The sequence below is a fragment of the Ranitomeya variabilis genome, chromosome 3, assembly GCF_051348905.1.
Source record: "Ranitomeya variabilis isolate aRanVar5 chromosome 3, aRanVar5.hap1, whole genome shotgun sequence".
Lineage (NCBI taxonomy): Eukaryota > Metazoa > Chordata > Amphibia > Anura > Dendrobatidae > Ranitomeya > Ranitomeya variabilis.
This window is the reverse complement of record NC_135234.1, coordinates 752,481,646-752,553,734: the sequence shown is the minus strand read 5'-3', so window position 1 is coordinate 752,553,734 and position 72,089 is coordinate 752,481,646.

Sequence of the window (72,089 nt, the reverse complement as noted above, 5' to 3'; positions counted from 1 at the left end):
TGTCACTCTAATAACACACAAATATAACCTGTGTGTCATCTGTGTGCAAGTGTGCAGCACGTATTATGGACCGTACTGCTGTCAAAAAACAGACATGTACATGTGTTTTACAGACGGACACAAAGTCCTTGGAAACACACTGACATGTGCGCAGACTCATAGATTTGAGTGGGTCTACGTGTGTAAGTGTCTCCGGTATGTGTGGAAACTGTCACGAGCCAGGCCGGGCAACCTGCAAAATCCCCTATGTGGAGCACAACAGAGCACAGTGGACCGAAGGGAAGGATACCGGGGACAGGTGTGTAACACCCCTTTCTGGGGTGGTGTCGTAGCATGGGCCTGATACAATGTCTTTTAGTAATAGTAAATGTTACTTGGTTCCATGATGCACAATACCTTTAACCATTTGGCAACAATTTATTTACACCATCTTTGTAGACACTTATTACACACTGTCCCCTTATGGTTACTTCATGATAAAAGGACTGTATACACTGTGGTTACTGGCCAATCCTCTGGACGTCCCACTCGTGGCTGGTTCCTCTATTCTTCATTTTCCTTGCCCTCTCTCACAGCTCTGTCTCCTTGCCACCAAGACACCACAGCAGGACCATGGCAGATTGTTTTTACTAGCTCTTGTCTTTCTACAGATTTGGCTCTCTACTAGGTTGGTCTCTTTCTTTTCTTCTTATTGGTATACATTTCTTCCTCCACACAGGACAGTTACAGAGGAAATCTCCTCTTCATAACCGATACACCACATTGAAATGTTTCCTCCATCTAGGAGTATATCAGATCCTAGCACCTCCATGTGCCCTCTGCTACTGACCTTGAGTGTCATGAAGCCAACACTTAGATAACCTAGGCCAGCATCCGCTCTGCCCAGGCTCGCTTCAGTCATCAACATACCCAACCTCTACTAACAAGGCTACGATACTGTTGACATGACTCAGTATTTTCTACACACAGCACACACAGAATACAATGACAAAAATGAACATATTATAAGACATAAACAAGTGCACTAAACATAAGTTCAGGTAGTGGCTGAATGCAGAGATGCTAAAATGTGAGTCTCTCTTTTAGAATGGTTTAGGGGCTCAAGAAGTCATTTTCGACACTGGTATTGTGCAGCCAGAATTAGGCACCACAATGCTAACAGGAAGGGCAGAATGAGTTGGTAACAAAGGGCCAGTGTGCAGATAGTCAGTGGTTAAAATTTAGATCTAGGACCTGTCCATCAGAGTAGTGTTGGTGACCAGGAGGTCAGAATGCATTGGGGAAGCATCAATGGTAAAAGGCTTTAGTGTCTTTCTTGACCATTGCAGGCAGATAATGGTTTGGGCATTGGAGAGACTGATCCAAGTGGGACCCAAGGAGATACTGCAAAGTGGGTAACCTGGTGCAGGATGCAGGACCACCCATAGTTAACTAAGCTCCTCTTCTGGCCTAGAGATTGTTGAGAATTATGGCATCTAGGGCATCAGTTTTCAAGTCTCTGCTGGGTCTGCGAGAATCATCAGCCCAGAGGAGGGAGGGAGAAGGCAAGTTGGGTCCTGGAGGGATTGTATAGGACATCAGCCTGGGAAGAATTTGTAACCAGCATGTCATGGAAGGTTGTGGCTTCCTTAAATGTGACTCACTCCTGTGACTCACTTATGTTACGCTACGTGCAGATAGCTGTGTGGACAATCTTGGCAGTTTCACATCTGCGGTGCATGGGCACAGTTACAGCATCAATTGACAGTAGCAGCATGGATTTCTGGAATAATAGAGTTCAGTGAAACATTCCTTAAAGTTGTTGAGTCAAGTTTGGAAGTCATCCCCCTTCCATTGGATCACTAGGGTTTTCATTGTTGGGACTTCTGTTGTGAATTCTGCTCTTGGGCTCCCTCCGGTGGTTATAAGTGGTAGCGCTGCTGTCTTCAATCAGCATTTCATCAGGTGGGCCCACTTAATGCATTTCTCTGGGCTATTTAGTTTTGTTCCACCCTTTAGCCAGTGCCAGTTGTCCATTGTTTTTGGAGGATTCACATCTCTGCCTGGTCTGTCCTGCTTTGCAGTTAATTTCTACAAAGATAAGTTCTGGGTTTTTTTTTGCATTCCACATGCTGTGGCTTTTTAGTTCAAGTGCATTTCTATGTTTTGTCTTGTCCAGCTTGGTCTGTATAAGGACTTGCTCATCCAAGCTGGTATCTCTGGACATGCAGATATACCTTCTATATCTTTAGTTAGATGTGGAGATTTTGTATTTTCTGTGGTGGATATTTTCTAGTATTTTAATACTGAACGCATAGTACTCTGTCCTATCTTTTCTATCTAGCTAGAATGGCCTCCTTTGCTAAATCCTGATTTCAGTCTGTGTATGTTTATTCCCTCTCCTCTCACAGTCAATATTTGTGGTGGGCTGTCTATCCTTTGGGGATTTTCTCTGAGGCAAGATAGTTTTCCCTTTTCTACCTTTAGGGGTATTTAGTCCTCCAGCTGTGACGAGGTGTCTAGGGAGTGTCAGGAACATCCCACGGCTACTTCTAGTTGCGGTGTTAAGTTCAGGGTGCGCGGTCAGTACAGGTACCACCTTCTCCAGGGTACGTCTCATGGTGCTCCTAGGCCACCAGATCATAACAGTACAACTGGCCAACAATGAGTTAATTGCTTCTCAAAAGAAGGGAAGTGCTGAGCCATTTTTTTTTCTGTAGTCTGTGGTGTCTTTTTTTTCCCTCTTTACCTCTGGGTGGCTCAGGAGTTTGGTGCTGACATGGATGTTCAGGGACTGGCTTCTCATGTGGATCAGCTTGCTGCTAGAGTACAGGGTATTTCCGATTATATTGTTCAGAATCCGGTTTTAGAGCCTAGAATTCCAACTCCTGATTTGTTTTTTGGGGATAGGTCCAAATTTTTGAGCTTTAAAAATAACTGTAAACTGTTTTTTGCTCTGAAACCACGTTCCTCTGGTGATCCCATACAGCAGGTTAAAATTGTCATGTCTCTGCTGCGCGGCGATCCTCAGGATTGGGCATTTTCCCTGGAATCTGGGAATCCGACTTTGCTTAATGTAGACACCTTTTTTCAGGCGCTAGGGTTATTGTATGATGAACCTAATTCAGTGGATCATGCTGAGAAGACCTTGTTGGCCCTGCGTCAGGGTCAAGAAGCGGCAGAATCTTATTGCCAGAAATTTAGAAAATGGTCTGTGCTGACTAAATGGAATGAGGAGGCCTTGGCGGCAATTTTCAGAAAGGGTCTTTCTGAGTCCGTTAAAGATGTTATGGTGGGTTCCCCACGCCTGCTGGTCTGAGTGATTCTATGTCTCTGGCCATCCAGATTGATCGGCGCTTGCGCGAGCGCAGAGTTGTGCACGCTATGGCGTTGTCCTCCGAGCAGAGTACTGAGCCTATGCAGTGTGATAGGATTTTGTCTAGAGCTGAACGACAAGGATTCAGACGTCAGAATAGGTTGTGTTTTTACTGCGGCGATTCTGCTCATGTTATTTCTGATTGCCCTAAGCGTACAAAGAGAATCGCTAGTTCCGTTACCATCAGTACTGTACAACCTAAATTTCTGTTATCTGTGACCCTGATCTGCTCATTATCGTCATTTTCTGTCATGGCATTTGTGGATTCAGGCGCCGCTTTGAACTTAATGGACTTAGAATTTGCCAAATGTTGTGATTTCCCCTTACAGCCTTTGCAGAACCCTATTCCTTTGAGGGGTATTGATGCTACACCGTTGGCTAAAAATAAACCTCAGTTTTGGACACAGCTGACCATGTGCATGGCGCCAGCCCATCAGGAAGATTGTCGCTTTCTGGTTTTGCAGAATTTGCATGATGCTATTGTGCTGGGTTTCCCATGGTTACAGGTACATAATCCGGTGTTAGATTGGAAATCTATGTCTGTGACTAGTTGGGGTTGTCAGGGGGTTCATGTTAACGTTCCTTTGATGTCAATTTCCTCTTCCTCTTCTTCTGAAATTCCTGAGTTTTTGACAGATTTCCAGGATGTATTCGATGAGCCCAAGTCCAGTTCCCATCCACCGCATAGGGACTGTGATTGTGCTATTGACTTGGTTCCAGGCTGTAAGTTCCCTAAAGGCCGGCTTTTCAACCTGTCTGTGCCAAAACATGCCGCCATGCGGAGTTATGTTAAAGAGTCTTTGGAGAAGGGGCATATTCGGCCATCTTCTTCACCTTTGGGAGCAGGTTTTTTCTTTGTTGCCAAGAAGGATGGCTCCTTGAGACCCTGTATTGATTATCGCCTCTTGAATAAGATCACGGTCAAATTCCAATACCCTTTGCCTTTGCTTTCTGATTTGTTTGCTAGGATTAAGGGGGCTAGTTGGTTTACTAAGATTGACCTTCGAGGGGCATATAATCTTGTTCGTATTAAGCAGGGTGACGAATGGAAAACTGCGTTTAATACGCCCGAAGGCCATTTTGAATACCTTGTGATGCCATTCGGGCTCTCTAATGCTCCATCTGTGTTTCAGTCCTTCATGCATGATATCTTTCAGAGTTATCTTGATAAATTCATGATTGTATATTTGGATGATATTTTGATTTTTTCCGATGATTGGGAATCTCATGTGAAACAGGTCAGGATGGTATTTCAGATCCTTCGTGATGGTAATAATGCTTTATTTGTGAAGGGGTCTAAGTGCCTCTTTGGAGTGCAGAAGGTTTCTTTTTTGGGCTTCATTTTTTCTCCATCATCTATAGAAATGGATCCAGTTAAGTTTCAGGCCATTCATGATTGGATTCAGCCCACATCCGTGAAGAGCCTTCAGAAATTTTTGGGCTTTGCTAATTTTTATCGCCGTTTCATTGCCAACTTCTCCAGTGTGGTTAAACCCCTGACCGATTTGACGAAGAAAGGCACTGATGTGACGAATTGGTCCTCTGCGGCGGTTTCTGCCTTTCAGGAGCTTAAACGCCGATTTACTTCTGCCCCTGTGTTACGTCAGCCGGATGTTTCTCTTCCATTTCAGGTTGAGGTTGACGCTTCTGAGATTGGGGCAGGGGCCGTTTTGTCTCAGAGGAATTCTGATGGTTCCTTGATGAAACCGTGTGCCTTCTTTTCTCGAAAGTTTTCGCCTGCAGAACGCAATTATGATGTCGGCAATCGTGAGTTGTTGGCTATGAAGTGGGCATTTGAGGAGTGGCGACATTGGCTTGAGGGGGCCAAGCACCGTATTGTGGTGTTGACCGATCATAAGAATCTGATTTACCTCGAGTCTGCCAAGCGGTTGAATCCTAGACAGGCTCGATGGTCCCTGTTTTTCTCTCGTTTTGATTTTGTGGTCTCGTATCTTCCGGGTTCTAAGAATGTTAAGGCCGATGCCCTCTCTAGGAGCTTTTTGCCTGATTCTCCTGCGGTCCTTGAGCCGGTCGGTATTCTGAAGGAAGGGGTGATTCTTTCTGCCATCTCCCCTGATTTACGACGGGCTCTTCAGGAATTTCAGGCTGATAAGCCAGACCGCTGTCCAGTGGGGAAACTGTTATGACCCCAATGGCAGAGGGTCTCAGAGGTTATTACCAAGTCTGCACACACAAAAAAACAGCTCATAGGGGAGTGGTAACTAGGCTGACCGTATAACTGATCCTAGCACAACAAATAGCAGTAGCCGGGGAACGTACCTACGTTGGTTCTAGACGTCTCGCGCCAGCCGGAGAACTAACTAACCCTAGAAGGGAAACAATAGACCTTTCTTGCCTCCAGAGAAAAGACCCCAAAAGTTGGATACAAGCCCCCAACAAACAATAACGGTGAGGTAAGAAGAAAAGACAAACGTAAGAATGAACTAGGTTCTAGCAAAGAGAGGCCCACTGACTAATAGCAGAATATAGGAAGATGACTTATACGGCCAGCAAAAACCCTATCAAAATTTCCACGCTGAATATTCAAGAACCCCCGAACCGTCTAACGGCACGGGGGGAGAATATCAGCCCCCTAGAGCTTCCAGCAATATCAGGAATCACATTTAGTACAAGCTGGACAAAAATAAGAGCAATGCAAATAACCAAAAAATAAGGAAGCAGGACTTAGCTTATTTTGCAAAGAACCAGGACCAGCAGACAGGAGCAAACAGAAAGGAACTGATTACAAGGATGCCAGGCACCAGACTGAGAATCCAGGGAGTTTAAATAGCAACACCCCTGGACTAACGAACCAGGTGGGTACCAAGCTGGGGAAAGAAAATCAAAGTGTCATGTCGCTAGTGACCACAAGAGGGAGCCAAAAAGTTAAATTCACAACAGTACCCCCCCCCCCTTAAGGAGGGGTCACCGAACCCTCACCAAGACCACCAGGGCGATCAGGATGAGCAGCGTGAAAGGCACGAACCAAATCAGCTGCATGAACATCAGAGGCGACCACCCAGGAATTATCCTCCTGACCATAGCCCTTCCACTTGACCAGATACTGAAGCCTCCGTCTGGAGAGACGAGAATCCAAGATCTTCTCCACTACGTACTCCAACTCGCCCTCAACCAACACCGGAGCAGGAGGCTCAACAGAAGGAACCACCGGCACAAAGTACCGCCGCAACAAAGACCTATGGAACACGTTGTGAATGGCAAACGACACCGGAAGATCCAAGCGAAAGGACACCGGATTAAGGATTTCCAAAATCTTATAAGGACCGATGAAGCGAGGCTTAAATTTAGGAGAGGAGACCTTCATAGGAACAAACCGAGAAGACAGCCACACCAAATCCCCAACGCGAAGTCGGGGACCCACACCGCGGCAGCGGTTGGCAAAACGCTGAGCCTTCTCCTGTGACAACTTTAAGTTGTCCACCACATGATTCCAAATCCGCTGCAACCTATCCACCACAGAATCTACCCCAGGACAGTCAGAGGGCTCAACATGTCCCGAGGAAAAACGAGGATGAAAACCAGAGTTGCAGAAAAATGGCGAAACCAAAGTTGCGGAACTAGCCCGATTATTAAGGGCAAACTCAGCCAATGGCAAGAAGGTCACCCAATCATCCTGATCTGCCGAAACAAAACACCTCAAATAAGCCTCTAGAGTCTGATTTGTTCGCTCAGTTTGGCCATTAGTCTGAGGATGAAAGGCAGATGAAAACGACAAATCAATGCCCATCTTAGCACAAAAGGATCGCCAGAACCTGGAAACAAACTGGGATCCTCTGTCAGACACGATATTCTCAGGAATGCCGTGCAAACGAACCACATTCTGAAAGAATAAAGGAACCAGATCGGAAGAGGAAGGCAGCTTAGGCAAGGACACCAAATGGACCATCTTGGAAAAACGATCACATACCACCCAGATGACAGACATGCCCTGAGACACCGGAAGATCTGAAATTAAATCCATGGAAATGTGTGTCCAAGGCCTCTTCGGGACAGGCAAGGGCAAGAGCAACACGCTGGCACGAGAACAGCAAGGCTTAGCTCGAGCACAAGTCCCACAGGACTGCACAAACGACCGCACATCCCGTGACAAGGAAGGCCACCAAAAGGACCTAGCCACCAAATCTCTGGTGCCAAAAATCCCCGGATGCCCTGCCAACACCGAGGAATGAACCTCGGAAATGACTCTGCTGGTCCATTTATCAGGAACAAACAGTCTGTCAGGTGGACAAGAGTCAGGTCTACCAGCCTGAAATCTCTGCAACACACGTCGCAAATCCGGAGAAATGGCCGACAAGATAACTCCCTCTTTAAGAATACCAGCTGGCTCTGAGACTCCAGGAGAGTCAGGCACAAAGCTCCTAGAAAGAGCATCAGCCTTCACATTCTTTGAACCCGGTAGGTACGAGACCACAAAGTCAAAACGGGAGAAAAACAATGACCAACGGGCCTGTCTAGGATTCAGGCGTTTAGCAGACTCGAGATACATCAGATTTTTGTGATCAGTCAAGACCACCACACGATGCTTAGCACCCTCGAGCCAATGACGCCACTCCTCAAATGCCCACTTCATGGCCAACAACTCCCGATTGCCAACATCATAGTTCCGCTCAGCAGGCGAAAACTTCCTAGAAAAAAAAGCACATGGTCTCATTATAGAGCAACCAGGGTCTCTCTGCGACAAAACGGCCCCTGCACCGATCTCAGAAGCATCCACTTCAACCTGAAAGGGAAGTGAGACATCAGGCTGACACAAAACAGGCACCGAAGTAAACCGGCGCTTCAGCTCTTGGAAAGCTTCCATGGCTGCAGGAGCCCAGTTAGCAACATCAGAACCTTTCTTGGTCATATCCGTCAAAGGTTTAACAACGCTAGAAAAGTTAGCGATAAAACGACGGTAGAAGTTAGCAAAACCCAAGAACTTCTGAAGACTCTTAACTGACGTGGGTTGAGTCCAATCATGAATAGCTCGGACCTTGACTGGGTCCATCTCCACCGCAGAAGGGGAGAAAATAAAACCCAAAAAGGGAACCTTCTGCACTCCAAAGAGACACTTTGAGCCCTTGACAAACAAAGCATTCTCACGCAAAACCTGAAACACCATCCTGACCTGCTTTACATGGGAGTCCCAATCATCAGAAAAAAACAGAATATCATCCAGATAAACGATCATAAATTTATCCAGGTACTTCCGGAAAATATCATGCATAAAGGACTGAAACACTGAAGGGGCATTAGAGAGCCCAAAAGGCATCACCAAGTACTCAAAATGACCTTCGGGCGTATTAAATGCAGTTTTCCATTCATCTCCCTGCTTAATGCGCACAAGGTTGTACGCACCACGAAGATCTATCTTGGTGAACCACTTGGCACCCTTAATCCGGGCAAACAAGTCCGACAACAGAGGCAAAGGATACTGAAATTTAACAGTGATTTTATTCAGAAGCCGATAATCTATACAAGGTCTCAAAGATCCGTCCTTCTTGGCCACAAAAAAGAATCCCGCACCAAGAGGGGAAGAGGATGGACGAATATGCCCCTTCTCCAGAGACTCCTTGATATACGAACGCATTGCGGTATGCTCAGGTACAGGCAGATTAAATAATCTTCCCTTAGGAAATTTACTACCCGGAATCAAATATATAGCGCAGTCACAGTCCCTATGAGGAGGAAGAGCACTGGACCTGGACTTGCTGAATACATCCTGATAATCAGACAAATACTCAGGAACCTCCGAAGGAGTAGAGGAAGCAATAGACACCGGCGGGGAATCGCCATGAATTCCCTGACAGCCCCAACTTGACACAGACATTGCCTTCCAATCCAAAACTGGATTATGGGTCTGCAACCATGGTAGACCCAAAACGACCAAATCATGCATTTTATGCAGAACCAGAAAACGAATCACCTCCCGATGTTCAGGAGTCATGCACATGGTTACCTGTGTCCAAAACTGCGGCTTATTTTCCGCCAATGGCGTAGCATCAATACCTCTAAGAGGGATAGGATTTACCAACGGCTCAAGAACAAAACCACAGCGTTTGGCAAATGAAAAATCCATAAGACTCAGGGCAGCACCTGAATCCACAAACGCCATAACAGGGTAGGAAGACAATGAGGAAATTAAAGTCACAGACAAAATAAATTTAGGTTGCAAATTACCAATGGCGACAGGACTAACCACCTTTGTTAAGCGTTTAGAGCATGCTGATATAACATGTGTAGGATCACCACAGTAAAAACACAACCCATTCTGACGTCTATGATTTTTCCGTTCATTTCTAGTCTGAATTCTACCACATTGCATTAAATCAGGTGTTTGTTCAGACAACACCACCAGAGGATTAGCGGCTTTGCGCTCCCGCAAACGCCGGTCAATTTGAATAGCCAGCGCCATGGAATCATTCAGACTTGTAGGAATGGAGAAACCCACCATCACATTCTTAATGGCTTCAGAAAGGCCATTTCTGAAATTTGCGGCCAGAGCACACTCATTCCACTGAGTAAGCACGGACCATTTCCGAAATTTTTGGCAATACACTTCAGCTTCATCCTGGCCCTGAGAGATAGCCAGCAAAGCTTTTTCTGCCTGAATTTCAAGATTGGGCTCCTCGTAAAGCAACCCGAGCGCCAGAAAAAACGCATCAATATTTGCCAATGCCGGATCTCCTGGCGCTAACGAGAAGGCCCAATCCTGAGGGTCGCCCCGCAAGAAAGAGATAACAATTTTTACTTGCTGAGCTGAGTCTCCAGACGAACGAGGTCTCAGAGATAGAAACAATTTACAATTATTCCTGAAATTCCTAAACTTAAATCGGTCTCCAGAGAACAGTTCAGGAATAGGTATTTTAGGTTCTGACATAGGACTACAAGTAACAAAATCTTGAATGCCCTGCACACGAGCAGCAAGCTGATCCACACTAGTAATCAAAGTCTGGACATTCATGTCTGCAGCAAGCTCAAGCCACTCAGAGATAAAGGGGAGGAAGAAAGAAAAAAAAAAAAACTCAGAATTTCCTTTCTTATAATCCCACTTCTGCAATGCATTAAGTATTACTTTTGGCCTGGCATACTGTTATGACCCCAATGGCAGAGGGTCTCAGAGGTTATTACCAAGTCTGCACACACAAAAAAACAGCTCATAGGGCAGTGGTAACTAGGCTGACCGTATAACTGATCCTAGCACAACAAATAGCAGTAGCCTGGGAACGTACCTACGTTGGTTCTAGACGTCTCGCGCCAGCCGGAGAACTAACTAACCCTAGAAGGGAAACAATAGACCTTTCTTGCCTCCAGAGAAAAGACCCCAAAAGTTGGATACAAGCCCCCAACAAACAATAACGGTGAGGTAAGAAGAAAAGACAAACGTAAGAATGAACTAGGTTCTAGCAAAGAGAGGCCCACTGACTAATAGCAGAATATAGGAAGATGACTTATACGGCCAGCAAAAACCCTATCAAAATTTCCACGCTGAATATTCAAGAACCCCCGAACCGTCTAACGGCACGGGGGGAGAATATCAGCCCCCTAGAGCTTCCAGCAATATCAGGAATCACATTTAGTACAAGCTGGACAAAAATAAGAGCAATGCAAATAACCAAAAAATAAGGAAGCAGGACTTAGCTTATTTTGCAAAGAACCAGGACCAGCAGACAGGAGCAAACAGAAAGGAACTGATTACAAGGATGCCAGGCACCAGACTGAGAATCCAGGGAGTTTAAATAGCAACACCCCTGGACTAACGAACCAGGTGGGTACCAAGCTGGGGAAAGAAAATCAAAGTGTCATGTCGCTAGTGACCACAAGAGGGAGACAAAAAGTTCAATTCACAACAGGAAACTGGTTGTTCCTGATAGATGGACTAGTAAAGTGATTTCTGAGGTTCATTGTTCTGTGTTGGCTGGCCATCCTGGGATTTTTGGTACCAGAGAATTGGTTGGTAGGTCCTTTTGGTGGCCTTCTTTGTCACGGGATGTGCATTCTTTTGTGCAGTCCTGTGGGACTTGTGCACGGGCTAAGCCTTGCTGTTCCCGCGCTAGTGGGTTGCTTTTGCCTTTGCCGGTCCCTGAGAGGCCTTGGACGCATATTTCTATGGATTTTATTTCAGATCTTCCAGTTTCCCAGAGGATGTCGGTTATCTGGGTGGTTTGTGACCGGTTTTCTAAGATGGTTCATTTGGTACCTTTGCCTAAATTGCCTTCCTCTTCTGATTTGGTTCCGTTGTTTTTTCAGCATGTGGTTCGTTTGCATGGTATTCCGGAGAATATTGTGTCCGACAGAGGTTCCTGTTATGACCCCAATGGCGAGGGTCTCAGAGATATCAGCAAGTCTGCAAAGTACAAAAATCCAGCTCATAGGGCAGTGGTAACTGGGTTGACCATATATCTACTCCTAACGCCAACCCTAGAAGTAGCCGGGGAACATGCCTACGTTGGTCGCTAGATGTCTCGCGCCAGCCGGAGAGCTAACTACCCCTAGAAGAGGAAAACAAAGACCTCTCTTGCCTCCAGAGAAAGGACCCCAAAAGTAGGATACAAGCCCCCCACAAATAATAACGGTGAGGTAAGAGGAAATGACAAACACAGAGATGAACTAGGTTTAGCACAGAGAGGCCCACTTACTAATAGCAGAATATAGAAAGATAACTTATATGGTCAACAAAAACCCTATCAAAAATCCACGCTGGAGATACAAGAACCCCCAAACCGTCTAACGGTCCGGGGGGAGAACACCAGCCGCCCTAGAGCTTCCAGCAAGGTCAGGATACAGATAATATACAAGCTGGACAAAAAATGCAAACAATAACGAATTGCAAAAAGCAAAAAAGCAGACTTAGCTTAATCAAGCAGGAACCAGGATCAGTAGACAAGAGCACTACAGATTAGCTCTGATATCAACGTTGCCAGGCATTGAACTGAAGGTCCAGGGAGCTTATATAGCAACACCCCTGACCTAACGACCCAGGTGAGCATAAAAGGAATGACTGACAAACCCAGAGTCAAATCACTAGTAGCCACTAGAGGGAGCCAAAAAGTAAATTCACAACAGTACCCCCCCCTTAGTGAGGGGTCACCGAACCCTCACCAAGACCACCAGGGCGATCAGGATGAGCGGCGTGAAAGGCACGAACTAAATCGGCCGCATGCACATCAGAGGCGACCACCCAGGAATTATCCTCCTGACCATAGCCCTTCCACTTGACCAGGTACTGAAGCCTCCGCCTGGAGAGACGAGAATCTAAGATCTTCTCCACCACATACTCCAACTCGCCCTCAACCAACACCGGAGCAGGAGGCTCAGCAGAAGGAACCACAGGCACAACGTACCGCCGCAACAAGGACCTATGAAATACGTTGTGAATGGCAAACGACACCGGAAGATCCAGGCGAAAGGATACAGGATTAAGGATCTCCAATATCTTGTAAGGACCAATGAATTGAGGCTTAAATTTGGGAGAGGAGACCTTCATAGGAACAAATCGAGAAGACAGCCATACCAAATCCCCAACACGAAGTCGGGGACCCACACCGCGGCGGCGGTTGGCAAAACGCTGAGCCTTCTCCTGTGACAACTTCAAGTTGTCCACCACATGATTCCAGATCCGCTGCAACCTATCCACCACAGAATCCACCCCAGGACAGTCAGAAGGCTCCACATGTCCCGAGGAAAAACGAGGGTGGAAACCAGAGTTGCAGAAAAATGGCGAAACCAAGGTGGCAGAACTAGCCCGATTATTAAGGGCAAATTCAGCTAACGGCAAGAAGGTCACCCAATCATCCTGATCAGAAGAGACAAAACACCTCAAATACGCCTCCAGAGTCTGATTAGTTCGTTCCGTTTGTCCGTTAGTCTGTGGATGAAAAGCGGACGAAAACGACAAATCTATGCCCATCCTACCACAAAAGGATCGCCAGAACCTGGAAACAAACTGGGATCCTCTGTCCGACACAATATTCTCAGGAATGCCGTGCAAACGAACCACGTTCTGGAAGAACACAGGAACCAGATCAGAAGAGGAAGGCAGTTTGGGCAAAGGAACCAGATGGACCATCTTGGAGAAATGATCACATATCACCCAGATGACAGACATGCCCTGAGACACCGGAAGATCCAAAATGAAATCCATAGAGATGTGTGTCCAAGGTCTCTTCGGGACAGGCAAGGGCAAGAGCAACCCGCTGGCACGAGAACAGCAAGGCTTAGCTCGAGCACAAGTACCACAGGACTGCACAAATGACCGCACATCTCTTGACAAGGAAGGCCACCAAAAGGACCTGGCCACCAGATCTCTGGTGCCAAAAATTCCCGGGTGCCCTGCCAACACTGAGGAATGAACCTCGGAAATGACTCTGCTGGTCCATTTAGCAGGCACAAACAATCTGTCAGGTGGACAAGAGTCAGGCCTACCAGCCTGAAATCTCTGCAACACACGTCGCAAATCTGGAGAAATAGCTGACAGGATAACTCCTTCCTTAAGAATACCCACAGGTTCAGCGACTCCAGGAGCATCAGGCACAAAGCTCCTAGACAGAGCATCGGCCTTCACATTCTTAGAACCTGGTAAATACGAAACCACAAAGTCAAAACGGGAGAAAAACAATGACCAGCGGGCCTGTCTAGGATTCAGGCGTTTAGCAGACTCGAGGTACATCAGATTTTTGTGATCAGTCAAGACCACCACACGATGCTTAGCACCCTCGAGCCAATGACGCCACTCCTCAAATGCCCACTTCATGGCCAACAACTCCCGATTGCCCACATCATAATTTCGCTCTGCCGGCGAAAACTTCCTAGAGAAAAAGGCACAAGGTCTCATAGTAGAGCAACCAGGGCCTCTCTGCGACAAAACGGCCCCTGCCCCAATCTCCGAAGCATCCACTTCAACCTGAAAGGGAAGTGAGACATCAGGCTGGCACAAAACAGGCGCTGAAGTAAACCGGCGCTTCAACTCCTGGAAAGCCTCCAGGGCAGCAGGAGCCCAGTTAGCCACATGAGAGCCTTTCTTGGTCATATCCGTCAACGGTTTAACAACGCTAGAAAAATTAGCGATAAAACGACGGTAGAAGTTAGCAAAACCCAAGAACTTCTGAAGACTCTTAACTGACGAGGGTTGAGTCCAATCATGAATAGCTCGAACCTTGACTGGGTCCATCTCCACAGCAGAAGGGGAAAAAATGAACCCTAAAAAGGGAACCTTCTGTACACCAAAGAGACACTTTGAGCCTTTAACAAACAAAGAATTTTCACGCAAAATCTTGAAAACCATCCTGACCTGTTCCACATGCGAGTCCCAATCATCAGAAAAAAACAGAATATCATCCAGATAAACGATCAAAAATTTATCCAGATACTTCCGGAAAATGTCATGCATAAAGGACTGAAAAACTGAAGGTGCATTAGAGAGCCCAAATGGCATCACCAAGTACTCAAAATGACCTTCGGGCGTATTGAATGCGGTTTTCCATTCATCTCCTTGCTTAATGCGCACAAGGTTGTACGCACCACGAAGGTCTATCTTGGTGAACCACTTGGCACTTTTAATCCGGGCAAACAAGTCTGACAACAACGGCAAAGGATACTGAAATTTGACAGTGATCTTATTCAAAAGCCGATAGTCAATACAAGGCCTCAAAGATCCGTCCTTTTTAGCCACAAAAAAGAATCCCGCACCAAGAGGGGAAGAAGAAGGACGGATATGCCCCTTCTCCAGAGACTCCTTGATATATGAACGCATCGCGGTATGTTCAGGTACCGACAGATTAAACAGTCTTCCCTTAGGAAACTTACTGCCTGGAATCAAATCTATTGCACAGTCACATTCCCTATGAGGAGGCAATGCACTTGACCTAGACTCGCTGAAGACATCCTGATAATCAGACAAATACGCCGGAACTTCCGAAGGCGTAGAAGTAGCAATAGACACGGGCAGGGAATCTCCATGAATTCCATGACAGCCCCAACTTGACACTGACATTGCCTTCCAGTCCAAGACTGGATTATGGGTCTGTAACCATGGCAACCCCAAAACAACCAAATCATGCATCTTATGCAGAACAAGAAAACGTATCACCTCCCGATGTTCAGGAGTCATGCACATGGTAACCTGTGTCCAAAACTGCGGCTTATTTTCTGCCAATGGCGTAGCGTCAATACCCCTAAGAGGGATAGGATTTTCTAATGGCTCAAGAACAAAACCGCAACGCTTGGCAAATGACAGATCCATAAGACTCAGGGCAGCACCTGAATCTACAAACGCCACGACAGGATACGATGACAGTGAGCAAATCAAAGTTACAGATAGAATGAACTTAGGTTGCAAATTACCAATGGCGACAGGACTAACAACCTTAGTAAGACGCTTAGAGCATGCTGAGATAACATGTGCAGAATCACCACAGTAGTAACACAAGCCATTCTGGCGTCTATGAATTTTCCGCTCATTTCTAGTCAGGATTCTATCACATTGCATTAAATCAGGTGCCTGTTCAGATAACACCATGAGGGAATTTGCGGTTTTGCGCTCCCGCAACCGCCGGTCAATTTGAATCGCCAGGGCCATGGAATCATTCAGACCTGTGGGAATGGGAAAACCCACCATCACATTCTTAATGGCTTCAGAAAGGCCATTTCTAAAATTTGCAGCCAATGCACACTCGTTCCACTGGGTCAGCACGGACCATTTCCGAAATTTTTGGCAATACACCTCAGCCTCGTCCTGGCCCTGAGACATAGCCAGCAAGGCTTTTTCTGCCTGAATCTCAAGATTGGGTTCCTCATAAAGCAAACCGAGCGCCAGAATAAACGCATCAATATCAGCCAATGCCGGATCTCCTGGCGCCAGCGAGAAAGCCCAATCCTGAGGGTCGCCCCGTAAAAAAGAAATAACAATTTTCACTTGCTGAGCGGAGTCTCCAGAGGAACAGGGTCTCAGGGACAAAAACAATTTACAATTATTCCTGAAATTTCTAAACTTAAATCGGTCTCCGGAAAACAGTTCAGGAATCGGTATCTTAGGTTCTGACATAGGATTTCTGGTAACATAATCTTGTATGCCCTGCACACGAGCAGCAAGCTGGTCCACACTTGTAATCAAGGTCTGGACATTCATGTCTGCAGCAATCACAAGCCACTCAAAGGTAAAGGGGAAAAGAAAAAAAAACTCAGAACTTTCTTTCTTATAATCCCACTTCTGCAATGCATTTAACATTTAGTACTGGCCTGGCAAACTGTTATGACCCCAATGGCGAGGGTCTCAGAGATATCAGCAAGTCTGCAAAGTACAAAAATCCAGCTCATAGGGCAGTGGTAACTGGGTTGACCATATATCTACTCCTAACGCCAACCCTAGAAGTAGCCGGGGAACATGCCTACGTTGGTCGCTAGATGTCTCGCGCCAGCCGGAGAGCTAACTACCCCTAGAAGAGGAAAACAAAGACCTCTCTTGCCTCCAGAGAAAGGACCCCAAAAGTAGGATACAAGCCCCCCACAAATAATAACGGTGAGGTAAGAGGAAATGACAAACACAGAGATGAACTAGGTTTAGCACAGAGAGGCCCACTTACTAATAGCAGAATATAGAAAGATAACTTATATGGTCAACAAAAACCCTATCAAAAATCCACGCTGGAGATACAAGAACCCCCGAACCGTCTAACGGCCCGGGGGGAGAACACCAGCCGCCCTAGAGCTTCCAGCAAGGTCAGGATACAGATAATATACAAGCTGGACAAAAAATGCAAACAATAACGAATTGCAAAAAGCAAAAAAGCAGACTTAGCTTAATCAAGCAGGAACCAGGATCAGTAGACAAGAGCACTACAGATTAGCTCTGATATCAACGTTGCCAGGCATTGAACTGAAGGTCCAGGGAGCTTATATAGCAACACCCCTGACCTAATGACCCAGGTGAGCATAAAAGGAATGACTGACAAACCCAGAGTCAAATCACTAGTAGCCACTAGAGGGAGCCAAAAAGTAAATTCACAACAGGTTCCCAGTTTGTCTCTAGGTTTTGGCGAGCCTTTTGTGCTAGGCTGGGCATTGATTTGTCTTTTTCTTCCGCATTTCATCCTCAGACAAATGGCCAAACCGAGCGAACTAATCAGACTTTGGAAACTTATTTGAGATGCTTTGTGTCTGCTGATCAGGATGATTGGGTGGCTTTCTTGCCATTGGCCGAGTTTGCCCTTAATAATCGGGCTAGTTCTGCTACCTTGGTTTCGCCCTTCTTTTGCAATTCTGGTTTTCATCCTCATTTTTCTTCAGGGCAGGTTGAGCCTTCTGATTGTCCTGGGGTGGATTCTGTGGTTGACAGGTTGCGGCAGATTTGGGCTCATGTGGTGGACAATTTGGAGTTGTCTCAGGAGGAGGCTCAGCGTTTTGCTAACCGTCGTCGGTGTGTTGGTTCCCGGCTTCGGGTTGGGGATCTGGTCTGGTTGTCTTCCCCTCATGTTCCTATGAAGATTTATTCCCCTAAGTTCAAGTCTCGGTTTATTGGCCCTTATAGGATTTCTGAGATTATTAATCCTGTGTCTTTTCGTTTGGCCCTTTCAGCCTCTTTTTCCATCCATAATGTTTTTCATAGATCTTTGTTGCAGAAATATGTGGTGCCCGTTGTCCCCTCTGTTGATCCTCCTGCCCAGGTGTTGATTGATGGGGAGTTGGAGTATGTGGTTGAGAAGATTTTGGATTCTCGTTTTTCGAGGCGGAGGCTTCAGTATCTTGTCAAATGGAAGGGTTATGGCCAGGAGGATAATTCTTGGGTTGTTGCCTCCGATGTTCATGCTGACGATTTGGTTCGTGCCTTTCATTTGGCTCCTCCGGATCGGCCTGGGGGCTCTGGTGAGGGTTCAGTGACCCCTCCTCAAGGGGGGGGTACTGTTGTGAATTCTGCTCTTGGGCTCCCTCCGGTGGTTATAAGTGGTAGCGCTGCTGTCTTCAATCACAGCATTTCATCAGGTGGGCCCACTTAATGCATTTCTCTGGGCTATTTAGTTTTGTTCCACCCTTTAGTCAGTGCCAGTTGTCCATTGTTTTTGGAGGATTCACATCTCTGCCTGGTCTGTCCTGCTTTGCAGTTAATTTCTACAAAGATAAGTTCTGGTTTTGTTTTTGCATTCCACATGCTGTGGCTTGTTAGTTCAAGTGCATTTCTATGTTTTGTCTTGTCCAGCTTGGTCTGTATAAGGACTTGCTCATCCAAGCTGGTATCTCTGGAGATGCAGATATACCTTCTATATCTTTAGTTAGATGTGGAGATTTTGTATTTTCTGTGGTGGATATTTTCTAGTATTTTAATACTGACCGCATAGTACTCTGTCCTATCTTTTCTATCTAGCTAGAATGGCCTCCTTTGCTAAATCCTGATTTCAGTCTGTGTATGTTTACTCCCTCTCCTCTCACAGTCAATATTTGTGGGGGGCTGTCTATCCTTTGGGGATTTTCTCTGAGGCAAAATAGTTTTCCCTTTTCTACCTTTAAGGGTATTTAGTCCTCCGGCTGTGACGAGGTGTCTAGGGAGTGTCAGGAACATCACACGGCTACTTCTAGTTGCGGTGTTAAGTTCAGGGTGCGCGGTCAGTACAGGTACCACCTTCTCCAGGGTACGTCTCATGCTGCTCCTAGGCCACCAGATCATAACAGACTTCCCACCGATCCCGAGAGCAAAGCTCTGAATAGCCCCTTCTCAATGAAGTGTTGGCTGATCGTGTGCACATCCATTCCATTCATTCTTAATGGGAGCGCCAAAGAATGGACAAGTGCAGCGCACGGCTATCTCTGGTGGTCACATTGAGTATGGATGGAGCAGAGAGGTGCACATGCTCAACCTCCGCTCAATTCAGATTAGCCATTGTGAGGACCATTGGGGGGTCTCAGGAGTTGATACAAAATAGAAAACGGCACAACAAGTTGTTGTAATTTATCCAAAAATATTTAATCCAGTGTATATATAGAAGTAATAGAAATAACTTTGCAGTATGTTCACCACTGTCAACAAATCATCCAGACTGTGGTACAGGCTTGAGCAAGCTTCCGACTTCCATACAGATCCTGGTTGTGGGTGATGCCGTGCAAACGTCCACTTCCATAGACCGAGCAGGAGAGCAGAGACACTGACCGACGATGAAGGACGGCTTTGACGACTCAGGGGACCTCTCCATTTCTCAGGTACGCAATATTTCTTCCATTCCTTCCTTTTTAACGACGCAAATAAGGAGACCCAACACCAATCCTGACACCAGGTACTAAAACATCCAATATATTTCTCTTTGTAATCTCTTTTTTTATCTGACTTACATTAATTATGAAAGCATCTGTTTTTGTTCCCAAAAAAGTCTCTTTACTGTCGTTTCGATTTATTTTCGATTGTTTTCATTTTTTCTTCATTATTTTTATTTGGTCTCTTCTGTTTTTTTCACCATAAATTCTTAAACTGGCCAAAAAATGCTCACAAAACGACTAAAAAATTGACATAATAAAAACAACTCCACAGTTTCCTGAACTGTCTTCTGCTTAAAAAACTTATCGTGTTTACCTGAGTTTAAAATAAGTCATATGCACATTCTTCAGATATGTCTGCACAAGTTATTTTGATGAGTTTTTGGAGCAAAAACTGAGTGGAAACAAAGTTTTTTGAGGATTTTTGACACTTGGAGGAGGATTTGGGGACCTTCCACTCAGTATCTGCTCCAAGAACTAATAGAAAAACTGAGTGGGCTCATAGAAATGGTGTCTCGTAATGTTTACTGCAACCGCCAAGAAATCATGAGTCCTAATGTGAACTGTGACCACAAAGCTCTGTTCCTCAAATGAGATGTGTAACCATCAAGCTTGTTGTGCCACTGAATGTAGCCAATGGTAAAATAAAGTTCTTCTGTTTTCATTTACTTTAAAATGCAATTTTTCATAATAGGGGACCAAGCTTTTATAAGGGACGGGGAGGTGGTCCTTGACAAATTTTGTGACATGAAGGGAATATACTTAGAAACGACCACCCAAAATTGCATTGGTAAGTGTTTTTTTGAGGTACTGGTCTTCTCAATGAAGATGACCAGATATTCATACTTGCCAACTTTTTTCAGCTTGGCCAGGCCCATTTTTGTCCACGCCCTGGAGGACCCAATCTGAGAGCATTGCTTTATGTAAGGATTTGGCATGGAGATGAACCCATTCTTAGGGGAGTCTGAAGGTCTCCCCTCTTTCCTGGAAATTTGACAAGTATACCAATATGCTACGATTAGTTTCTCACCTTTTCCAAACCCATAAATGCAGTAATGTGGTAAAAGCGAATACTAGTTATCCAGATCGACTTGAGAAATTAGATTTAGGTGCCTGTATACTGCGGTGCTTGAAAGTTTGTGATCCCTTCAGAATCTTTTACAATAGTACCCTCAATAAAAATGTATTCTAATATTTTTGACGCATTTGTTTAATTGGTATTTTATCTGCTTTTAAGACTTGGGTGACAATCTGAGGTAGTTTTAGGTCAAATTTATGCAGAAATATGTAAAATTCTGAATGGTTCACAAACTTTAATGCACCACTATTTAGTGAAACTTGTGTACAACCAATGAGGCAAAATATATCAGCTCATTTAGACAAAAACTAGAATTACGCGGAACAGGCGCATGAGGGGAGCCGTCTCTGTACGACTACTTTTGTAGAATGTTTGTTCTTCTAGATTTACATGAATATTATTTTCTTTATTGTAGAGGTTACAAGTTCTACATTGTAATTTAATCCACAACTATTCCCAGAAATCCCCCCCCCCCCCGTCCAGCCCAGAGCCCATCACTACTTATCAGCACTGAAGCCGCAATCTTTACCATCTGCATCGTATTTCCTCTCAATTCTTCAGTATTATACTTTAATGGCGAGATCTCACTTTGGCCGGACAATAAAATAATCCAGACGAATGACTTATCTGCAGCTTTCTGGACGCAAGTCAGCTGGAATGACAAATATTTTGGCGAAATTCTGAAGAAAAAAAGAATTCTTGGAACATCTTTCTTTAATCCAACAGGATGTTTGACTCTTCCCAGATTCACTTATAGTTTTAGGCATGCGAGTCATGAGCACAGTAATATACTATATGCAATCTCAACATCGAGATACCCCGTAGCAGAATAAGCATAAGCGACTGTAACCCCGGCGTCTCTGCCATCTGTCCCCCTTCCCTGGCAGAGATGGTGGTTTACACACCACCGTTGCCCCTGTCCCGCTCTGTATCCTCTGGAGCGCCCGCCAGGACCGTAGGGTACTTGGGCCGTGTACAGCTGTACTTAAAGCAGTAGTCACAGTGGCAGTGACCCAGTTCGTGGCCCTGGGCGTCCAGTCAAAGGGGCGTAATGGAAATGGGAATAAAGTCTAATGTAGTAATATTTGTGACTCCACCTGTGGTATTCTGCCAAAGATGGCCGACGCTGCTCAAAGGGATCCGCTGGGGCCGATGGTAATGCAGCTCAGATGGTTTCGCTCCCCACAGGTGGAGCCGAGGCCCCTGGACTACCAGGACAGTCTATAAATGGTTGTAGGTGTTGGGGTGCAGGAAATAATTGGAGGACACAGAGTTTGCAGTCTCTTTACCTTTTACTGGTGAATGCAGTCCAGGCCACAGGTTACAGGTGATCTTTGAAATCCGGGCAGCCTGGAAGCAGCTCGGAATCCCCCTAGCCAGGTAGGGTTGGAAGCTTTCCTTTCTGCGCTGTATTCTGTCCCTTGCTGCCTTAAGCTTCACACAAGGTCCTCTCTCAATATATCGCTCAGGTGGGACACTACATGCATGGCAGGCAACTAGAGCCTTTTTACAGGTGTCCCTTCTCGCGGTGACTCCGGGCTCTAATCTGCTGCTGTGCCTTCGGATGTTAATGGTGGCCAGATGACCTACAATCTCCTGCCCTCCGGTTTCTGCTGTGGGGCATACAGTTCACACACAGCCTCGGACTCCAGTGTCTGGTTTCTTGCGCTCAATCCTGGAGGGAGCCAAGTCGCAGCTCCCCTCCAACTCCTCACTCCTTTCTGCTCCTCTCCCTTCACTGTCTCACACAATCTGCTGTAACTCCTCCTTCAGCCAGAATTTATAGGGAAGCTACCCTGAAACCAGGTCTAGAGCTCCCTCTTCTGGCCTGGAGTCAGAAAAGTGTTGTAGGCTCGTGTTACCTGTTAAGGCAGACGTGGGCAAATGGCGGCCCGCGGGCCACATCCGGCCCTTTGGTTGTTTCTATACGGCTCGCAGACAGAAACACCAAAAGTGTAGGAACTCACATGTGAGCTCATAGCTTGGGGTTAGCCCCACCTCGCTATCCTTCTATTGGTGGAGTGGCTTCTGCAGGAGGAAACGAGTAGCTGCTGAGATCACTCACAGCAGAGCAGCTCCAGCATCTGTTGTAGCATCGCTGAGAAGTCACTGCTGTGCCCAGCAGCTTCTACACATACCTGGTAATCAGTCACCTTGTAAGCGGGCATGTTTGTGATTAGAACTAGGAGACGTATGTGGCTGGGTATGTGCTGTGTAAGGCTAGGTTCACATTTGCGGTTGAGTCTGCAGCGTCTCGTCCGCAACGGCAAACGCATGGAAAAATGCATGCAAACACATGCGTTTTTCGGTGTTCGGTCAATAGGGGGACCTACGCTGCTGTAAAGAGGGCCTCTGGGGGATGTTGTTGCAGCAATGATGGTGACGCGTCCCACAGGTGAAGCGGGGCCCCTAGGGGCCCTAGAGTGTATGGTGATGATGGTGTTTGCCGGACAATGAGTAAAGGACACAAGTTGCAGAGTCTTTACCTGGTTTACTGTAGTTGGCAGGCCACAGGCCAGGGTACCGGCAACAGGTACATTAGGAGTCCAGGCAGCCCGGAAACAAGTGGAATCCCCTTGGCAAGTCAGGCTGGGAGCCTTCCACTGCGAGCTTGCTATAGTCCCTTGCTGTCTGTAAAGTCCTAACAAGGTCCTAGTTCCTTCCCCTGTCCTGGGACAGGTGCCTGTATGGTAGGCAGCTTGAGCCGTTCCTTCTGGGGTCTCTGCACAGTGACTCCAGGCGCCAGGGTGCTGCTGTACCACAGACTTAATTTGGGCAGTATATGTGTAGTTCTGTGCCCTCCGGTTCTGCTAGGTGTCCTACAGTTCCACTCTAGCCTTGGGCTCCCGGTACTCGGTCTCTGCCATTTGGCTCCTCGGAGGCCTACTTGTAGCCTCCTTGAGCCCTGAAATCTCTCCTCTGCTCCTTTCCTGTCTACTCTCCAGACTGTCTGATCCAGACTAAACTTACTCCTCCCCCAAACCAGGATCTTTATCCAGGGAAGCTGCCCTAAAACAGGGTTTTGATCTCCCCCTCCCGGCCTGGATTCAGAAGGTGTTGTGTGTGTGATTTACCTGCCAAAGGATTTCCTCTTGTTTCCAGGCATAGCACTACCCTCCCCGAGAGGAAGGCAGCACTACTGTGGTACCCAAACTCCTGGGGTGCCACACATGCGTAAGCAAACGCGGGCGAACACATGCAAATGCATGCACCTGTGTCTACAATGTTAAAGATATGAAATCAAGATGCATGCGGATGTATGAATCAGAAACGCTGCGGACACAACCGCAAATGTGAAACCGGCCTTAATGAAGACCGGCAGAGCTGTGTCCTTTTAACCCCATAACTACTAGATCACAGCTTGAAATCAAAATGGGGGAAGAGCAGCTAATTATTATCTGGTGCACTCTTCCCTCCCTCCCCAGCAACTTCTAGCAGCTCAGGGATCATCAGCTGATAGGAGATAAAACCCTTTAGCATAGTGTACAATGTCCAATAGTGAATTGCACCCTCAGCCTCACTACATGCTGCCTGAAAATCGGACATTCTGGGTCCACCTCCATCCTTTTATCCTCCAGTAGTGACATTTCTTTACCTGTGCCCCATGTACTCTGGTGGATGGTCTGTGCGTGTCTGTGTGTGCCCCATGTACTCTGGTGGCTGGTCTGTGTGCATGCATGTCTGTGTGCCCCATGTCCTTTGGTGGCTGGTCTGTGTGTTGGCGTGTCTGTGCCCCATGTACTCTGGTGGCTGGTCTGTGTGTGTGTGTGTGTCTGTGTGTGCCCCATGTACTTCGGTGGCTGGTATGTGTGCGTGCGTGTCTGTGTGTGTGCCCCATGTACTCTGATGGCTGGTCTCTGTGTGTGCGTGTCTGTGTGCCCCATTTCCTCTGGTGGTCAGGTATGTGCCCCATGTACTCTGGGGGCTAGTATGTGTGTGCGTGTCTGTGTGTGTGACCCATGTACTCTGCTGGATGGTCTGTGTGCGTGCGTGTCTATGTGTACGTGCCCCATGTACTCTGATGGCTGGTCAATGTACGTGCCCCATGTACACTTGTGGATAGTCTATGTGTGTGTTTTTGTGTGTGCCCCATGTAATCCGGTGGCTGATATGTGTGCGTGCGTGTCTGTGTGTGTGCCCCCTGTACTCTGGTGGCTGGTCTGTGTGCGTGCTTGTCTGTGTGTGTGCGTATCTGTCTGTGTGTCCCATGTACTCTGGTGGCTGGTCTGTGTGCGTGCGTGTCTGTGTGCCCCAAGTCCTCTGGTGACTGGTCTGTGTGTGCCCCATGTACTCCGGTGGCTGGTATGTGTGCATGCCTATCTGTGCGTGTGCCCCATGTACTCTGGTGGCTGGTCTATGTAGGTGCGTGTCTGTGTGCCCCATGTACTCTGGTGGATGGTCTATGTGCGTGTCTGTGTGTGTGCCCCATGTACTCCGGTGGCTGATATGTGTGCGTGCCTGTGTGTGTGCCCCATGTACTCTGGTGGCTGGTCTGTGTGCGCATGTGTCTGTGTGCATGCTTGTCTGTGTGTGTGCCCCATGTACTCTGATGGCTGGTCTGTGTGCGTGCGCATCTGTGTGTATGCCCCATGTACTCTGGTGGCTGGTCTGTGTGCTAGCGTGTCTGTGTGCCCCATGTACTCTGGTGGCTGGTCTGTGTGAGTGCGTGTCTGTGTGCCCCATGTACTCTGGTGGCTGGTCTGTGTGCTAGCGTGTCTGTGTGCCCCATGTACTCCGGTGGCTGGTATGTTTGTGTGGGTGTCTGTGTGTGTGCCCCATGTACTCTGATGGCTGGTCTGCATGCGTGTGTCTGTGCCCCATGTACTCTGGTGGATGGTCTATGTGCGTGTCTGTGTGTGTGCCCCATGTACTCAAGTGGCTGATATGTGTGCGTGCCTGTGTGTGTGCCCCCTGTACTCTGGTGGCTGGTCTGTTTACGCACGAGTCTGTGTGCGTTCTTGTCTGTGTGCCCCATGTACTCTGATGGCTGGTCTGTGTGCATGCGCGTCTGTGTGCCCCATGTACTCTGGTGGCTGGTCTGTGTGCGTGCGTGTCTGTGTGCCCCATGTCCTCTGGTAGCTGGTCTGTGTGCGTGCATGTCTGTGTGCCCCATGTCCTCTGGTGGCTGGTCTGTGTGTGCCCCATGTACTCTGGTGGCTGGTCTGTGTGTGTGCCCCATGTACTCCGGTGGCTGGTCTGTGTGCATGCCTGTCTGTGTTTTTTTGCTCCATGTACTCTGGTGGCTGGTCTGTGTGTGTGTGCGTGTCTGTGCCCCATATCCTCTGGTGGCTGGTCTGTGTGTTTGAGTGTCTGTGCCCCATGTACTCTGGTGGCTGGTCTGTGTGTGTGCCCCATGTACTCCAGTGGCTGGTCTGTGTGTGTGCCCCATGTACTCCAGTGGCTGGTCTGTGTGCGTGTCTGTGTGTGTGCCCCATGTCCTCTGGTGGCTGGTCTGTGTGCATGCTTGTCTATGTGCCCCATGTACTCTGGTGGCTGGTCTGTGTGCGTGCTTGTCTGTGTGCCCCATGTACTCTGGTGGCTGGTCTGTGTGCGTGCTTGTCTGTGTGCCCCATGTACTCTGGTTGCTGGTCTGTGTGTGTGTGTGCCCCATGTACTCTGATGGCTGGTCTGTGTGCATACGTGTGCCCCATGTACTCTGGTGGCTGGTCTGTGTGTATGCGTGTCTGTGCCCCATGTCCTCTGGTGGCTGGTCTGTGTGTGTGCGTGTCTGTATGCACCATGTACTCTGGTGGCTGCCGGTCTGTGTGCGTGTGTCTGTGTGTGCCCCATGTACTCTGGTGGTTGGTCTCTGTGCGTGCGTGTCTGGGTGCCCCATGTCCTCTGGTGGTCTGGTATGTGCCCCATGTACTCTGGTGGCTGGTCTGTGTGTGTGCTCCATGTACTCTGTTGGCTGGTATGTGTGTGTGCCCCATGTACTCTGGTGGCTGGTATGTGTGCGTGCGTATCTGTGTGTGTGCCCCATGTCCTCTGGTGGCTGGTCTCTGTGCATGTCTGTGTGCCCCATATCCTCTGGTGGCTGGTCTGTGTGCTTGCGTGTCTGTGTGTGTGCCCCATGTACTCTGGTAGCTGGTCTGTGTGCTTGCGTGTCTGTGTGTGTGCCCCATGTACTCCGGTGGGTGGTCTGTGTGCCTGTGTGTCTGTGTGTGCGTGCCCCATGTACTCTGGTGGCTGGTCTGTGTGTGTGCGTGTCTGTGCCCCATGTCCTCTGGTGGCTGGTCTGTGTGCGTGCTTGTCTGTGTTCCCCATGTACTCTGGTGGCTGGTCTGTGTGCGTGCGTGTCTGTGTGCCATATGTCCTCTGGTGGCTGGTCTGGGTTTGTGCCCCATGTACTCTGGTGGCTGGTCTATGTGTGCACATGTCTGTGTGTGTGCCCCATGTCCTCTGGTGGCTGGTCTGTGTGTGTGCGTGTCTGTGCCCCATATCCTATGGTGGCTGGTCTGGGTTTGTGCCCCATGTACTCTGGTGGCTGGTCTATGTGTGCACATGTCTGTGTGTGTGCCACATGTCCTCTGGTGGCTGGTCTGTGTGTGTCTGTGTGCCCCATGTCCTCTGGTGGCTGGTCTGTGTGCATGTCTGTGTGCCCCATATCCTCTGGTGGCTGGTCTGTGTGCTTGCGTGTCTGTGTGTGCCCCAAATACTCTGGTAGCTGGTCTGTGTGCTTGCGTGTCTGTGTGTGTGCCCCATGTACTCCGGTAGCTTGTCTGTGTGCGTGCTTGTCTGTGTGTGTACCCCATGTACTCCGGTAGCTGGTCTGTGTGCGTGCTTGTCTGTGTGTGTGCCCCATGTACTCCGGTAGCTGGTCTGTGTGCGTGTGTGTCTGTGTGTGTGTGCCCCATGTAGTCTGGTAGCTGGTCTGTGTGCGTGCTTGTCTGTGTGTGTGCCCCATGTACTCTGGTGGCTGGTCTGTGTTTGTGCGTGTCTGTGCCCCATATACTGGTGGCTGGTCTGTGTTTGTGCGTGTCTGTGCCCCATATCCTCTGGTGGCTGGTCTGTGTGTGTCTGTACCCCATGTACTCCGGTAGCTGGTCTGTGTGCGTGCGTGTCTGTGTGTGCGTGCCCCATGTACTCTGGTGGATGGTCTGTGTGCGTCTGTGTGTGTGCCCCATATACTCCGGTGGCTGGTATGTGTGCGTGCGTGTCTGTGCCCCATGTACTCTGGAGGCTGGTCTATGTACGTGTGTGTCTGTGTGCCCCACTTACTCTGGTGGATGGTCTGTGTGTATGCCCCATGTACTTTGGTGGATGGTCTGTGTGCGTTCTTGTCTGTGTGCCCCATGTACTCTGGTGGCTGGTCTGTGTGCGTGCTTGTCTGTGTGCCCCATGTCCTCTGGTGGCTGGTCTGTGTGCGTGTCTGTGTGCCCCATGTCCTCTGGTGGCTGGTCTGTGTGCCCCACGTCCTCTGGTGGCTGGTCTGTGTGTGTGACCCATGTACTCCAGTAGCTGGTCTGTGTGCATGCGTGTCTGTGCGTGTGCCCCATGTACTCTGGAGGCTGGTCTATGTACGTGTGTGTCTGTGTGCCCCACATACTCTGGTGGATGGTCTGTGTGTGTGTGCGCCCCATATCCTCTGGTGGCTGGTCTGTGTGTGTCGGTGTGCCCCATGTCCTCTGGTGGCTGGTCTGTGTGTGTGCGTCTGTGCCCCATGTACTCTGGTGGCTGGTCTGTGTGTGTGCCCCATGTACTCCAGTGGCTGGTCTGTGTGCGTGTCTGTGTGTGTGCCCCATGTATTCTGGGGGCTGGTCTATGTGCGTGCGTGTCTGTGTGCCCCATGTCCTCTGGTGGCTGGTGTGTGTGCGTACGTGTGCCCCATGTCCTCTGGTGGCTGGTCTGGGTTTGTGCCCCATGTACTCTGGTGGCTGGTCTATGTGCGCACATGTCTGTGTGTGCCCCATGTCCTCTGGTGGCTGGTCTGTGTGTGTGTCTGTGCCCCATATCCTCTGGTGGCTGGTCTGTGTGCTTGCGTCTGTGTGTGCCCCATGTACTCTGGTAGCTGGTCTGTGTGCGTGCGTGTCTGTGTGCCCCATGTCCTCTGGTGGCTGGTCTGTGTGCGTGTCTGTGTGCCCCATGTCCTCTGGTGGCTGGTCTGTGTGCGTGTCTGTGTGCCCCATGTCCTCTGGTGGCTGGTCTGTGTGCGTGTCTGTGTGCCCCATGTACTCTGGTGGCTGGTCTGTGTGCGTGCTTGTCTGTGTGCCCCATGTCCTCTGGTGGCTGGTCTGTGTGCGTGTCTGTGTGCCCCATGTCCTCTGGTGGCTGGTCTGTGTGCCCCACGTCCTCTGGTGGCTGGTCTGTGTGTGTGACCCATGTACTCCAGTAGCTGGTCTGTGTGCGTGCGTGTCTGTGTGTGCGTGCCCCATGTACTCTGGTGGCTGGTCTGTGTGTGTGCCCCATGTACTCCAGTGGCTGGTCTGTGTGTGTGCCCCATGTATTCTGGTGGCTGGTCTATGTGCGTGCGTGTCTGTGTGCCCCATGTCCTCTGGTGGCTGGTGTGTGTGCGTACGTGTGCCCCATGTACTCTGGTGGCTGGTCTGTGTGTGTGCCCCATGTACTCCAGTGGCTGGTCTGTGTGCGTGTCTGTGTGTGTGCCCCATGTATTCTGGTGGCTGGTCTATGTGCGTGCGTGTCTGTGTGCCCCATGTCCTCTGGTGGCTGGTGTGTGTGCGTACGTGTGCCCCATGTACTCTGGTGGCTGGTCTGTGTGCCCCATGTCCTCTGGTGGCTGGTCTGGGTTTGTGCCCCATGTACTCTGGTGGCTGGTCTATGTGCGCACATGTCTGTGTGTGCCCCATGTCCTCTGGTGGCTGGTCTGTGTGTGTGTCTGTGCCCCATATACTCTGGTGGCTGGTCTGTGTTTGTGCGTGTCTGTGCCCCATATCCTCTGGTGGCTGGTCTGTGTTTGTGCGTGTCTGTGCCCCATATCCTCTGGTGGCTGGTCTGTGTGTGTCTGTACCCCATGTACTCCGGTAGCTGGTCTGTGTGCGTGCGTGTCTGTGTGCCCCATGTACTCTGGTGGATGGTCTGTGTGCGTGCGTGTCTGTGCCCCACGTACTCTGGTGGATGGTCTGTGTGTGCCCCATGTACTCTGGTGGCAGGTCTGTGTGCGTGCGTGTCTGTGTGCCCCATGTACTCTGGTGGCTGGTCTGTGTGCGTGCGTGTCTGTGTACCCCATGTACTCTGGTGGCTGGTCTGTGTGCGTGCGTATCTGTGTGCCCCATGTCCTCTGGTTGCTGGTCTGTGTGTGCCCCATGTACTCTGATGGCTGGTCTGTGTGCGTACGTGTGCCCCATGTACTCTGGTGGCTGGTCTGTGTGCGTGCGTGTCTGTGTGCCCGATGTCCTCTGGTGGCTGGTATGTGTGCGTGCATGTCTGTGTGCCCCATGTTCTCTGGTGGCTCGTCTGGGTGTGTGCCCCATGTACTCCGGTAGCTGGTCTGTGTGCGTGCCCCATGTACTCTGGTGGATGGTCTGTGTGCGTGACTGTGTGTGTGCCCCATGTACTCCGGTGGCTGGTATGTGTGCGTGCGTGTGTCCCATGTACTCTGGTCGCTGGTCTATGTACGTGTGTGTCTGTGTGCCCCATGTACTCTGATGGATGGTCTGTGTGTGTGTGCCGCATGTACTCTGGTGGCTGGTCTGTGTGCGTGCGTGTCTGTGTGTGCCCCATGTAGTCTGGTGGCTGGTCTGTGTGCATGTGTGTCTGTGTGTGCATGCACCATGTACTCAGGTGGCTGGTCTGTGAATGTGTGTCTGTGTGTGTGTTCCCATGTAATCTGGTGGCTGGTCTATGTGTGCGCATGTCAGTGTCAGTGCTGGTCCCTGGAGGGGAGGAAAAAAACTTTTTTTTTTTTTTTTTTTTTTAATAACTGCAGCTAATGAGAAGGGTTTTTTGAAATTGGAAAACCCCTTTAAGTAATGGCTAATACATGTTACTATGGGTCTTGGCAGCAGATTAAAAACATTTAGCATACTGCTTCTTATAAACTGACTAGATGGTGGCCCGATTCTAACGTATCGGGTATTCTAGAATATGCATGTCCACGTAGTATATTGCCCAGCCATGTAGTATATTGCCCAGCCACGTAGTATATTGCCCAGCCACGCAGTATATTGCCCAGTCACTTAGTATATTGCCCAGCGACGTAGTATATTGCCCAGTGACGTAGTATACAGCAGAGAGCCATGTAGTATATTGCCCAGTGAAGTAGTATATTGCCCAGTGACGTAGTATATTGCCAAGTGACGTAGTATATTGCCAAGTGACGTAGTATACAGCACAGAGCCACGTAGTATATTGCACAGCGACGTAGTATACAGCACAGAGCCACGTAGTATATTGGGCAGTCACGTAGTATATTGCCCAGCTATGTAGTATATTGCCCAGCCACGTATGTCACAGGTTAAAAAAAATAAACATATACTCACCTTCCGCAGGCACGTTGTAGTTCTGTCGCCTGTGTGGGGTGCAGGCGGCAGCTTCCGGTCCCAGGATGTGATGACGTCACGGTCACGTGACCGCGATGTCATGGCAGGTCCTTCTCGCGCAGGACTTGTGATGACGTCGCGGTCACGACCGTGACGTCATGGCAGGTCCTTCTCCCAGACCATCTTTGCCACCGGAATGTGCCGCTTGCATGGACTGGCCGGAGCATCACGAGGAGCGGGAAAGGCGGCGGAAGGTGAGTATATAATGATTTTTTATTATTTTTAACATTAGATGTTTTTACAATTGACGCCGCATAGGCTGCGTCAATAGTAAAAACTTGGTCACACAGGGTTAATAGCGTCGGTAACAGAGTGAGTTACCAGCGGCATAAAGCAGTCCGTTACCGCCGGCATTAACCCTGTGTGATCGGTGACCGGAGGGGTGTATGCGGGCGTCGGGCACTGAGTGCAGGGAGTAAGGAGCGGCCATTTTCTTCCGGACTGTGCGCGTCGCTGATTGGTCGTGGCAATGGTCGTGGGCGTTTTGCCACGACCAATCAGCGACTTGGATTCCATGACAGACAGAGGCCGCGACCAATGAATATCCGTGACAGAAGGACAGAAAGACGGAAGTGACCCTTAGACAATTATATAGTAGATATTGTCAGTGTTGAGCTGTGTTCAGATGCAGTGGGATTTTTTCATGCAAATTAAAAGCTGCGTTTTACCGTATGAGACGAAGCGATGAGGTTGCAGAAATCTCATGCACACGCTTGTTTTTCTTCCTGACTGAATTTGAGAACGTCAGCGTTTTTTAGTCTGCAGCATGTCAGTTCTTTCAGCGTTTTTCACTGTTTCACCCATAAAGTTATGAGAAAGTGCAAAAATACACAATAACTGTCTTTGCAGCATTTTTTATCATTTTGGGGAAATAAATCCAACTTTATTAAACAAGTCACGTAGACACGTGTAATCCACACCCAATAAAATGCAGCAAACGAATGCAGCAAAACTGGCGTTTTGAACACAGCAATTCTACTGCCAAGAGAGCAGGTTTTAGCTTCAGAAACAAAACGCAGCAAAAACGCTGCGTGTGAACATAGCCTTAAGGAGAATTATGATCAGCCAATTGGTTCGGCCCCCCACAACAGCCCTAGTTTCTTATGTGGCCCATTTGAAAAATGAATTGCCCACCCCTGTGTTAAATGGATCCTTCTCTTTCCAGGCATGGCATCACCCTCCCGGAGAGGCAGGCAATACCACTGTGGCATCTGGATTCCTGGGGTGCCACAGTCCCCCCCTAGTTAAATCCAGTACTCCCAGACTGGGAAAAACACAAACAATAAACAGGTTAAGACATACAAAATTTTTGATATATGCATTTTAACTTTAACAGGTAATATAAACTTTTCTTCCCTTTATGGGAGGTTCTTTTGCTTTAACGTTACATATAAACAAATGACAAACATATCAGAAGTGCCAAACGTTTTTCAAGTGGAAAACATCACATTAATAACACTTTTACTTCTTTTTCCAGGGCAGGTCATCAGCTGGGCCACGGGTAATATCAGTCAGTCCAGTACCGTTTGTAAAGAATATATGGCATAGTCGTCACCTGGGAGCCGGTGTCCAGTAAGGGATGCCATCAATCACAATTGGGAGGACCAGTTGTCCTCCGACATACTTGGCTCGCCAGCTTTGTGGGCCTGGTCGTCCTACTCCTCGGGGTTGGCACTCTGCCCCAGGGGTTGCTTGTTTAAATTGCAGAATCTCGTGATGTGTCCCACCTGGTTGCAGCGGCGACAAATGGGTTGTCTGTCCTGGTTGTAGCGGTTGTTGTCTCTTCCTCTGGTCGGTGGGATCCTCTTCTGCCGTCGCCATGGGACTTCATCTGGACTGGAGGCCAACTGGATCTTCTCCTTTGGGGGCACTTGCATGGACTGCACAGTTCTGGCTAGTGCAGCCACAGATCTGGTCAGTTCCTGGACCTGGAGATGCAGTCCTGCAGCAGGGTCATTATCTAGGGTCTGCACGTCAGCCTCAAAGGTGGCCTGATGAAAGGATGCCGCTTCCTGATGGTATGCAATTGCTGGGCGCCTAGGGGGCACTGTGCAGTTGGGATTTGGTTCATGAAGTGCCCGGATGGCCCTCTCTTTAAAGTGTGCAAAGTCCAGGTCAGGGTTTTGCAGGTCGAAGAGGCGTAGAAGTGTTTTGTGGGTGTTGGACAGGAGTCCTTCAATAAACTGCTCCTTTAATAATTTGTCACCATCCTGCACGCTGTCAGGGTCGACCTGCTTAATTTCCTGCAGTGCCTCCTGGAGATTAAGGGCATAGTCCCGTATACTGTCCTGCACCCTTTGTTTGCACCCAAAGAACCTCATATTTAGCTCTGCAGCAGTGTGGGTGTCAAAGGTGTCCTTCAGCCTGGCTAAGATTTGGTTAACAGTCCCTTTATCAGTGTCTGGCCAGGACTTTACTTCCCTCTGAGCTACACCAGTTAGCTGGCCAGTGAGGATGATGACCTTTTGGTCTTCAGACAGGGGGTACACTTCAAACATAGTGCAGAGTCTCTCCTTAAAGTCACTCAGGGTGTATGACTCCCCCGAGTACTGCGGTAGCCAGGCTGCTCCCGGTATACAGAACATGGATAGTGGCATTTTGGGAGCTGTAGCTGTGGCTGGGTCCGGCCGTTTTATAGGGGCTGCAGCCATCGCGGGGTCTGGTGGCATCATGGAGGCTGCAGCTGCCGCTGGTTCTGACAGCATCATGCGGGCAGCGACTGGGGCCACCACTGGTTCTAATGGCATCATGCGGGTTGCGGCCGCTGCTTTATTCTGCTGTACTATGGGTGCCGCAGAGGCCGCTACAGAGGGGTCACTGGAGTTGGGCACCTTCCCCCCCGTAGTTAACCCTTGCCGGGGTGTGACTCACCGTTCCGGCTGCTGCAGGTTGTTGCTCCTTGCACTGCTGCACTCTTGTTGCACAGCTTCTCACACTGGTATTGCCTTCACAGGAGCTGGCAGTCTGCTGAAGACGCTGGGATGGATCACACAGCACACTGCTCCTCGCAGGGGTCCCTCCTGAAAGCACACTCACTCCTCAGTCCGGAGGGGTGGATCAGTGCCACCATAGTAACGCTGTCTATGCATAGAGGGGCTGGCACATTCTAATGCAGGGGGAGGTAGCAATTTCTCCACACAATCTGGGGCAGAGGGGCTGGCACCTCCTTTCTGGAATGACAGACAACTCAAAGCACACCTATGCAAGTGGGAGGGGCCTATTTTGGCGCCGTTTCCGAGGCTCCGCCCATGATGGGACACCCTTCATGTGATTAACTCCACATGTGCCTCAGTAATGGCCGCTCTCAAAGTTCCAATGCACCACACAGCATGCAGCTTCTTAGGGTATGTGTCCACGTTCAGGAAACGCTGCGTGTTTGACGCTGCATGGGGCCGCAGCATCAAACACGCAGCGTCCAGATGTTCCAGCATAGTGGAGGGGATTTTATGAAATCCCGTGTCCACTATGCGTGGAAACACGCACCCGGCGGCCCTGCGATTCCGGACATGCGGCGCGTCTTTTAAGATCGCAGCATGTCCGTGTTCCTTGCGGCGATGCTGCGCCACTGCAAGGAATAACACAGGGCCCTATGCGAGTGGTGCGATGATCCCGGATGTGTGCAATGAACACATCCGGCATCATCGCGTCCCAGAAGGGGGCGGGGCTTAGCGCCGAGCGGGTTTGCCGCTCCGACGATACCGCCAGCCATCCTGATCGTGGACACGTACCCTTAGGGTATGCGCACGTTGCAGATTTGCCTGCGGATTTTTCTGCACTAAATCCGCAGGTCTTGGCAGAAAACACAGGTGCGTTTTTTATGCGGTTTTGTATGCGTTTTTAAAAGCTAAATAAAGATGTATTATTGAACAAAAAAAAAAGATTTGTGATGTCATGTCTAGTGTTGAGCGATACCTTCCGATATTTGAAAGTATCGGTATCGGATAGTATCGGCCGATATCAGAAAAATATTGGATATCGCCGATACCGATACCCGATACCAATACAAGTCAATGGGACACAAATATCGGAAGTGATCCTGGATGGTTCACAGGGTCTGAAGGAGAGGAAACTCTCCTTCAGGCCCTGGGATCCATATTCATGTGTAAAATAAAGAATAAAAATAAAAAATAGGGATGTACTCACCCCTCCGGCGGCCCCTGGACCTTAGCGCTGTAACCGGCAGCCTCCGTTCCCAAGAATGAGCGCGTGAGGGACCTTCGATGACGTCGCGGCCTGTGATTGGTCGCGTGACCGCTCATGTGACCGCTCACGCGACCAATCACAAGCCGCGACGTCATCGAAGGTCCTTCACGCACTCATTCTTAGGAACGGAGGCTGCCGGTTGCAGCGGTTACAACCAGGGCGCTTCCGAGGGTGAGTATATCCATATTTTTTATTTTTACTCTTTATTTTATACATGAATATGCATCCCGATACCGATTCCCGATATCGCAAAAATATCGGAACTCGGTATCGGAATGCTCAACACTAGTCATGTCTTGTCCAACCTCCTCTTTTACATTTGTCCAACCCACACTCCATTACACACATAGATAGACAGACAGACAGATAAACAGATAGATAGACAGATAGATAAACAGATAGACAGATAGATAGATAAATAGATACATAGACCGAAGGAATGAGATAGATAGATGTTGATAGATATATGGATAGTTAGGCTACTTTTGCACATCAGGTTTTTGCCGTCAGGCACAATCCGGCAAGTTGTGATAAAAGCTGATCCGTTTTTTTTTCGCCGGATCCATTTTTTTCTCAGAGTTGTATTAGGCTACTTTCACACTTGCGTTGTGTGGTGTCCATCGCAATCGTCGTTTTGGGAAAAAAATGCATCCTGCAAATGTGCCCGCAGGATGCGTTTTTTTTATTCCCATAGACTTATATTGCCGACAGATTGCGACGTATGGCCATACGTCGCGTCTGTCGTACACTGGATGCGTCGTGTTTTGGCAGACCATCGTCACTAAAAAACGTTCAAGGGAACGTTTTTATCGTACGTCGGGTCCGCCATTTCCTACCGCGCATGCGTGGCCGGAACTCCGCCCCCTCCTCCCCGGGACTTTACAATGGGCAGTGGATGCGTTGAAAAACTGCATTCGCTGCCCACGTTGTGCCGAATTTTCACAACGTCCGTCAGGCGATGGGCCCGTACCGACGCAAGTGTGAAAGTAGTCTTAGCGACCGGATTGTGCCTGATGGCCACATGTTTCATCCGTTTTTTGCCGGATCCGTAAAAACAAACTTTCCGGCGGACGGAGAAAACGTACAGAGGAAAGTTCTTTCTGTCCAGTGAAAAAACGCATAGCGACGGATCCAGCAAAAAATGTATGAAACAGATGTGAAATGATGAATCCTGCCTCCAAATCCAGTTTTTCATGAATTTTTTCCATTGAAATCATGCACATTTTCCGTTCTCTGTCTCTCTAAAAAACGGATTAGTTGCAGCAGTTTTTCACTATTTGCAACGGATCCGTTTTTCCCAAAATTCATCGGATCCTGCCTGACGGAAACAAACTGATGTGTGAAAGTAGCCTAACTATCCACATATCTATCTACGTCTATCCATCAGGCAGGATTCGGCGAATTTTTGAAAAAACGGATCGGTTGCAAATAGTGAAAAACTGATGCAACTGATCCGTTTTTGGTTTTTTTTTAGAGAGAGAATGAAAGATGTGCTTAATTTCAATGGAAAAAATGCATGAAAAACCGGATTCAGAGGCCGGATGCATCATTTCACATCTCAGTTTCATACATTTTTCGCCGGATCCGTCGCTTGGCGTTTTTTCGCTGGACAGAAAAACCATTCTTCTGTACGTTTTTGCCGTCCGCCGGAAACAGCTTTTCTGAAGGATCCGGCAAAAAACGGATGAAACGTGTGGCTATCAGGCGCAATCCGGCGCTAATACAACTCTATGAGAAAAAAAGGATCCAGCGGAAAATGGATCCGTTTTCTTCAAAACTCACCGAATTGTGCCTGATGGTAAAAACCTGATGTGTGAAAGCAGCCAGATATATCGATAGATATATCTATCTATAAATATATCTATAGATAGATATATCCATAGATATATAATAGAAAGGCCAATGTTTCTTAATGAACGTTTAATTTAAAAAAAAAAAAAAAAAAAAAAAAGGAAAAAATGGCGTGGGCTCCCGCGCAATTTTCTGTACCAGAGGGGGAAAGCCGACGGCCGGGGCCAATATTTGTAGCCTGGGAAGGGGTTAATACCCATGGCCCCTCTCTAGGCTATGAATATCAGCCTGCAGCTGTCTGCGTAGCCTTTACTGGCTATTAAAATAGGGGGACCCCCCAAAAAATGACGTGGGGTCCCCCTATATTTTATAGCCAGAAAGGCTATGCAGACAGCTGCGGGCTGATATTCATAGCCTAGAGAGGGGCCATGGATATTGGCCCCCCCGGCTACAAATACCAGGCTGCAGCCGCCCCAGAAATGGCGCATCTGTAAGATGCGCCAATTCCGACACTTAGCCCCTCTCTTCCCACTCCCGTGTAGTGGTGGGATATGGGGTAATAAGGGGTTAATGTCACCTTGCTATTGTAAGGTGACATTAAGCCGGGTTAATAATGGAGAGGCGTCAATAAGACGCCTATCCATTATTAATCCTAGAGTAGTGAAAGAGTTAAAAGAAAATAAAGACACAGCCAGAAAAAAGTATTTTATTATTCTTAATTTCACCATACTTACCATACTTCAGCGCCTGCAAAAAACGTAAAATAATAAACCATATACTACCTGTCCGCCGTAGTTCAATTAATAACGAGTGCCCTATGATGATCTCCCCTATAGAACAGTGACATCGGGTGATGTCACTGCTCTATAGGACCTCCAGTGACACTGACAGGAGACAATGGCTCCTGCAGTGCATCACTGAGAGGTTACTGTAGTTCACTGGTCTCACTTTATGGCAAAAAGCTGCGTGGGAACTTTCTCACACAGCAATGCCAAAAGTGAGACTAGGGACTATTTTTTACAGTGGTGGAGGAATACATAGTGGAAGGATACCTCCCTCCCGTCATTGTATTCCTGGAGCCCCTAGAGAGCGGTCGCATCAGCTGATATCATCGTGGGACACTCGTGGATTTCTGCGGATCAGGGAGTATAATGTTTGTTTGTTATTTTAATATTTTTACAGGCGACACTGGCTTCGGGGATCAACGTGACAAGTGATGGTGAGTATGTACTCTATGTTATATGTACTGTATGTCTATATGTATGTATTGTATGTAATGTATGAACGCATTGTATGTAATATGTTGTATGTAGTATGTATGTAGTATGTATGTATGCATGTTGTATGTAGTATGTATGCGGTAAGTATGTAGTATGTATGTTGTATGTAAGTAGTATGTTGTATGTATGTAGCATGTATGTAGTATGTATGTATATATGTTGTATGTAGTATGTATGTATGTAGTATGTATGTTGTATGTATGTATGTAGTATGTTGTATGTATGTATGTAGTAGTATGTATGTAGTATGTTGTATGTATGTTGTATGTATGTATGTAGTATGTTGTATATATGTAGTATGTATGTTGTATGTATGTAGTATGTTTGTGTTTTTTTTGTTTTTTTACATTCAACACATTAGCCGGATGATGGGACTACTACTGTCCCATTATTGGATAATGTGTCAATCGCTGTCATTGTAGCAGGCATAGCCCGATGGGACTTGTAGTCCCATCGGACGATGCCTGCACACCGCCACAGACCCCCGGCAGGCCCACACAGACCCCCCGGCAGGCCGCACAGACCTCCCGGCAGCTTGCACAGACCCCCCGGCAGCCCGCACAGACCCCCCGGCAGGCCACACAGACCCCCCGGCAGCCCGCACAGACCCCCCAGGCACACAGACCCCCCGGTAGCCCACACAGACCCCCCAGGCACACAGACCCCCCGGCAGCCCGCACAGACCCCCCGGCAGGCCACACAGACCCCCGGCAGGCCTGCACAGACCCCCGGCAGGCCCGCACAGACCCCCGGTAGCCCGCACAGACCCCTGGCAGCCCGCCCAGACCCCTGGCAGGCCCGCACAGATCCCCGGCAGCCCGCACAGACCCCCGGGAGGCCCGCACAGACCCCCGGCGGTACCGCACAAACCCCACCCGCACACACAGACACGCAATCTCCGCCCACGCACCACCCATGCACCGCCCACACTCTTCCCCCCTCCCGATCTGCAACATTTCACCACAGCTAAACTGCAGATCTTTTTTAGATCTACGGTTTTGCAGCGGAAGTGCCCAACTCAATGCAAGTCAATGGGTGCAGAAACGCTGCAGATCCGCACAAAGAATGGTCATGCTGCGGAAAAAACAACGCTGCGTTTCTGCACGGTTTTTCCGCAGCATGTGCACAGTGGATTTGGTTTTCCATAGGTTTACATGGTACTGTAGACCGCATGGAAAGCTGCTGCAGATCCGCAGCGTCAAAAGCCGCAATGTGTGAACATGGCCTTACACAGTTCACAAACAGTTCAGAAGCAGATATTAAGCACACAGCACTCTGCTTAGCGGCCGTTCTTTATCCTGTTTCTGACGCCAAGTCACAGGACCTAGGACCGTGGGGTACTTGGGTCTAGATGTACTTAAAGGGGTGGTCACAGTGGCAGTGACCCAGTCCGTGGTCCTGAGCGTCCAGTAAAAGGGGCTTAATGGAAATAGGAATAAAGTCTAATGTAGTAATGTTCATGACGCCACCCAGTACCGGCGTCAGCACCCGGCGCATCTGGGCAAGTGTCCTGGCCCTAGCGAGACAGGGCGGCTCATTTTGACAAGTGTGACCAACTTTTTACTATTGATGCTGCCTATGCAGCATCAATAGTAAAAAGATATAATGTTAAAAATAATATATAAAAAAAAATCGTGATATTCTCACCTTTCCGGCCGCCCCCACAGCCTTCCCGATCCTCACGATGCTCATGGCAGCTCCCGTGCCCAGTAATGCCTTGCGACAATGACCCCCGATGATGTAGCATCACCTGAGACCGCTAAGTCATCACAGGTCATTGCGAATCCTGTTGTGAATTCCGTTCTCGGGCTCCCTCCTGTGGTCATGAGTGGTACTGTGTGAGTTCTGTTCTTGGGCTCCCTCTGGTGGCCTTTAGCGATACGGCTGGTCTGTAGCTGAATCCAGCTGCCTCGTTTTCTGCTAGTCTGGCTCCTATTTAACTCCACCTGGACCTTTACTTGTTGCCTGCTGTCGTTGTATTCAGTACTGGTTCTGATCTCTCTGGACCTCCTTGTGACCTGTCTCCTTCCGGAGAAGCTAAGTCTTGCTAGTTCATGTTTGCTCATTGTTCTCTTGAAAATGTTTCTCAGTATATGATGAGTTCAGTCCAGCTTGCTTATATAAGATTTTTTCGCTTGCTGGAAGCTCTGGGGTGCAGAGTTGCGTCCCTCACATCGTGAGTCGGTGTGGGGGTTCTTGTATTCTCTGCGTGGATAATTTTGATAGTATTTTATATTGACCGCACAGATCCCTTGCTATCTTCTGACTATTTAGTGTTAGCGGGCCTCATTTGCTAAAACCTGTTTTCATTCTACGTTTGTGTTTTCCCCTTAACTCACCGTTATTATTTGTAGGGGGCTGTCTAAACTTTGGGGTAATTTCTCTGAGGCAAGTGAGGCTTTGTTTCTCTTTAGGGGTAGCTAGTTTCTCAGGCTGTGAAGAGACGTCTAGGCTTTTAGGTACGTTCCACGGCTGCCTACAGTGTGTGTGGATAGCATCAGGGTTGCGGTCAGTAAAGTTCCCACATCCCCAGAGCTTGTCCTAAATATCTGGTTCACTTATCAGGTCAGTTTTGTGATCCTTACCACCAGGATCATAACAGAATCCCAAGGCATCACTGAGAACAGGAGCTGCCGGGAGCAGTATATACCGTAACTATTTTTCATCTTAATTCTTTTTTTAACATTGATATGGTGCCCAGTCCCTGGAGGAGAGTCTCCTCTCCTCCACACCTGGGTACCATCCGCACATGCATGATCCGCTTACTTGGTGCATGGTGGGCATAGCCCCATGAGGAAAGTAAGCGGATCAATGCATTCCTATGTGTGTGGAATCGCCGCGATTCCGCACAAAGAATGAGCATGCTGCCTATTTTTCTACGATGCGATTCCGCCGCGGAAAAATACGCAGCATTAGCACAGCATTGCGGAATCCCATTGAATTCAATGGGTTGTGTTGTGTATGCGTCTTCGTGGCGAAAAAAACACGGCAAAAACGCATACAATCCGCAACGTGTGCACATAGCCTAACAGTGAGTACTGGACTGTGGGACCATTCTCGGGGGGGGGGGGGGGGAGATGCAGATTGTGCTATATACTACATGGCTCTGCTATATACTACATGGGCTGTTATATACTACGTGGGATGTGTTATATGCTACGTGGGCTGTGTTATATACTACATGGCTGTGCTATATACTGCATGGCTGTACTATATACTACGTGGGCTGCGTTATATGCTACGTGGGCTGTGTTATATGCTACGTGGGCTGTGCTATATACTACATGGGCTGTGTTATATGCTACATGGGCTGTGTTATATGCTAAGTGGGCTGTGTTATATACTGCGTGGGCTGTGTTATACGCTACGTGGGCTGTGTTATATACTACTTGGGCTATGTTATATGCTACGTGAGCTGTATTATATACTACGTGGGCTGTGTTATATACTACGTGGGCTGTGCTATATACTATGTGGGCTGTGTTATATGTTACGTGGCTGTGCTATATAGATGTGGCTGTGCAATATACTACGTGGCTGTGCTATATACCATGTGGCTGTGCTATATGCTACCCATTTTTCACTTTTACAAATGTTCTACGTTTATACTTTTAATGTTTGCTTTAAAAAGTTTTCCATAAAAAAATTGTCATATTCAATGTATGCAGTTTTTTCTTTGCAGCAAGTTCAGTTAACAATAAAATGCCTACTGGTAACTGAGGAAGATGGAGTAGGTCACAAATAAGGGGTTGACTTATATAAAGCCTCTCTGCTGTATGGTATTGTAAATTTTACAATAGCTATCACTCATGTAAGAAGTTAAATCTGGCATTGTACTGTACCTATATTTCCATGCTGTATCTGTGCATCATGAATCTTGGTTTGTGTTAGGGGGGCCCACTGAGACTCTTTCACCTGGGGCCCTCATAAACCTGGAGCCAGCCCTGACGCCACCTGTGGTATTCGGCCAGGGATGGCCGACGCTGCTTAAAGGGATCTGCTGAGGCTGATTGTGATGCAGCTCAGATGGTTTCGCTCCCCACAGGTGGAGCGGAGGCCCCAGGGATATCAGGACAGTCTATAAGCGGTTGTAAGTGTTGGGGTGCAGGAAATAATTGGAGGACACAGAGTTTGCAGTCTCTACCTTTTACTGGTGAATGCAATCTGGGGCACAGGTTACAGGTGATCTTTGAAATCTAGGCAGCCTGGAAGCGGTTCGGAATCCCCCTAGCCAGGTGGGGTTGGAAGCCTTCCTTTCTGTGCTGTATTCTCTGTCCCTTGCTACCTTAAGCTTCACACAAGGTCCTCTCTCAATCCATCCCTCAGGTGGGACACTACCCGCATGGCAGGCAACTCGAGCCTTTTTACAGGTGTCCCTTCTTGCGGTGACTCCGGGCTCTAATCTGCAGCTGTGCCTTCAGATGTTCATGGTGGCCAGGAGACCTGCAATCTCCTGCCCTCCAATTTCTTCTGTGGGGGATACAGTTCCCACACAGCCTCGAACTCTGGTGTCCGGTTTCTTGCGCTCAAGCCTGGAGGGAGCCCAGTTGCAGCTCCCCTCCAGCGCCTCACACCTCTCTGCTCCCCTACCTTCACTGTCTCACACAATCTGCTCTAACTCCTCCTCCAGCCAGAATTTATAGGGAAGCTTCCCTGAAACCGGGTCTAGAGCTCCCCCTTGTGGCCTGGAATCAGAAAAGTGTTGTAAGATCGTGTTACCTGGTAAGGGGATCCTTCTTGCTTACAGGCATGGCATCACCCTCCCTGTTGTGAATTCTGCTCTTGGGTTCCCTCCGGTGGTTGTTGGTGGTAGCACAGTTGTCTCTGGGTTGTAATCCAGGGCAGGTGTTTCTGCTTATTGCAGCTCTACTAGGTATTTAGGTGTGCAGGATCCATTTCTCCTTGCCAGTTGTCCATTGTTCTTGGAGGGTTTACATCTCTGTCTGGTTCCTTCTGCTCTGCTGCCAATTCAGCCAAGATAAGTGTCTGGTTTATTTTCCTGCAGCACACATGCAGTGTGCTTTACAGTTCAGAACAATTCATTGTTTTTTCTTGTCTAGCTTAGACTTGTTTGGATTTTTTCAGTCATGCTGGATTCTCTGGAGATGCAGATATACATTCTATGTCTTTAGTTAGATGTGGAATTTTTGTATTTTCTGCTATGGATATTTTTAGGGTTTTAATACTGACCGCTTAGTACTCTGTCCTATCCTTTACTATTTAGCTAGAATTGCCTCTTTTGCTAAATCCTGTTTTCAGCCTGTGTGTGTCTTCACTCTTATATTCACCGTCAATATTTGTGGGGGGCTGCCTATCCTTTGGGGTTTCTGCTCTGAGGCAAGATAGAATTCCCATTTCCATCTATAGGGTTATTTAGTCCTCCGGCTGTGTTGAGGTGTCTAGGATGTGTTAGGTACACCGCACGGCTACTTCTAGTTGCGGTGTCAGTTTAGGGTTGCGGTCAGTACAGGTGCCACCTTCTCCAGAGAAGGTCTCATGCGGCTCCAAGGCCACTGGATCATAACAGTACAACTGGCCAACAATGAGTTAAATGCATCTCAGAAGAAGGGAAGAAAGGTGTTGAGCCATTTTTTTTTTGTAGTCTGTTTTGTCTCTCCTTCCCTCTTTTCCTCTGGGTGGCTGTGAAGTCTTGTGCTAGTATGGATGTTCAGGGATTTGTTCTCTTGTAGACCAGCTTGCTGCTAGAATACAGGGTATTTCAGATTATATTGTTCAGACTCCGGTTTTAGAGCCTAGGATTCCTACTCCTGATTTGTTTTTTGGGGACAGGTCCAAATTTTTGAGTTTTAAAAACAACTGTAAATTGTTTTTTGCTCTGAAACCTCGATCCTCTGGTGATTCCATTTAGCAGGTTAAAATTGTCATCTCCCTGCTGCGTGGCGATCCTCAGGATTGGGCATTTTCCCTGGAATCTGGGAATCCGGCCTTGCTTAATGTAGACGCCTTTTTTCAGGCTTTAGGATTATTATATGATGAACCTAATTCTGTGGATCAAGCGGAGAAGACCTTGTTGGCCCTGTCTCTGTTGTGAATTTGCTTTTTGCTCCCTCTAGTGGTTACTAGTTTTTTGACTCTGGTTTTTCTGTCATTCCTTTTATCCGCACCTGGGTCGTTAGTTAGGGGTGTTGCTATATAAGCTCCCTAGACCTTCAGTTCAATGCCTGGCAACGTAGTTATCAGAGCTAGTCTGCTGTGCTCTTGTCTACTGATCCTGGTTCCAGTTATATCAGCTAAGTCTGCCTTTTGCTTTTTGCTATTTGTTTTGGTTTTGTATTTTTGTCCAGCTTGTTCCTAATCTATATCCTGACCTTTGCTGGAAGCTCTAGGGGGCTGGTGTTCTCCCCCCGGACCGTTAGACGGTTCGGGGGTTCTTGAATTTCCAGTGTGGATTTTGATAGGGTTTTTGTTGACCATATAAGTTACCTTTCTTTATTCTGCTATCAGTAAGCGGGCCTCTCTGTGCTAAACCTGGTTCATTTCTGTGTTTGTCATTTCCTCTTACCTCACCGTTATTATTTGTGGGGGGCTTCTATCCAGCTTTGGGGTCCCCTTCTCTGGAGGCAAGAAAGGTCTTTTGTTTTCCTCTACTAGGGGTAGCTAGATTCTCCGGCTGGAGCGTGTCATCTAGAATCAACGTAGGAATGATCCCCGGCTACTTCTAGTGTTGGCGTTAGGAGTAGATATATGGTCAACCCAGTTACCACTGCCCTATGAGCTGGATTTTTGTATTCTGCAGACTTCCACGTACCTCTGAGACCCTCGCCATTGGGGTCATAACAGTTTGCCAGGCCAGTATTAAATGTTTAATGCGTTGCAGAAGAGGGATTATAAGAAAGAAGATTCTGAGTTTTTTTTTTTTTTTTTTTTTTCTTTCTTCTTCCCCTTTACCTCAGAGTGGCTATGCTTGCTGCAGACATGAATGTCCAGACCTTGATTACAAGTGTGGACCAGCTGGCTACTCGTATGCAGGGCATACAAGACTATGTTATCAGAAATCCTAGGTCAGAACCTAAAATACCGATTCCTGAACTGTTTTCCGGAGACAGGTTTAAGTTTAGGAATTTTGTGAATAATTGTAAATTGTTTTTGTCCCTGAGACCCTGTTCATCTGGAGACTCTGCTCAGCAAGTAAAAATAGTTATTTCGTTCTTACGGGGCGACCCTCAGGATTGGGCTTTTTCGCTGGCGCCAGGAGATCCGGCATTGGCTGATATTGATGCGTTTTTTCTGGCGCTCGGTTTACTTTATGAGGAACCCAATCTTGAGATTCAGGCAGAAAAGGCCTTGCTGGCTATGTCTCAGGGGCAGGACGAGGCTGAAGTGTATTGCCAAAAATTTCGGAAATGGTCCGTGCTGACACATTGGAACGAGTGTGCACTGGCCGCTAATTTTAGAAATGGCCTATCTGAAGCCATTAAGAATGTTATGGTGGGTTTTCCCATTCCCACAGGTCTCAATGATACTATGGCACTGGCTATTCAAATTGACCGGCGGTTGCGGGAGCGCAAAACCGCAAATTCCCTCATGGTGTTGTCTGAACAGACACCTAATTCGGTGCAATGTGATAGAAAAACCGCAAATTCCCTCATGGTGTTGTCTGAACAGACACCTGATTTAATGCAATGTGATAGAATCCTGACTAGAAATGAGCGGAAAATTCATAGACGCCGGAATGGCTTGTGCTACTACTGTGGTGATTCTACACATGTTATCTCAGCATGCTCTAAACGTATAGCTAAGGTTGTTAGTCCTGTCACCGTTGGTAATTTGCAACCTAAATTTATTCTGTCTGTAACTTTGATTTGCTCACTGTCGTCTTATCCTGTCATGGCGTTTGTAGATTCAGGTGCTGCCCTGAGTCTTATGGATCTGTCATTTGCTAAGCACTGTGGTTTTACTCTTGAACCATTAGAAAATCCTATTCCTCTTAGGGGTATTGATGCTACGCCATTGGCAGCAAATAAACCGCAGTATTGGACACAGGTTATCATGTGCATGACTCCTGAACACCGCGAGGTGATACGTTTCCTGGTTTTACATAAAATGCATGATTTGGTTGTTTTAGGGCTGCCATGGTTACAGACCCATAATCCAGTCCTGGACTGGAAGGCTATGTCAGTCTCAAGTTGGGGCTGTCGTGGTATTCATGGGGATTCCCTGCCTGTGTCTATTGCTTCTTCTACGCCTTCGGAAGTTCCGGAGTATTTGTCTGATTATCAGGATGTCTTCAGTGAGTCTGAGTCCAGTGCACTGCCTCCTCATAGGGACTGTGACTGTGCTATAGATTTGATCCCAGGCAGTAAGTTTCCTAAGGGAAGACTGTTTAATCTGTCGGTACCTGAACATACCGCTATGCGTTCATATATCAAGGAGTCTCTGGAGAAAGGACATATTCGTCCGTCTTCTTCCCCCCTTGGTGCGGGATTCTTTTTTGTGGCAAAAAAGGACGGATCTTTGAGACCTTGTATTGATTATCGGCTTTTAAATAAGATCACTGTCAAATTTCAGTATCCTTTACCGCTGTTGTCTGACTTGTTTGCCCGGATTAAAGGTGCCAAGTGGTTCACCAAGATAGACCTTCGTGGTGCGTACAACCTTGTGCGCATTAAGCAAGGTGATGAATGGAAAACCGCATTCAATACGCCCGAAGGTCATTTTGAGTACTTGGTGATGCCTTTTGGGCTCTCCAATGCGCCTTCAGTTTTTCAGTCCTTTATGCATGACATTTTCCGGAAGTATCTGGATAAATTTTTGATTGTTTATCTGGATGATATTTTGGTTTTTTCTGATGATTGGGATTCGCATGTGGAGCAGGTCAGGTTGGTCTTTAAAATTTTGCGTGAAAATTCTTTGTTTGTCAAGGGCTCAAAGTGTCTCTTTGGTGTACAGAAGGTTCCCTTTTTGGGGTTCATTTTTTCCCCTTCTGCTGTGGAGATGGACCCAGTCAAGGTCCGAGCTATTCTTGATTGGACTCAGCCCTCGTCGGTTAAGAGTCTTCAGAAGTTCTTGGGTTTCGCTAACTTCTACCGTCGTTTTATCGCTAATTTTTCTAGCATTGTGAAACCGTTGACGGATATGACCAAGAAGGGCTCCGATGTAGCTAACTGGGCTCCTGCTGCCGTGGAGGCTTTCCAGGAGTTGAAGCGCCGGTTTACTTCGGCGCCTGTTTTGTGCCAGCCCGATGTCTCACTTCCCTTTCAGGTTGAGGTGGATGCTTCAGAGATTGGAGCAGGGGCCGTTTTGTCGCAGAGAGGCCCTGGTTGCTCTGTTATGAAACCTTGTGCCTTTTTCTCCAGGAAGTTTTCGCCTGCCGAGCGAAATTATGATGTGGGCAATCGGGAGTTGTTGGCCATGAAATGGGCATTTGAGGAGTGGCGTCATTGGCTCGAGGGTGCTAAGCATCGTGTGGTGGTCTTGACTGATCACAAAAATCTGATGTATCTCGAGTCTGCTAAATGCCTTAATCCGAGACAGGCCCGCTGGTCATTGTTTTTCTCCCGCTTTGATTTTGTTGTCTCGTATTTACCAGGTTCAAAGAATGTGAAGGCCGATGCTCTTTCTAGGAGCTTTGTGCCTGATGCTCCTGGAGTCGCTGATCCTGTTGGTATTCTTAAAGATGGAGTTATCTTGTCAGCTATTTCTCCGGATCTGCGACGTGTGTTGCAGAGATTTCAGGCTGATAGGCCTGAGTCTTGTCCACCTGACAGACTGTTTGTCCCGGATAAATGGACCAGCAGAGTCATTTCCGAGGTTCATTCCTCGGTGTTGGCAGGTCACCCGGGAATTTTTGGCACCAGAGATCTGGTGGCCAGGTCCTTTTGGTGGCCTTCCTTGTCAAGGGATGTGCGGTCATTTGTGCAGTCCTGTGGGACTTGTGCTCGAGCTAAGCCTTGCTGTTCTCGTGCCAGCGGTTTGCTCTTGCCCTTGCCTGTCCCGAAGAGACCTTGGACACATATCTCCATGGATTTCATTTCTGATCTTCCGCTATCTCAGGGCATGTCCGTTATCTGGGTGATATGTGATCGCTTCTCCAAGATGGTCCATTTGGTTCCTTTGCCTAAGCTGCCTTCCTCTTCCGATCTGGTTCCTGTGTTTTTCCAGAACGTGGTTCGTTTGCACGGCATCCCTGAGAATATTGTGTCAGACAGAGGATCCCAGTTCGTTTCTAGGTTCTGGCGATCCTTTTGTAGTAGGATGGGCATTGATTTGTCGTTTTCGTCTGCTTTCCATCCTCAGACTAATGGACAGACGGAGCGAACCAATCAGACTTTGGAGGCTTATTTGAGGTGTTTTGTCTCTGCTGATCAGGACGATTGGGTGACATTCTTGCCGTTGGCTGAGTTTGCCCTTAATAATCGGGCTAGTTCCGCCACCTTGGTTTCGCCTTTTTTCTGCAACTCTGGTTTCCATCCTCGCTTTTCTTCGGGTCATGTGGAGCCTTCTGACTGTCCTGGGGTGGATTCTGTGGTAGATAGGTTGCAGCGGATCTGGAATCATGTGGTGGACAACTTGAAGTTGTCACAGGAGAGGGCTCAGCGCTTTGCCAACCGCCGCCGCGGTGTGGGTCCCCGACTACGCGTTGGGGATTTGGTATGGCTTTCTTCCCGCTTTGTTCCTATGAAGGTCTCCTCTCCCAAATTTAAACCTCGTTTTATTGGGCCTTACAAGATATTGGAAATCCTTAATCCTGTATCTTTTCGTCTGGATCTTCCTGTGTCGTTTGCTATTCACAATGTATTTCATAGGTCCTTGTTGCGGCGGTACATTGTGCCTGTAGTTCCTTCTGCTGAGCCTCCTGCTCCGGTGTTGGTTGAGGGCGAGTTGGAGTACGTGGTGGAGAAGATCTTGGATTCTCGCCTCTCCAGGCGGAGGCTTCAGTACCTGGTCAAGTGGAAGGGCTATGGTCAGGAGGATAATTCCTGGGTGGTCGCCTCTGATGTTCATGCGGCCGATTTAGTTCGTGCCTTTCATGCCGCTCATCCTGATCGCCCTGGTGGTCGTGGTGAGGGTTCGGTGACCCCTCACTAAGGGGGGGGTACTGTTGTGAATTTGCTTTTTGCTCCCTCTAGTGGTTACTAGTTTTTTGACTCTGGTTTTTCTGTCATTCCTTTTATCCGCACCTGGGTCGTTAGTTAGGGGTGTTGCTATATAAGCTCCCTAGACCTTCAGTTCAATGCCTGGCAACGTAGTTATCAGAGCTAGTCTGCTGTGCTCTTGTCTACTGATCCTGGTTCCAGTTATATCAGCTAAGTCTGCCTTTTGCTTTTTGCTATTTGTTTTGGTTTTGTATTTTTGTCCAGCTTGTTCCTAATCTATATCCTGACCTTTGCTGGAAGCTCTAGGGGGCTGGTGTTCTCCCCCCGGACCGTTAGACGGTTCGGGGGTTCTTGAATTTCCAGTGTGGATTTTGATAGGGTTTTTGTTGACCATATAAGTTACCTTTCTTTATTCTGCTATCAGTAAGCGGGCCTCTCTGTGCTAAACCTGGTTCATTTCTGTGTTTGTCATTTCCTCTTACCTCACCGTTATTATTTGTGGGGGGCTTCTATCCAGCTTTGGGGTCCCCTTCTCTGGAGGCAAGAAAGGTCTTTTGTTTTCCTCTACTAGGGGTAGCTAGATTCTCCGGCTGGAGCGTGTCATCTAGAATCAACGTAGGAATGATCCCCGGCTACTTCTAGTGTTGGCGTTAGGAGTAGATATATGGTCAACCCAGTTACCACTGCCCTATGAGCTGGATTTTTGTATTCTGCAGACTTCCACGTACCTCTGAGACCCTCGCCATTGGGGTCATAACAGTCTCAGGGTCAAGAAGCGGCAGAATTGTATTGTCAGAAATTTAGAAAATGGTCTGTGCTGACTAAATGGAATGATGATGCTTTGGCGGCAATTTTCAGAAAGGGTCTTTCTGAATCCGTTAAAGATGTTATGGTGGGGTTTCCCACGCCTGTCGGTCTGAGTGATTCTATGTCTCTGGCCATTCAGATTGATCGGCGCTTGCGTGAGTGCAGAGCTGTGCGCGCTGTGGCGTTGTCCTCAGAGCAGATGCCTGAGCCAATGCAGTGTGATAGGATTCTGTCTAGAACGGAACAACAAGGATTCAGACGTCAGAATAGGTTGTGTTTTTATTGTAGCGATGCTTCTCATGTCATTTCAGTCTGCCCTAAGCGCACAAAGAGAATCGCTAGTTCAGTTACCATCAGTACTTTACAACCTAAATTTCTGTTATCTGTGTCCCTGATCTGCTCATTGTCATCATTTTCTGTCATGGCGTTTGTGGATTCAGGCGCCACTTTGAACTTAATGGACTTTGAATTTGCCAGGCGTTGTGGTTTCCCCTTGCAGTCTTTGCAGAATCCTATTCCTTTAAGGGGCATTGATGCTACACCTTTGGCTAAAAATAAACCCCAGTTTTGGACACAGGTGACCATGTGCATGGCGCCAGCCCATCAGGAAGATTGTCGTTTTCTGGTGTTGCATAATTTGCATGATGCTATTGTGCTGGGTTTTCCATGGTTGCAGGTACATAATCCTGTGTTGGATTGGAAGTCTATGTCTGTGACTAGTTGGGGTTGTCAGGGGGTTCATAATGACATTCCTTTGATGTCAATCTCCTCTTCCTCCTCTTCTGAAATTCCAGAGTTTTTGTCTGATTTTCAGGATGTATTCGATGAGCCCAAGTCCAGTTCCCTTCCACCGCATAGGGACTGTGATTGTGCTATTGACTTGATTCCTGGCTGTAAGTTTCCTAAGGGTCGACTTTTCAACCTGTCTGTGCCTGAACATACCGCCATGCGGAGTTATGTTAAGAAGTCTTTGGAGAAAGGGTATATTCGGCCATCTTCTTCACCGTTGGGAGCGGGATTTTTTTTTGTTGCTAAGAAGGATGGCTCCTTGAGACCCTGTATTGATTATCGCTTCTTGAATAAGATCACGGTCAAGTTTCAATACCCTTTACCTCTGCTTTCTGATTTGTTTGCTAGGATTAAGGGGGCTAGTTGGTTTACTAAGATTGACCTTCGGGGGCATATAATCTTGTTCGTATTAAGCAGGGTGATGAATGGAAAACTGCGTTTAATACGCCCGAAGGCCATTTTGAATACCTTGTGATGCCATTCGGGCTCTCTAATGCTCCATCTGTTTTTCAGTCCTTCATGCACGACATCTTGGAATCACTTTATTCGAATATGGACATCAGGACGGGATAAGGGCGCTTACACATTTTTTGGATAAAAAGACGTCCATGGATAGAGGCCATGACTCGTTTCTCCTTGATTTGATGTCTTTTGTGCTCCATCACAATTTTTTCCTCTTCGACAGAGTCTATTATCTTCAGCGTTCGGGCGTGGCGATGGGCGCGAAGTGTGCACCAGCCTATGCTAACATCTTTTTAGGCTGGTGGGAGGAGTTATTTGTATATTCCTCCCCTCTATTCGTCGCCCACGTCCACGCCTGGTATCGCTTTATAGACGATGTCTTTATCATCTGGAAGGGCACTGAAGAGGAATGTGTTACGTTTTTTAATGACTTAAATTCCAATTCCGTTAACATCTTTCTTACATTTACTATTTCCACCAGCGATACCACCTTTCTGGATTTAAAGGTATTTCCACATGAGCAACATCTGGCCACCGACCTCTTTAGAAAACCCACGTCAACGAATTCGCTTCTTGAATTTTCTAGCTTCCACCCTTGGCACACAAAGGTGGGTGTCCCAACGGGACAATTTCTACGTACAAGACGGAACTGTACCCTTGACACTGATTTTTCAACCCAAGCTCAGGAGCTTTCGGACCGGTTCCGACGGAGGGGTTACCCTAGGCGTGTCATCTCTACAGCCTATCAGAGGGCGAAGGCGCAAGATCAGAGGTCGCTTTTATCTTCTAAGAGACAAAACCAAGAGAGCCAGACCAGGTTCATTACCGATTTCAACAACAATTGGAAACAGGTTAGTGACATTTTGTCCAGGCACTGGCAGATCCTCCGGACGGATACACACACCTCAGAGGTCACCAGTAATAGACCCCTTCTCACGGCTCGACGGGCACCTAACCTTAGGGATATCCTCACTCGGAGTCATTTCAAGAGACCGACGTTCAAGCTTAATAGAGGCATTACTTTGAGAGGGTCGTTTCCATGTGGGGACTGTAACATCTGTCCCCACATGGTACCCTCCCGCGACCTCTTCTTGCACCCTATTCTGTTGACTAGACACTTCCTTAAGTCCTACATCAACTGTAGATCTAGGGATTTGGTCTATGCCCTCATTTGCCCCTGCAGGATGATATATGTCGGTCAGACCACCCAAGAACTTAGGAAGTGTGTCCAAAAACATATCTCTACAATACATTTGGCGGCCTCGGATCAAAGAAAGGGTAAGGCTCTCACCCCAGTGGCTGAACACTTTTTGGTCAAACACAGGGGTTCTTCAGTTAATTTGAAGGTGGTGGGCCTGCAGAAACTTGTTCTCAACGAGAGAGGGGGTAACAAAAGTAGGCTTCTTCTCCAAATTGAGTCCAAATGGATTTTTAGGTTGCATACAGTGGCCCCTGCGGGTTTAAACGAGGAACTCCTCTTCACGGGGTACCTGGGACAGTAGTTCCATCTTTATGGAGTGGCAGGTGGTATATTATTAGTTATTTCTATTTTGATTTACCTGTGACTCTAAGATATGGTTCGTTTTTCCTTACCGCTGTTTGCTCCCTTGTCCTTCTTTTTCCTAGCCTTCTATTGGGTCGTTACTTGCTAACACCTGCCCCATGGGACTTCACAGTTATTGTGGATGCAGCTTTTACTATGTCCATCACTATACTGAAATTCAAGTTGCTTGGGACATATGGTTACCATGGACCAAAGACGGATCTTCATCGAACTTAAAGAACTATAGCAATTGGTCATGCTCTAAGTGAAATGGGACGTCTACAACAAGTCTATTCAGATCATGTCATCTGTACTATCGTCTGTATTTAATGGCTGTTGGACTTCTCCTATACATGACTTGTGCTTTTTTGCTCCGGATTATCTTTATTATTATTTTCTCGTCATATGTTACAATGTCCGAGGAATCTCAATTGCATGGCAGTATTTAATAAGGACATTTATCATCTTACTTTATGCCATCTAATGGAGGACTATAGTGCGGACGAAGTATTGCCTCCACGGACACACGCAAGGGACATTTTGGACTCTTATTTTGAGTTTCTTCTTTTATTGGTATATAGGTTTCAATTAGAATTCATTGATTCAATATCCCTAATATATGTGTCTCCTGTTAACTTGTTTTCTTTTCAGGTCCGGTCTCTTGCCTAGGAGTTATTTACTGTGACGCATTGTCATCTATTTTTTAATTATATTTACCATCCATCGTAGTGGGTCCCCTTTTAGGGGTGCCAGGCCTAATACTTCCTCCCCACTCTCTGTTTCTATGATAATAGTGGGGGATAGTTCTTTCTCGTCGCATTTTCTTAAATTCCGGCACTGGGCCGGTTCCATTGCGGCTCTGTGCTCTTGACGCATGCGCAGCGCGGCTCGGATACTGAGCCGCATCTGCGCATGCGCCGCCTTTGTCCTACGGAGGCCTCCGTATATTTTCCCCACATGCGGCTGTACTCTCCTCCCGCCTCCTTCCTGCCACTCCATGGAGAAGCACACCGGTATGTTATCATGCGCATTCATGATTCTATTTATATGTGGGTTGAACACCCCATACCCCACTTCCCCTGACGAAGCCGCTGCGGCGGCGATACGCGTGGGGTTTTGTTCCCTACACCCTCTCCTGACCACTGACTGGCCATTATGGCATGTGGCTTCACAGTTGTACCTCTTTCCTCCGACCTTCTGATCTCTAAGTACCATGACTTTGGATCCAGCTGAGCATTGATTTGGCGGCATGCCAACTTTATAGATCTCCCTGAGGGGAACTTTGCTCTATTTACTAAGGTCCTTTTCTTCATCCGAGACACATTTTTCGGTGATGTATTTGCCATATACTCTGCTATCACTTGGTAATGTATTCTGTTTCTTTGCATTTCACATGTTTGGTTTGCATAAGATCTTGAAGTATATTGCTCCTCTCATAGATATATCTAGATCTATTGGCATATGTTACTGTATATACATCTAGGTTGGTCGGTTGTTATATATTACATATACTGCTGTTTACATATCAGGATATATTGGGGTGTTTTACACATGGTTGTATTTTAGATGTTTTTAATGTTTTCTTTGTAGTGTTCAATAAACTTGTTTTGGTATTTTTGCTACATGGTTGTGCAGGCCTGATTTGGTCCATTCTTTTTTCTTTGGTCTTTTGTTTTTGCACGACATCTTCCAGACTTATCTTGATAAGTTCATGATTGTATATTTGGATGACATTTTAATTTTTTCCGATGATTGGGAGTCTCATGTGGAACAGGTCAGGATGGTATTTCAGGTCCTTCGTGATAATGCTTTGTTTGTGAAGGGGTCTAAATGTCTCTTTGGAATGCAGAAGGTTTCTTTTTTGGGCTTCATTTTTTCTCCCTCATCTATTGAGATGGATCCGGTTAAGGTTCAGGCCATTCATGATTGGATTCAGCCCACATCCGTGAAGGGCCTTCAGAAATTTTTGGGTTTTGCTAATTTTTATCGCCGTTTCATTGCTAACTTCTCCAGTGTGGTTAAAGCCTTGACCGATTTGACGAGGAAAGGTGCTGATGTGACGAATTGGTCCTCTGCGGCTGTCTCTGCCTTTCAGGAGCTTAAACGCCGATTTACTTCTGCCCCGGTGTTGCGTCAACTGGATGTTTCTCTTCCGTTTCAGGTTGAGGTTGACGCCTCTGAGATTGGGGCAGGGGCCGTTTTGTCTCAGAGAAATTCAGATGGTTCCTTGATGAAACCGTTTGCCTTCTTTTCTCGTAAGTTTTCAGCTGCGGAACGCAATTATGATGTCGGCAATCGTGAGTTGTTGGCTATGAAGTGAGCGTTTGAGGAATGGCGACATTGGCTTGAGGGAGCTAAGCACCGTATTGTGGTCTTGACCGATCATAAAAATCTGATTTACCTCGAGTCTGCCAAGCGGCTGAATCCTAAACAGGCTCGATGGTCCCTTTTTTTTCCCCGTTTTGATTTCGTGGTCTCGTATCTTCCGGATTCTAAGAATATTAAGGCTGATGCCCTCTCTAGGAGTTTTTTGCCTGATTCTCCTGAGGTCCTTGAACCAGTCGGCATTCTGAAAGAAGGGGTGGTCCTTTCTGCCATTTCCCCTGATTTACGACGGGTTCTTCAGGAATTTCAGGCTGACAAACCTGACCGCTGTCCAGTGGGGAAACTGTTTGTTCCTGATAGATGGACTAGTAGAGTGATTTCTGAGGTTCATTGTTCTGTGTTGGCTGGTCATCCTGGTATTTTTGGTACCAGAGATTTGGTTGGTAGGTCCTTTTGGTGGCCTTCTTTGTCGCGGGATGTGCGTTCTTTTGTGCAGTCCTGTGGGACTTGTGCGCGGGCTAAGCCTTGTTGTTCCCGTGCTAGTGGGTTGCTTTTGCCTTTACCGGTCCCTGAGAGGCCCTGGACACATATTTCTATGGATTTTATTTCAGATCTTCCGGTTTCCCAGAGGATGTCGGTTATCTGGGTGGTTTGTGACCGGTTCTCTAAGATGGTCCATTTGGTGCCTTTGCCTAAATTGCCTTCGTCTTCTGATTTGGTTCCGTTGTTTTTTCAGCATGTGGTTCGTTTGCATGGTATTCCGGAGAATATTGTGTCCGACAGAGGTTCCCAGTTTGTTTCTAGATTTTGGCGGGCCTTTTGTGCTAGGCTGGGCATTGATTTGTCTTTTTCCTCCGCATTTCATCCTCAGACAAATGGCCAGACCGAGCGAACTAATCAGACTTTGGAAACTTATTTGAGATGCTTTGTGTCTGCTGATCAGGATGATTGGGTGGCTTTCTTGCCTCTGGCCGAGTTTGCCCTTAATAATCGGGCTAGTTCGGCTACCTTGGTTTCGCCCTTCTTTTGTAATTTTGGTTTTCATCCTCGTTTTTCTTCAGGGCAGGTTGAGCCTTCTGACTGTCCTGGTGTGGATTCTGTGGTTGACAGGTTGCAGCAGATTTGGGCTCATGTGGTGGACAATTTGGTGTTGTCTCAGGAGGAGGCTCAGCGTTTTGCTAACCGTCGTCGGTGTGTTGGTTCCCGGCTTCGGGTTGGGGATCTGGTCTGGTTGTCTTCCCATCATGTTCCTATGAAGGTTTATTCCCCTAAGTTTAAGCCTCGGTTTATTGGTCCTTATAGGATTTCTGAGATTATTAATCCGGTGTCTTTTCGATTGGCCCTTCCGGCCTCTTTTGCTATCCTGTTATGACCCCAATGGCAGGGGGTCTCAGAGACAATAGCGAAGTCTGCAAACATAAAACCCAGCTCATAGGGCAGTGGTAACTGGGCTGACCATATACCTGAACCTAGCACACAAATAACAGCAGCCGTGGAACGTACCTACGTTGATTCTAGACGTCTCGCGCCAGCCGGAGAACTAACTAACCCTAGCAGGGAAAAGAAAGACCTTTCTTGCCTCCAGAGGAAATACCCCAAAAAGTTGGATACAAGCCCCCAACAAATAATAACGGTGAGGTAAGAAGAAAAGACAAACGCAAGAAATGAACTAGGTTTTAGCAAAGAGAGGCCCGCTAACTAATAGCAGAATATAGGAAGATGACTTATATGGTCAGCAAAAACCCTCACAAAAACTCCACACGGAATATTCAAGAACCCCCGAACCGTCTAACGGCATGGGGGGAGAACATCCGCCCCCTAGAGCTTCCAGCAAAATCAGGGATCACATTTAGTGCAAGCTGGACAAAAAATAAGAGCAATGCAAATAACCAAAAAACAAGGAAGCAAGACTTAGCTTATTTTGCAAGAACCAGGACCAGCAGATAGGAGCCTACAGAAGGATCTGATTACAACGATGCCAGGCACCAGACTGAAAATCCAGGAAGTTCAAATAGCGACAACCCTGGACTAACGAGGCCAGGTGGATAACAAGCAAGGGAAGGAATATCAAAGTGTAATATCACTAGTGACCACAAGAGGGAGCCAAAAGGTCTAATTCACAACAGTACCCCCCCCTTAAGGAGGGGTCACCGAACCCTCACCACGACCACCAGGGCGATCAGGATGAGCAGCGTGAAAGGCACGAACCAAATCGGCCGCATGCACATCAGAGGCGACCACCCAGGAATTATCCTCCTGACCATAGCCCTTCCACTTGACCAGATACTGAAGCCTCCGCCTGGAGAGACGAGAATCCAAGATCTTTTCCACCACGTACTCCAACTCGCCCCCAACCAACACCGGAGCAGGAGGCTCAACAGACGGAACCACAGGCACAACGTACCGCCGCAACAAAGACCTATGGAACACGTTGTGAATGGCAAACGACACAGGAAGTTCCAAGCGAAAGGACACTGGATTAAGAATTTCCAAAATCTTATAAGGACCGATGAAGCGAGGCTTAAATTTAGGAGAGGAGACCTTCATAGGAACAAAGCGAGAAGACAGCCACACCAAATCCCCAACTCGAAGTCGGGGACCCACACCGCGGCGGCGGTTGGCAAAACGCTGAGCCTTCTCCTGTGACAACTTCAAGTTGTCCACCACATGATCCCAAATCCGCTGCAACCTATCCACCACAGAATCCACCCCAGGACAGTCAGACGGCTCCACATGTCCCGAGGAAAAACGAGGATGGAAACCAGAGTTGCAGAAAAATGGCGAAACCAAGGTAGCGGAACTAGCCCGATTATTAAGGGCAAACTCGGCCAACGGCAAGAAGGTCACCCAATCATCCTGATCTGCAGAAACAAAACATCTCAAATAAGCCTCTAGAGTCTGATTTGTTCGCTCAGTTTGGCCATTAGTCTGAGGATGAAAGGCAGATGAAAACGACAAATCAATGCCCATCTTAGCACAAAAGGATAGCCAGAACCTGGAAACAAACTGGGATCCTCTGTCAGACACGATATTCTCAGGAATGCCGTGCAAACGAACCACATTCTGAAAGAACAATGGAACCAGATCAGAAGAGGAAGGCAGCTTAGGCAAGGGCACCAAATGGACCATCTTGGAAAAGCGATCACATACCACCCAGATGACAGACATGCCCCGAGACACTGGAAGATCCGAAATGAAATCCATGGAAATGTGTGTCCAAGGCCTCTTCGGGACAGGCAAGGGCAAAAGCAACCCGCTGGCACGAGAACAGCAAGGCTTAGCCCGAGCACAAGTCCCACAGGACTGCACAAATGACCGCACATCCCGTGACAAGGAAGGCCACCAAAAGGACCTAGCCACCAAATCTCTGGTGCCAAAAATACCCGGATGCCCTGACAACACCGAGGAGTGAACCTCGGAAATGACTCTACTGGTCCATTTATCAGGAACAAACAGTCTGTCAGGTGGACAAGAGTCAGGTCTATCAGCCTGAAATCTCTGCAACACACGTCGCAAATCCGGAGAAATGGCCGACAAGATTACACCCTCTTTAAGAATACCAACTGGCTCTGAGGCTCCAGGAGAGTCAGGCACAAAGCTCCTAGAAAGAGCATCAGCCTTAACATTCTTTGAACCAGGCAGGTACGAGACCACGAAGTCAAAACGGGAGAAAAATGATGACCAACGGGCCTGTCTAGGATTCAGGCGTTTAGCAGACTCGAGATACATCAGATTTTTGTGATCAGTCAAAACCACCACACGATGCTTAGCACCCTCGAGCCAATGACGCCACTCCTCAAATGCCCACTTCATGGCCAACAACTCCCGATTGCCAACATCATAATTCCGCTCAGCAAGCGAAAATTTCCTAGAAAAAAAAGCACATGGTCTCATTACTGAGCAACCAGGGCTTCTCTGCGACAAAACGGCCCCTGCACTGATCTCAGAAGCATCCACTTCAACCTGAAAGGGAAGCGAGACATCAGGCTGACACAAAACAGGCGCCGAAGTAAACCGGCGCTTCAGCTCCTGAAAAGCCTCCACGGCTGCAGGAGCCCAGTTAGCAACATCAGAACCTTTCTTGGTCATATCCGTCAAAGGTTTAACAACGCTAGAAAAATTAGCGATAAAACGACGGTAGAAGTTAGCAAAACCCAAGAACTTCTGAAGACTCTTAACCGACGTGGGCTGAGTCCAATCATGAATAGCTCGGACCTTGACTGGGTCCATCTCCACAGCAGAAGGGGAGAAGATAAAACCCAAAAAGGGAACCTTCAGCACACCAAAGAGACACTTTGAGCCCTTAATAAACAAAGCATTCTCACGCAAAACCTGAAACACCATCCTGACCTGCCTTACATGGGAGTCCCAATCATCAGAAAAAAACAGAATATCATCCAGATAAACAATCATAAATTTATCCAGATACTTCTGGAAGATGTCATGCATAAAGGACTGAAACACTGAAGGAGCATTAGAGAGCCCAAAAGGCATCACCAAGTACTCAAAATGACCTTCGGGCGTATTAAATGCAGTTTTCCATTCATCTCCCTGCTTAATGCGCACAAGGTTGTACGCACCACGAAGGTCTATCTTGGTGAACCACTTGGCACCCTTAATCCGGGCAAACAAGTCCGACAACAGAGGCAAAGGATACTGAAATTTAACAGTGATTTTATTCAGAAGTCGATAGTCTATACAAGGTCTCAAAGATCCGTCCTTCTTGGCCACAAAGAAAAATCCCGCACCAAGAGGGGAAGAGGATGGACGAATATGTCCCTTCTCCAGAGACTCCTTAATATACGAACGCATTGCGGTATGCTCAGGTACAGACAGATTAAATAATCTTCCCTTAGGAAACTTACTACCTGGAATCAAATCTATAGCGCAGTCACAGTCCCTATGAGGAGGAAGAGCACTGGACCTGGACTCGCTGAATACATCCTGATAATCAGACAAATACTCAGGAACATCCGAAGGAGTAAAGGAAGCAATAGACACCGGCGGGGAATCGCAATGAATTCCCTGACAGCCCCAACTTGACACAGACATAGCCTTCCAATCCAAAACTGGATTGTGAGTTTGTAACCATGGCAGACCCAAAACGACCAAATCATGCATTTTATGCAAAACAAGAAAACAAATCACCTCTCGATGTTCAGGAGACATGCACATGGTCACCTGTGTCCAAAACTGCGGCTTATTTTCCGCCAATGGCGTAGCATCAATACCTCTCAGAGGAATAGGATTAACCAAAGGCTCGAGAACAAAACCACAGCGCTTGGCAAACAACAGATCCATAAGACTCAGGGCAGCACCTGAATCCACAAACGCCACAACAGGATAGGAAGACAATGAGCAAATTAAAGTCACAGACAAAATAAATTTAGGTTGCAAATTACCAATGGCGACCAGGCTAACCACCTTTGTTAAGCGTTTAGAGCATGCTGATATAACATGTGTAGAATCACCACAGTAGAAACACAACCCATTCTGACGTCTATGGCTTTTCCGTTCAATTCTAGTCTGAACTCTATCACATTGCATTAACTCAGGTGTCTGTTCAGACAACACCACCAGAGGATTAGCGACTTTGCGCTCCCGTAAACGCCGGTCAATTTGAATAGCCAATGCCATGGAATCATTCAGACTTGTAGGAACGGAGAAACCCACCATCACATTCTTAATGGCTTCAGAAAGGCCATTTCTGAAATTTGCGGCCAGAGCACACTCATTCCACTGAGTAAGCACGGACCATTTCCGAAATTTTTGGCAATAAACTTCAGCTTCATCCTGGCCCTGAGAGATAGCCAGCAAAGCTTTTTCTGCCTGAATTTCAAGATTGGGCTCCTCGTATAGCAACCCAAGCGCCAGAAAAAACGCATCAACATCTGCCAAAGCCGGATCGCCTGACGCTAACGAGAAGGCCCAATCCTGAGGGTCGCCCCGTAAGAAAGAGATAACAATTTTTACTTGCTGAGCTGAGTCTCCAGACGAACGAGGTCTCAGAGATAGAAACAATTTACAATTATTCCTGAAATTTCTAAATTTAAATCGGTCTCCGGAGAACAATTCCGGAATAGGTATTTTAGGTTCTGACATAGGACTGCTAGTAACAAAATCTTGAATACTCTGCACACGAGCAGCAAGCTGATCCACACTAGTAATCAAGGTCTGGACATTCATGTCTGCAGCAAGGCTCCAGCCACTCTGAGATAAAGGGGAGGAAAGAAAGAAAAAAATACAAAAAACTCAGAATTTCCGTTCTTATAATCCCACTTCTGCAATGCATTAAATATTCACTTATGGCCTGGCATACTGTTATGACCCCAATGGCAGGGGGTCTCAGAGACAATAGCGAAGTCTGCAAACATAAAACCCAGCTCATAGGGCAGTGGTAACTGGGCTGACCATATACCTGAACCTAGCACACAAATAACAGCAGCCGGGGAACGTACCTACGTTGATTCTAGACGTCTCGCGCCAGCCGGAGAACTAACTAACCCTAGCAGGGAAAAGAAAGACCTTTCTTGCCTCCAGAGGAAATACCCCAAAAAGTTGGATACAAGCCCCCAACAAATAATAACGGTGAGGTAAGAAGAAAAGACAAACGCAAGAAATGAACTAGGTTTTAGCAAAGAGAGGCCCGCTAACTAATAGCAGAATATAGGAAGATGACTTATATGGTCAGCAAAAACCCTCACAAAAACTCCACGCGGAATATTTAAGAACCCCCGAACCGTCTAACGGCACGGGGGGAGAACATCCACCCCCTAGAGCTTCCAGCAATATAAGGAATCACATTTAGTACAAGCTGGACAAAAATAAGAGCACAGAAAATAACCAAAAACAAGAAAGCAGAACTTAGCTTAATTTTGCAAACAACCAGGACCAGCAGATAGGAGCAAACAGAAGGATCTGATTACAACGATGCCAGGCACCAGACTGAAAATCCAGGAAGTTCAAATAGCGACACCCCTGGACTAACGAGGCCAGGTGGATACCAAGCAAGGGAAGGAATATCAAAGTGTAATATCACTAGTGACCACAAGAGGGAGCCAAAAGGTCTAATTCACAACACTATCCATAATGTCTTCCATAGATCTTTATTGCGGAAATATGTGGTGCCCGTTGTTCCCTCTGTTGATCCTCCGGCCCCTGTGTTGGTTGATGGGGAGTTGGAGTATGTGGTTGAGAAGATTTTGGATTCTCGCTTTTCGAGGCGGAGGCTTCAGTACCTTGTCAAATGGAAGGGTTATGGTCAGGAGGATAATTCTTGGGTTTTTGCCTCTGATGTTCATGCTGCCGATTTGGTCTGTGCCTTTCATCTGGCTCGTCCTGATCGGCCTGGGGGCTCTGGTGAGGGTTCGGTGACCCCTCTTCAAGGGGGGGTACTGCTGTGAATTCTGCTCTTGGGTTCCCTCCGGTGGTTGTTGGTGGTAGCACAGTTGTCTCTGGGTTGTAATCCAGGGCAGGTGTTTCTGCTTATTGCAGCTCTACTAGGTATTTAGGTGTGCAGGATCCATTTCTCCTTGCCAGTTGTCCATTGTTCTTGGAGGGTTTACATCTCTGTCTGGTTCCTTCTGCTCTGCTGCCAATTCAGCCAAGATAAGTGTCTGGTTTATTTTCCTGCAGCACACATGCAGTGTGCTTTACAATTCAGAACAATTCATTGTTTTTTCTTGTCCAGCTTAGACTTGTTTGGATTTTTTCAGTCATGCTGGATCCTCTGGAGATGCAGATATACATTCTATGTCTTTAGTTAGATGTGGAATTTTTGTATTTTCTGCTGTGGATATTTTTAGGGTTTTAATACTGACCGCTTAGTACTCTGTCCTATCCTTTACTATTTTGCTAGAAGTGCCTCTTTCGCTAAATCCTGTTTTCAGCCTGTGTGTGTCTTCACTCTTATATTCACCGTCAATATTTGTGGGGGTCTGCCTATCCTTTGGGGTTTCTGCTCTGAGGCAAGATAGAATTCCCCTTTCCATCTATAGGGTTATTTAGTCCTCCGGCTGTGTCGAGGTGTCTAGGATGTGTTAGGTACACCCCACGGCTACTTCTTGTTGCGGTTTCAGTTTAGGGCTGCGGTCAGTACAGGTACCACCTTCTCCAGAGGAGGTCTCATGCGGCTCCAAGGCCACCGGATCATAACACCTCCCCGAGAGGCAGGCAATACCACTGTGGGATCCGGATTCCTGGGATGCCACACCTCCTTCCGTCTTGGTGGCTGCCCAGGGTGCGCACACTGCGGGCAGATCGCCATGCACCGTGCTTATGACCAGTGTGTGTACGCTTTCCCTCTCTTAAAGGGGCCATGTGCGATTCCTTAAAATGTCTCCAGCGAATAGCTGGAGGACTCCTACTATTTCAGGCCCATTCTCCAGCATGGAGGTGCTTCTGTGTCTAATACACTTGCTAGTTCTCAGGTCCCATTACTAGTATCCTATATACCTGACTGTCTATCAGCCATGCCCACCTGCCTGTCTATCAATCGTACTTGCCTGCCTATCAGTTGTGTCCACCTGCCTATCAGCCGTGCCCACCTGCCTGTCCATCAGCTGAGCCCGCCGACACATGTCTACGAAGATACCTGTGGTGTCCGCCAGTACCAGTCAGTTTGTCAGTTGTGCCAGCTACTGCTCTAGCCAGACCTGTCTGGACTTGCCCAGTCCAATATCCCTGCCTCCAGACCCTTGGGGGTCAGCTACCATCCACCCGAGGACTGTCCTAGTATAATACCTGGTTCCACCTCCTTCATCTCTCCTCGGATCACGGTGTTGTCAGCCGCCTTGTATACTAGGCCAGACTTGGTGAGGCACCTAGTTGCACCCCTCAAGGCTTTCCTTGGGCCGTGACACAGTGGTTCCACCTCTCAGCCCGTTACAGCAACATATATATATATATATATATATATATATATATATATATATATGTGTGTGTGTGAATTGCCAAAAAATCCTGCTGCCTTTCAACATATCAGATTACAATGCACAGAAGATAACATCAGCCATAGAATGCTTACATGACATCTGGCACAGCTGTGTGGACTTCGACATAATGTCTTGCAGCTATAACATCACATGACATAGCACAGCGAATCGGGAGGGACTATCAAAACTTGTATAACAGCCGAGGTAGGAAATGCAGCAGCCATTTCAGGGTGATTTAAGAAAGAATAATCTCAGCAATATAGATAGGTAAGAAGAGAAAACCCTAAAATATTGGGCAAATACTCCAGATATTAATACATTACACAGCATCAGCACTGAAAATGATGAGTATAGTAGTCTGTGAAAAATACAGAGATTAATTTGATGGGGGAGAGAGAAATAGCAGTTGTGCCAGGGGCAGAGCCAGTGATGTGAGTGAGTAAGTGAATATAGTGATGGATCAGTGATATGGCGGAGCTAGCATCAGTCCTGCTTCATTTGAATTACACATTTTTTCTTCATTCTTAATGTACTAGTAAGCAGCAGCAAGGCAGCACAACATTTCTAAAAAAATTTTAGAGAAAGAAAAATTCTGAAATCAGTGTCAGTCAAAGATAGTGTGCTTGATTGTTATAAACAAGCAAACATACTTAGTTTTTGCATTTCTTGTGCCATCCTTTTTTTTGTAAATGGGTGAATAATTGGTCTTTATAAAATACTAAAGAACGTTGCCTTAAATCTAGACATCAAATAGTGACTGTCTTCTCCTCAGAGTGTGTATGTTGTAAACAATTTTTATGTGCACTCTTATTTTACTAGTTAAATTTTACATTCATAAATGCTATACAAACATGGTGTCTTGTTAGAGGTGCTGACTTTTTGCATGAGTATCTAGCACTTCTTGGTATTTTTTTCATTTGGGAAGGGAGTTTAATTTTTGTAAAAAATAAAAAGGAAAAACACATGAAAAAAAATCTTGACATTCAACTATGCATGTCTGCTTTTACTAGTCCAAATTTACAACTGTAGAAATCAAACCTATATCATGCCATGTAGCTGCACTTTGTTTTCTGTACTTGTCCCTACTAAGGCTACTTTCAAATTTCCGTCGGTAGGGGCCCGTCGCAATGCGTCGGGCCGACGTACCGACGGACGTTGTGAAATAACTGCAAGATGTGGGCAGCGGATGTAGTTTTTCAACGCATCCGCTGCCCATTCTGCAGTCCGGGGAGGAGGGGGCGGAGTTTCGGCTGCGCATGCACGGTCGAAAATGGCGGACACGTCGCACAAAAAAAGTTACATTGATCGTTTTTTTGTGCGTCGCGTCTGCCAAAACACGACGGATGCGACGTGTTCCCATCCGTCGCGATCCATCGCTAATACAAGTCTATGGGCAAAAAACGCATCCTGCAAGCACATTTGCAGGATCCGTTTTTTGCCCATAACGACGGATTGCGACGGAGGACAAAGTAGCCTGTGAAAGTAGCCTTAGGCTTCTTTCACACTTCAGTTGTTTGGCGTCAGTCTGCTCCGACATAGTGACGGATCTGTCGATCCGTCACAATTGTTGAGAAAACGGTTCTAACGGATCCGTTTTTTTGACGGATCCGTTACTTGGGGGTTGTCTGGGAAAAGTATCTACTTTTTGGATTGGAGCATGCGCAATTAAAAAAGCGGATTGGGGCGACGGATCCGCCAAAATGATGGTCGCGACTGATCCGTCGCCCATAGGCGGCCATTTTATGGAATGGCGGACGCGACGGATACGTCGCGAACCGCCATTTCGGCGCAGACAAAAACGTTATAATGTCCGTCAATGTCAAGGTAACGTCCGCCAAATCTCGACGGATCCGTCACATGGCGGATGGAACGGACGACCATCCGCCACAATCCATCGCTAATGCAAGTCTATGGGAAAATAGCGGATCCGCCCCAAAAAAATGGCGGATCCGCTATTTGACGAAAACGGCGGATTCAAACTGACGCCAAAAGACTGAAGTGTGAAAGAGGCCTTAGCTAGCATTTCTTGTTGCGCCCTTGTTGTGAAGGGGTGTGAGTTGAAGTTAGTTAAAAATTAGAAGAAAAACTATTTAGACAAAATCTAGACATTTAATTGAAAATTTCTGTTTTTGCACATCTGTTTTATACTAGTCATGTTTAACATCAGTACATGCCCTATCAGCCATCTGAGCAGTAGTGCTAACAAATGTAGTTCACAATTGGCCTCTTTTGCCTCTGGTGAGCTTAGTAGAGTAAGGAAGCAGAGTGCATAATGGAATGCAATAGCTATCTCCGAGAGCTGCCCCTGCGCAGGTGCGGGCGGCGCCATTTTTGAGGAGGAAATTTTTTTTCCTTCGTCAGCAAGATGGCGCCGCCAGAGCATGCACAGTAGCAGCTCTCAGATCACCTCTATATACACAGATAGCTGCTACTGTGCAGGCGTGGCGGGTGCCATTTTAAAATTGATTTTTTTGCACTATCTGAATAACATCAAGAACAGTTATTATTAATGACAGTAAATATGCGACTATGCTGCAGCAAAACTGAAAATAAAGATTAAACAACAACCATAAGACGGATTTCATCACCAGGTATTATTTTAATCAGTTTAACAGCACCGACCTGACACTGTGTGTAGGTTACTGTGCACAATCCTGCTGACAGATTCCCTTTAAGTAGTACCTGGTTGGTCTCATCATCATCCACCACTACTGCTTTTGATATTTCAACTTTTCCTACTCTACCATGATGCTCCGCCAGATGTCTATCCCGGATTGTACATTGTGGAAACAAGAAAGCGTTGAATATGCCGCCTACTGCAGCATTTATAAAAGGCTACTAAAACTTTTTGTAGGTAGAATTGTGTCATCATCATCAATGATGTCACCCCCTTTTATTCATATTAGAATAAACAGTCACAAACATGCAACAAGGAATGGTGGAAAAACAGCAAGTTCTACATGTTCATCACCACCCTGTGGCTTTTGGGGACCCTCAATGTCAATATAACATGCAGCAGGATGTGGAGGAAGGAGATGAAGAGAAGGTAGAGTACGTGAATGTGGAGGGAGGTAATGAGTTATATCAGGCACAGGCAGGGAATGAGATTGACAGTCAGAGAATTGATGATGATGACGTTGCTGACGAAGTGTAGAAAATGTAGTCAGCCAATGAGACCTTCAGTTGTGCTTGAGAGCATGTTGTATGCTCGATTGCAAGTGGGATGCCAGGCATATCATTAGAATCAAGAAAAGGGATGAATATTGGATAGCCATGCTTTTAGACCCTCACCATAAAAGAAAAATTGGGGAATTTTACCCCATTGTCCCCATAGTGCTTGAAGAAATATATAGTAGCAGTTGTACAGTAACGGATACACAATTGTTGATCCTTCATAATCCAGAGTAAACATTAGCACATTACCAGGATAAGCTATATTCAATGCTTGCCAAAAAAGTTAATCTACATGAGCATAGTTTAGTCATAGTTCAGTCATATCTGGACTGCTTCCTTTCCCCAGCAGATACCCTGAGGCCCAACCTCATGGACTTTTGGGTCACCATATTGGACCCATGGCAAGAACTTAACACATGTGGATACTTAGTTTTTCAGCATCCAGTTTACTGACAGAAAGGATATTACTATTCAGCAAAGCAGGTGACTTGTGGAAAACCTTACATTTGTCAAAACAGCTGCAATAAAAGGGATAATTTTAGAATGTCTTGTTTAAAAGCTATTGCATCTTCATTTTCCAAACAGCAAATCTATTGCTGATCCCAAAATAGGGATAATGTTTGGATGGCTTGTTAAAATGCAACTGCTTCTTTTTTCAAACAGTAAACCTGTTGCTGATCCCAAAATATTTTGCATTAAAGAGCTTGAAAGAGGCTCAGAACAGATTTGCTCATCTTTGATAAACATCTTTCAGGTCTATATTTCCCTATAGAAGGTCTTATCCTGACTTTCCATCGAACTTATAGGTGACCATGATTAACAACCCCTAAGAGTCAGGTTTTGCATGCAGTTTTTTTTAATACTGGTAATTTTCATCTGCTCTGCCCCTTGGATAACATTTGATTTGGCAGCAGATAGTATTGATGATGCAGAATGTTCTATACAAACCCCTACGGAGAAAAGAGAGACAACAAAGTAGCTGAGTAGACTATGTGGAAGGACTCTACACTACAAAAACAATCTCCTTAATCAACATGTGTGCTAAAAAGCATACCTGGTGTAAAAGATGTTTTGATTATTTTTTATCACGTGATGGGAAATAAGTGTTTGATAAGTGCAGATCTTATCTCTGGGACCTCCACCTATCTCCAGAACTAAGTCCACTGCCACCTTCCATCTAAATACAGTTGGGTAATTAATGGAGAAAATGAATATAATAGTAATAGAACGCCAATGTCGGACTCCCTTCCTTTGATGTGGGCTTCGGCGCTGAGCCCACATCTTTTGCGGCACATGTCAGCTGTTTTGAACAGCTGACATGTGCCTCTAACAGCTGCAGGTGGAATCGCGATCCACCCGGCAAGCGCGCTGGAAATCCCACCCATCATCACCCGTGTCACATGACTGCTGGTCGTCGATAGGTTGGCATGACAACCAGAGGTCTCCAGCAGACTTCTATGGTTGTTACTGCTGGATTGCTATGACCGCCGCCCGGTGGTCGGCATTCATAGCAAGTGAGCAATTCTGCTACATACAGGCGATCTGGTTATGGCAGCTTCTAGTCTTCCATGGAAACTATTGAAGCATGCCAAAAGTAAAAAAAATGTTTTATATTTTTTTTATTTTTTTAATATTTTTAAAAAGTTCAAATCACCCCCCCTTTCGCCCCATTCAAAATAAAACAATTAGAAAAATCAAACGTACACATATTTGATATCATCACATTCAGAATCGCCCGATCTATCAATCTAATTGAATTAACCCGTAAACTGCGTAGTGAGAAAAAAAAGTCAAAATTCCAGAATCACGTTTTATTGGTCGCCGCAACATTGCATTAAAATGCAATAACAGGCGATCAAAAGATCATATCTACACCAGAATGGTATAAGTAAAAATGGCAGCTCAGAGTGCAAAAAATAAGCCCTCACACAATCGGATATTACAAAAAATGTAGACGCTACGGGTATCGGAAAATGGCGCTTTTTTAAACAAATTTTGGAATTTTTTTTCACTACTTAGATAAAAAAAGAACCTAGACATGTTTGGTGTCTATGAACTCGTAATGACCCGTAGAATCATAATGACAGGTCAGTTTTAGCATTTAGTGAACATGGTAATAAAACAAAACAAAAAACAACCGTGGGATTGCACTTTTAGCAATTTCTCCGCACTTTGAATTTTTTTCCCGTTTTCCAGTACGTGATATGTTAAATCCAATGGTGTAGTTCAAAATTGCAACTTGTACCGCAAAATCAAATGAAGCCCTCACATGGCCATATTGACGGAAAAGTAAAATGTTATGGCTCTGGGAAGAAGAGGAGCAAAAACTGAAAATGAAAATACCTCCGGGGTTAAGGGGTTAATCCTTTTTTCTTTCTGTCCTATCCCATACTGTCGGACTCCCTACAGTGCCCCAAAAAGATATGGTGTCAGTGCAAAAAGCAGTAAATTAGTGTAAGGATCAGCAGAATTACAGTAGCAACCCCCAACCATGTTACCATATTTGAGACCCACAAAAATGTTTCCTCGGTACACCAGACAAGATCTTCCTGCCAAGCACTATCCATATGAGAAATCTACATGCCCATTTTTAATTGTATTGTCTTCCATATTTTGTTTTTTTTTCCATTATCCCTCTACATCCCTTCCATACCCCCTTCGTGCCCCCCATTGTCCCGTGAAAACATGATTGGACACAGGGCTGTGTCCGGTGACAAATCTTTCGTGTAAACCCCCTGAAAGTGCTGCTTTTCAAGAGGTTTTAGCACCACTTTGGATATTAATCCTCTCTTCATGCATTCTGTAGGTGTCTCTTTTCCCGGAGATGTGCCATAGAGTTGACTTATGTTGATATTTCACCGATAACATCTAGTAGGTTATTTGTGGTCATCCCATAAGAAATACAGTATACACCAGTGGTAAAGGATTGGTTTCAAAATCACTTCCTAATGGGGTTGTCTTCTGCTGACTCTTGAGAGCCCATTATTGCGTCGAAGCCTGGAGCCAGCAGATAATATACCAATGGGTCCACCCAACCATGTTTCCTGTAGCATGTCCTTCCTGTTGTTTTATATTGAGGTGGAAATGCTACACGCCATTGCCCTTAGAGGCACAACATGGGATACGCTTTCAGTACTCAGGAATCAGTGGAATTGCTAAGATTTTGGCCTTTCTTTTGGGTCAGAGTCTCTCACTTCTCGGAAATGCTGAGGAGAGGGGTTTTTTGCTACACCACATTCTTAGATTTGTCAGCCATCCAAGTTGGCTTTACATGAAATTCCTCTTAGTGATTGGCTCCGAACCCACATTCAATGCTCTCGTAACCTCTCAGTACGTTGAATTTGAGAGAACCATTATTTCCTAGATACAGTTCTATCTTATTATGTAAACTGAAGCTATTTCCAGACAGATCATCTGATAAATGCAGAATAATTAGCATCATAGTGAAATATCTGGACCATAACAAGATGAACTTAAGGGAACTGCAAAAATTTCTTCTGTTGCTCAACCCTGCATTTCATATCTATTGGTTTCTCGTGATGCAACATTGACATACGTACCCATATTTCTAATCCTATATGTGATGGGATCCTCAAACCTCTTTTGATTAGTCAGCCTGGTGTGATGTCATCGTTGCGGTGTGATGCACACACGCGGCATTGAGTCAGGCCTGCTAATCAATAGAAGAGCTGCAATTGCCGCCAGGTAGGAGGTGGTTCTCAGGGTTCCTGTTCAGCCTCCACAGAACACTGATCTGACTGCGCGACCAGAGTCCTGCCCATTTATTCGCTCACTTCTAGTAGCTCCTTTGCAAGTCAATGATCCTTATTTATCAAAACTGTCTAAAACCAATCTCAGCTCACTTTCATTTTTTAAACATCTCCTGTAAAATGAAAGCTGGGGTGCAGTTGGTTGCTACAAAGACATTTTTCTTTATTTTCAACAGTATTAATAAAGCACTCTTTCTAAATGCTGCTTCAAAGACGTCTCACCTATCCAACCGGAATCCGGTTCTGCACTGATGAGGAGCAAAAACACCGAAACATGGTTTTGTACAGACGGTGTCTTTGCTTTGGCTGAAGTAGATGGTGCCGTAGCCATTTTGCATCTAACTAGTTTTATACAGTATATGCTGAAGTGTGTTAATTTTGCCCTTTCTTTGGTTTCCGGCTGTACCTGGCCATGTCCCCAGTAAACTGTGGTACAAACTGACCAACTGTGACGACCCTGCGAGCAGGAGTTTACCTCTAGTAGGTGCAGAGGTTGCAGTCACAACAGAATCTTGAAGCTTTGAGAAGACCAAAACTATAATCGGCTAGTGATGGTGGCCCTGTTGGAGATTTTGCATTGAGACTCTCGAAAATCAAGTTACACCTCTGCCTGTGAGTTCTGTGCAGAGACCACCTATATATAAAACACTGATCTCCAACATGTATCTGTCTAGCTATGGTGAAACTGTGACTCAAAACATGTCAGTCAGTGGCGGCATTATTACGTGTGTTTTATATGCATGCATATTAAGTGGCTATGTACTCTAATACTATGTGGGCTGTGTGT